Below are 72,089 nucleotides of genomic sequence, written 5' to 3' on the forward strand. Positions count from 1 at the left end.
TGATCAATTGATTACATTTTGCGCAATTTCAGGAGCTAACTGAACATTTTATGCAAGTTGAAGGGGGCTACCAGATACTTTGGAAGCAAATAATATATTAAGCTTTTTTTGGTCACCAACTTCTTATCTTTTACATCCTTTTTTTCAGCTATTTTTTGTTCTCTTTCTGTACATTACTTTCATTTTGTAATCTTTACTTTCATCTTATAATCTGTTCATGGGGCGGAGTCAGCCCAAGGCTTGGGGGGCTCCGGCCCCCGACCGCTGGCTCCACCCTTGAGTAATGGTGTTTCGGTAGATTGCAGCCCCCTAATTTTTATTCACATTGGTGTATTTGTAGTATTATTAGAAGGGAAAAGTACAAAAATAATGTTTGTGGTTTGCCCAATTTGCAAATAGAGGCATGCGGTTTAAAAGTTTGCAAATAGAGGTCTGTGGTATGATTTAATTTACAAAATAAGGTATTTCAGATTGCACTGTTGAGTTCTGATTACAACCAATGACATTTTTATCTTGAAAAAAATTTGTGCTTACATATCAACAAACAAGGCCCTTCTCCCAAAATGCAGCTCCCTAAATCGAATCATAAATCATATGGTGGAAATTTTACGTTTTTTACTAATTTCACAGTTTATGAACTAAAATTGATTTTGAAGTTCATTTTACACAACTGCAGTTTAATTTTTGGGTATGTGTTTTGTCAATATGTAAATGTAATTTAAAAAATATAATAAAAAATTTCTTGATTGAATCAGAACATAACAATGTAATTTGAAATATGTTATTTTGTAAATTAAATTATACTACAGACCTCTATTTGCAAACTTTTAAACCACATACATCTGTTTACAAATAAGGCAAACCACAAGCATTATTTTTATACTTTGCCCTTATTAGATACTTTAAGATAGTATTCATGAATGATAAAGACGAGATCATTTGGAAGAAGCTGAAAAATCTACAAGCCCTTCAAGTTGATCATGATTCATTTATATTTGAAGGTGAGAAATAAGTGTAACGCCGATGTTAGTGCTATGAAAGGGAGGATGGACGAAACGGAAACTGCCTTAGCTGCATCAAAGTCGAAACCACTCAAGAGAAAGATAAAACTAATTTAGCAAATAAAGGATTGATGGTAGCTCAAAGCTCCATTGTTGCTATGCGTAAAAAAGTTGAAGCTTTAGAGGCAGAGAAATCTATTGCCAAAGTTACTTTCGCACAAATAGTGAAAGATCTAAAGGAGCAAATAAACACGAACTTAGCCCAAGTTACCGAAAAAGCCAACCAACTAGGACTTAGCCAACCACTAAAGTTCAGGGCTGTGTTTCTTTAGACTTTAAGGCGAATTTATCCTGATGCCGACTTTGACTTCTAGGTGAAGCTTATGCCATCCGAAGATAATGAAGATGTTCCTGAAACTCCTCTGCAAGGAGAATTTCCTGATCCCTTTTAGTTGCTTACCTTTATTGTAATTTATGGTTTACTTTTAGCAATTGTACAAACATTTCATTTATATAAAATTTCACTTGTTTATTCGGCTATGTGGATGTCTAGATAAAATTCAGTATCATTTTTTAGAATGTTTCGATTTAATGATTGTGACTAGAACCCTTTTAACATGCATATGATTAGTCTTTAATATGATACAAAATGATTCTAAATGAGATGTTAAAATAAAGGAATCATATTTGATTGCATTCGACTGCGCAAAAGGCAGGATTTACAAAGAAGATTACATACTACCAAAAGGTAGTTTTATTGATAATTTTTTTAAGGGTAATTAATTTATTAGTCCCTATATTTTGACAAAACACACTATTTAGTCCCTATATTTTTAAAAAACACACGGTAAGGTCCCTAACCTTTTTCTTAGTAAACTATTTAGTTCTTCCGTCTGTTTGTTAGATTTTTTACGGTTTATGAATTCAGAAATGACTAAATTAGCCTTTACTATTTATCAGCCAAACTATTTATCAATCAAAAGTAATTCACAGCTTTACGTCTTTCTCTCACAACTCGCGCTCACAAAAAAATGGAGAAAAGATTGAATCTCTAACCCATAATCGAATCACTCATGCTTACTCTTCGTGTTTGAATGAAGGTAGAAATCTCTCTCGCTTACTCTTCCTGTTAGAATTGAAGGTGGAAATCCTCTTACTCTCAATGGTGAGTTTAATTTCCTCCATATTCTCAACTCATGTTTACTGCCAACTGCTTCAGCGATGACGAAAGATGTTTTTGCTAATCCAGATTAACTAACAGAATCTTCATAAGAGAACGACAGAGACTAAGCAGTTCACCAAGAAAAACGTTAGGGACTAAACAATTCATTGAGAAAAAGGTTAGAGACCTTACCATGTGTTTTTTAAAATACAAAGACTAAACAGTGTGTTTCGTGACAATATAGGGACTAATAAATTAATTACATTTTTTTAAAAGAAGCTACATTCCATGTTTGGGGAATAGGTCTGTAACATCTCAATTTTGTGCATTTTATTACATATAGACATATGCATTACATGATATTATTATGAAAATTAGAAAATAATATTTGCATTTTACATGTCATTATGTCATTACACACATGATAAATTTATATAGCTAATAATATTAGGACAAGTGAAAGTGTATGAATATTTAAGTGTATCTTAAAGTATATAGACTAAATTGAATAATCTGAAAAGTATACGGACTAAAAATGTAATTTTTTTATTTAAATACAATTTCAGAATTATCATCAACAACTGGTACTAAGTATAAACATATGGGTAAATAAGAAAATTTATCTGAACCTATAAGATAATCTTGTGTAAGGATTAAATGAGTTATTCTAATATAAAAATTTCCAGAACTTTAGTGGGAGAAATACTTTTAAGAGAGAGAAAGTGAAGAAAAAGAAGAAGAAGAATGTATGTTTATACATCATTTTGTACAAAATTATTTCATAATTTTAGAAGTTGATTTTGAGGGAGTTGAAAAAGAGAAAGTTTTTAGTTTAGGTCTTAGTTAAACTCTAAAATTTGTTGCATGCAATTTGGTGAAGTATTTTAAGAGATAAGGTTTAATCTATTAGACTAGCTCTAAGTTGAATTCTACACATGAAGTTGTCTTTGTGGTACGTTTTTGAAGCATTTAAAGACTTGATTTGGAGATGTATTACGAATAAGAAATGTTCATTTATATCTTAACTAGTGTTCTAAAAAGTTTGGTTAGTATTGAATTTGTATGTGAGGATATAACTAGGAAAGAAGTTCATGTGTACTGTGTTGCATATGTGCTGACACAAGGTCGGATTATAAATTCGATTATAAATTGTAAAGAACTCATAAAATTCTGAATTTTGGATATGTTATACTCTTCTTAAGTACGAAAAAAGAATCATATCATTTTGAGTTATAGCGTTTGAGTTATGAGCGATTTCGTGGAACTGGTACGGGTAAATTGTTATTAAAATTGGACTTGAAGAGAAATTTTGTAATAAATCATGTATATTCGGAAATTTTAGTATAATATGTATATATGAGTTTAGAGTAAAATGAAACCAGAATTAGTTCATTTGTGTCACACCCGACCCTAAACGACCTCAATCGGCATCGGACGTGAAATAAAAAGATCATAATCAACAATTAGGAGTCTCCAACATCGGCTAATTGGTCAGTAACCTTCTCTATATCATGTACTTTATCACCTAAAAACATTAAAACATTTAAAGAGGTGAGACAAAAATCTCAGTAAGAAACTATCAGCTATAAAAACCAACTTATTGAACATAGCTACATATATACCTTTAAAAAAGGATTTAATTAAAACCTTATAAAATATATTCAAACCCAAAGTTCATAATATAGTCAAAGTAGTAAACCAAAAACCAAGAATATAAAATCTTGTATCGATTCTTGAGTTCAAAACCTTATAAAATATTATAATCAAATAAGCGTTTTATCAAACCAAATCGTAATCAATTAAACGTAAAACCTTATATCAAAATCAATCATAACGTAAAACATAATCCAAATAAACTTAAAACATTGTATCCATCCTCGAGTTTCTCCCCTTAAGTATCAATCCATAACCACATATATAATCGAGACATCTCTTAACATTGCATATCCCATATGGTCTTACCGACACTTCTTTGCCATACCCAATAGGTCTTTCAAACTGTGTACACAGGTCATGTCCCTCACTGAACATGGTCTTCAAATATGGAATCACCGATCCGGATAGCTCTCGATGGATATAAAATCATAAAATCATAACGTACTCAAATTTCCTTTCACAATCAAATTCCAAACTATTTCATAACCATAAATCATTTGGCTTCAATTAGCCCTATCATAAAAATCATATTTGGACTTCAATCCAAAATAATAACAACAATAACCGCAACAAATTTCTCAATCCAAAAACAATTCGTAAAAAATCATCAAATTCATTTTGTTCAATATAGATATATATTGAAACCAAAAACATATATGTATATATGTAATCAACCAAATTAAGCCTTAAATCAACATAATCAAGTAAAATCTGAAATTCACATAGAAGCAGAATCAATAGCTTCATTTGAACCGTAATTTCACAATAAAAAGCAAAATCATGAAAAAAAACCCTAAAATATCAATTTCTGAAACTTCTTTGATTGTAGATATATCTATATACATAAAACTCAAAATAGAGTTGATAGTTACTTACCTTGGCTACTAATTAAAAACCACAAACCCGTTCAATTCGCCTCTCAACTCTGTCTAAGACATTTCCCTCCAAACACTGTCGAAATTCAGAAACTCTTCGGCTAGGACTTAGATCTATACATAAGGATGCTATGTTTCCAATTTCGAGTGATTCGGACGATCGAATCTCCGTAAATCAAAGAAACGGTGAAGAACGGTTCAGAGAAAACTGATAATAAAAATGAATGAAAAAGAAAACGAAAAAGAAAATGATAATGATGTTGATGATCCCGCCGCCTGAGATTTGAGTTTGAGATATATATCTCAAATTTGGCTAATATCATATATGGTCCTCCATCTTTATATAATCTTTTAAAAATTACTCTAAACTTTTAATTTACACTTAAAACCATCAAATTAACTCCAAATTTTTCCTATAACACTAAATAAAAATCATACACTCAATCATTATAAGATATATTAATACCAAAATATAAATTTTAGAAATTTAGTCACGGACGTGACAATTTGGATAAGTGAAAGAATAGTTATAAGGTTTTTAATGTAAGAAGTCATATTAGTATAGAAACAAATACCATTTGTAATGAAATGAAAAATAAAAATCAGTAAGCAAATAATTTTGAATTATGCTGTAATTTTTATTTAATCATATGCTAAGTTATATTATAGGTGCTTATTATAAAAAAAATTGAACCGATGTAACAGACGGAGAATAATGGAACAAAATGTTTATATTTTTTAAGAGTATATAATTTATTGGTTCATACCTGTTTACGTAACACAATGTTTAGTCCAACTATTTTGAAAACACATTATAAGGTTTATATCTTTTGTCAACATTAACACTTTAATCATTCTATCTATTTTTTTTAGATTTTTAACCGAACATACCTTAACTTTCAAGACAACCATAGTACGATACAAAATGACCATGTCACTCTGTTATTTTCTATCTGTCTATTTATGCTATATGTAACGGTTAGTTTTATAAAAAAATAGACAAAATGACCAAATGGTTAACAGTGACAAAAAAATATGAACTTTATAACGTGTTTTTCAAAATATAAGGACTAAACAATTTGTTTAGGTAAAAAAGAGATGACTAATATTTTTATTTTTACTGATATCAGAAATTAAATGTGAATATTGACACTTTATTCCTAAGCTACTTTGTAAGTTAATGGAGGTAACGGAAATGAAAGGTAAGATATGGAAATGGAAGTTAAAAATTAACATTGTTTGAGAGTTTATACAATGTAAATACGAGTTACAAATTTAACTTCGTTTGAGAGTTTAAATATACATGAGAAGGAAAGTTAAATTTATTATGGAGACATAATTTTTTTTTAATGAATCCATTATTTCCATTCACTTCCGGTTTGGATGTTAGAGTTTGAAGGTTAAAAGGAAGTAATAATTTTTAATTTTTTTGGTTACGAAAGTAATAATTTTTAGGGAAAAGTACAAAAATAAACCTTGTGGTTTGGTCCATTTTCGAACTGCACCCATGTGGTTTAAAAATTTGCAAAGTGGTACCATGTACTTCATTCCGTTAGCAAACACATACCAAATTGACTAACTGTGTTAAAAGTCAAAGGAAAAAGAGTTAATTTGGTCCTTATATTTATTTATTTTTATAAATTGACCCCCTTATTATCTAATTATCACAAACAAACCCCAAAATAAAAAATAAAAATCAAATATATCATCTTCTTCGTCTCCCTTTAATTTCTTATTTTTTCCCTTCTTTCTCTCTCCTCTCTCTCTTAATTTCTCTCTCTAAAATAAAGCTTTATTTTAAGTAAACATCGTTCTCTTAAAAAAAAAAAAGAACTCTCTTCCATTAAATCATATGGAAATCCTCAATCTTCTTCCTTTTCCTGTAAATACCTATTTCCCGTCTCTACTCTCCAACCCAAAGAACAAAATTAGAGATCAATAAAGTATCCGTTTTAAGCATTCAATTAATTAAGAAATCAAAATGTCGATCATTCCGAGCATCTTCGGCGGCTGGAGAAGCAACATCTTCGATCCATTATCTCTCGACGTCTGGGATCCCTTCCAGAACTTCTCGATGGGCTCTCTAGTCCCTCGATCGGAGCTATCGAACGAAACAACGACGTTTGCAAACACAAGAATTGACTGGAAGGAGACACCCGAGGCTCACATATTCAAAGCAGACCTTCCAGGTTTGAAGAAGGAAGAAGTGAAAGTGGAGGTTGAAGAAGGTCAGGTTTTGCAGATAAGTGGGGAAAGAAGTAAAAAGAAAGAAGAGAAGAATGATAAGTGGCATAGGGTTGAAAGATCCAGTGGCCGATTCTTGAGGCGGTTTAGGCTGCCGGAAAATGCAAAACAGTTTCAAAGTCTAATTGCAAAGATTCCTCAGTTTCCATTTCAGCGACGCCTTCAAAAGAATTAGAATCGAATAGAAAGATTAACAAGTAATTTAGCACAATTAATGCAAATTAAGCAATAATAAGAGTTTTCACTTACTTTCATGTTTTCTCCTCGGCTTTTTTCGCACCTTCACGAATATGCAAATGCAGACTACTAGTATCACCAGACTAATTGTCAGAATCACGATGACGATGAAAGTTTGTGTTTTATTGCTTTTCTTTCCTGCAGATAATCAAATCATTCCCATTAAAAAATTGAGTGTATTATGTTTAATTCTATTATGTCGGAGAGGGCAAAACATTCGGGGGATCAATGGACTCAAATTTTAAAAAGTACAAACTTTTTCTGGACTAAGCATTAGGGACGACGAAAACTCACGTTGTGGATTTCATATGATTTAATGGAAGAGAGTTCTTTTTTTTTTAAGGAGAACGCTGTTTACTTAAAATAAAGCTTTATTTTAGAGAGAAAAATTAAGGGAGAGAGGAGAGAGAAAGAAGGAAAAAAAATAAGAAATTAAATGGAGAAGATGGTATATTTGATTTTTATTGTTTATTTTAGGGTTTGTTTGTGATAATTAGATAATAAGGGGGTCAATTTATAAAAATAAATAAATATAATGATAAAATTAACTCTTTTCCCTTCGACTTTTAACACCGTTAGTCAATTTGATATGTATTTGCTAACGGAATGAAGTACATGGTACCACTTTGCAAACTTTTAAACCACAGGGGTGCAGTTCGAAAATGGGCCAAACCATAAGGTTTATTTTTGTACTTTTCCCTAATTTTTATTAACCTTCATTTATTCTCGAAAAACAACTTCTAAATAAAGTTAATTAGATATTTAACATTCGATTACATATAGGTTAAATATCACATTTAAATGAATACGGGCATATTATCCCTTTGTTTGGGAATTTCGGAGACAAAAGTTAAAGGGAAAATTACACAGAAATTCATATTTCAAAAACTATTTATAACTATGTCAAGTCATGATTTTGAATTATATCAAACTAATAAAATCAGTACTTTTAATATATTTTAAGGATTGGAATTTATAAATTAGAAGTCTACAATATATTTTTCAGGGTTTATAATTTATTAATCGGAGTCTATAATTTTTAAATTATGGTGTAAAATGATAATGTATTGAGAATAATGACATATTAAGAATTAAGTTTAGTGATATGACTTAGTTGTAATTTTGTACTTAATTATGATATTCCTGTATTTGACCCAAAGTTAAATGGGATAATGGTAGACTTGGGCATGGGCCGGCGAACCCGTCCGGCCCGTCCAGACCTAGATCTATTTAATCGGACTTAGACACATAAAAATACATTCAGGTTCGGTCCGGCCCAAACCCGTATAAGCCCGTAAAAAACTGGACGGACTTGGACTTTACATATTGGGTAAACTACACAATAATCGAGATTAACCAATTATTTACAAGTATCTCAAATTATTAAACAAATTTATTTAAATATCAAATTTGATGGTTATTTTGAAATCTGTATTTTTTTTACAACTGATTAACTAAAAATTTGACAAAAACAAAAATAAAGTTATGATATTCTGATATTTTAAAATTAAAAATCATAAAATGATAAAATACATAAAAACGATTTTTATAATTATAAATTAAAATTAAAATCTGATTTTATATGTAATTTCCTCTTACATATTTTACATCGCCCAACCCGACCTGATATAATATATATGCTATTTTATAAATTATAATATAATATATAATTATAATTATATAATTTTATAAATTATAAATATTAAAAAATTTGCCTAACCTAATCTCCTCCTCTCCTTCACGCCGCACAACACAAACACAAAGAGAGAAGAGCCTCCTTCACGCCGCCGCCTGCAGGGAACCCTCCTTCGCCGCCGCAGGTTTGTTTTCTCGTATCTTTTTCTCTGTTTTCGTTTCTCTGTGTTTTATAAATTATAACGTGGTGCTTTCGTTCTATTTTCGTTTCTCTTTGATTTTGATACTGTTTCTTTCGTTACATAGGTTTCTCTAAATGTCAAAGGGGTTTTCGCTTGTGGTTAACTTTCTTGTGTTGACGGATTGAGACTGTTACTGCATTGCAAAACATATTTGTTATAGATGGTACTGATTAGGCGGTTAATTGAAAAGCTCTAACTTTTTGTTTTTCCCTTTTTCTTTAACTGAACAATGAAGTAGGCATAAACATAATATGTATGAGTGCTTTCGTTCTATTTTCATTTCTCTTTGATTTTGTCGAAGTTTGAATGTACCAATTTTATGTGTTTTGTGAATTATAGCTGTTTTGTGAATTATTCTTGACCTCCTTCCCGAAGAGCTGTTTTGTTTTGTGACATTTTAAATTTAATTATAATTTTTTTAAATATATAGATTGGTTTAGACGGACGGGCTTGGGATTTACATCTCAGGCCCAAGCCCATCCCGATTAAATTTTATGTGGGCTGGGCTTGGGCTCATCAGGCTTTATTAAAAGGCCGACAGGCCCGGCCCAGACCGGCCCATGCCCAGGTCTAGATAATGGAAAGGAAAGAGCTTTATTTTGTGATGCATATGGTAGTATTGAGGGCTTTGTCTTTTATGGTTTTATTTTGTAATGTTAATAGCTGATAGTTCTGTCAGTGCATATATGTTGAAATGCTTGTTGATTTAGATTCATACAGTAATATTAACTGATACTTTTATAAAATTCGTCTGATACTGTCTGTACTAATTTCTGTATATTTTTTATCCCATGAACAGCAATGGCTGCTGAAGAAGCAGGAATGTTTGCAGTTCGTCAAACTGTTGGAAGTGTGTTATGTTGTAAATGTGGCATTCCAATGCAACCAAATAGTGCTAATATGTGCGTGAAGTGTTTGCGATCAGAAGTTGACATAACGGAAGGTTTGAAGAAGCATATGATTATTAGACACTGCCCAGAGTGTGATACCTATCTTCAGCCACCAAACACGTGGATTCGGGCGCAACTAGAGTCCAAGCAGTTGTTGTCGTTCTGTATAAAAGCACTGCACTTGCCAAAAAATGTTAGGATGGTAAATGCAGAATTTGTTTGGACTGAGCCACATTCCAAAAGAATCAAGCTGAGCCTGAAAATTCAGAAAGAGGTTCTTAGCGGTGCAGTTCTTGAACAAGCATTTGTTGCTGTGTTTGTTCAGCAGGAAACAATGTGTGATGCTTGCGTAAAAGTTCAGGCTAACCCTGATCAGTGGGTTGCTTCTGTCCAGCTTCGGCAGCATCTTCCTCATAGGCGAACATTTTTTTACTTGGAGCAGCTGATTTTGAAGCATAATGCTGCTGTCGATGCTATTAAAATCAATCAAATGGATCAAGGTATTGATTTTTTCTTCGGAAATAAAAGTCATGGTGAGAAATTTGTTGAATTTATAAGTAGAGTTGCACCAGTGAAGAAACACAATAGTGAGCAACTTGTGTCCCATGATACCCACACTAGCACCTACAATTACAAATATACTTTTTCTGTCAAATCTCCCCAATTTGCCGGGAAGATTTGATCTTTCTTTCTGCCTCCAAAGGTTGCAGGTAATTTAGGGAATCTTGGTCCAATTGCAATATGTATAAAAGTGACAAACAGGATAGCTTTACTCGATCCCTTAACGCTTAGACTGGGCTATTTGAATGCGGACCAGTATTGGAAAGCTTCCTTTAAGTCTCTAATTACTAGCAGACAGCTTGTGGAATATATCGTTTTAGATGTTGACATCACTGGTCCAGAAGTTAACATCGAAGGAGGGTCAAAGTATGTTTTAGCTGATGTCCAAGTAGCTCGTTTATCAGATTTTGGGAGGAATGATAATATTTTCTCTGTGAAAACACACCTTGGCCATATTCTAAAACCCGGTGATCAAGCACTTGGATATGACTTGTATGCTGCCAACACCAATAATTCTGACCTAGACAAGTGCAAAGGCCTTGTTCTTCCTCAAGCAATTTTGATAAAGAAGAGCTATGAAGAGAAGCGCCAAAGAAAACGCGGCAAGCCTCGTTCTTGGAATCTGAAGTCTCTCAACATGGAAGTTGATAAGTCTAGAGGTAGCTCTGACCCAACGAACAGAGAATATGAAGAGTTCTTGAGGGATTTGGAAGAGAACCCCGACTTGAGGTTCAATATTTCTTTGTATAATAAAGATGGGGAAGACTTACCATCTATTGCTCTCGACGAGTTGCTTGCTGATCTTGATATTAGTGACATGGAACGCGATGAGGATGATGTCATGTCGGAATGAAGGTTAAGTAAGTTTTTTTCTTGTTTTAGCTCAAAATCATTAATAGTGCTCTAGACGAGTTGCTTGCTGATCCTGATATTTGGAAGTAGTTTAATTTTCTGGAATATGACACCCAAAAGCATATGTTATGAATCTGGAACTGAGAATGGTGAAATTGTTTATGTTTAACTGCTTTTCTGTTTATCTGGTTATAACTTTATCCTTGTCTTATTTTGTTTGCATTAGTTTTATCAGGTCGTAGCTTCAGAAATTATTGAATGTTAGATTGGTTAAATGATAGAAACTCAATAGTTAATTATTTGGATTTCCCCCCTCGAAATGATTCCATGTTAAATTCAATTAGGTTGTAAATGAGACCAGCCACTAATGAATAGCTGGACATTCGGCTTGATCATGTTTGGTTTGATTCTTAAACGAACCGAGCTTGAGCACGACGAAACTCGGTTCAGAAGCTCACGAGCAGGCTCGGATATATGTTTATGAATAAACTCGATTATAATGTTAATGAACATGATCATGAACAAGCTTGATTCGATTATTTTTTAATAATAGTATTTCTATAAAGAGAAAATGTATAACAACGTAGTTTGTGTGTAAGGATAATACATCTCCCAACCCCCGAAATTGTCCAAAAGATGTAACTGATCGATGAACTTCAAAATGTTATAACTAATCTCATATGTCACATGACAACATATGAAATGTACCCCTTGAAAGCCAAGAACAATTTTACTTCTAAGATTATCAAGTTAGTTAAACATTATTTAAAAACTAAAGATATTCTACACCAGTTGCATATCAATTGGTTTTCGTTTTTTTCTTTAATTTAATAATAGATTTGGATATGGAATATTTATAAATTTAATGCAATATTTGGATTTTTAAAAAATATTTTGTCCAAAACACAGTATAATTTTTAATTTGAGGAAAAATTAAATATTGGGTTAATTTGAGGCAAATTAAAGAGTTTGGGGGGTCAAATTAGAATTTTAATGGGGGGAATTATAAAGAGGAAGGCCCTAATTGTAACTATTTAATGAGTTCGGGGTCAAATTGGAAGGAGTTAAAATGATAGGGTGAATTTTAAAATACGGAGGGGTGTAATTAAAATGCATGAATCAATTTACGGAAATTAGGAATTGCAGGGGTCAATTTGTAAATCTGGAGGGGTGCGATTAAAACGGATTAAAATGCACGGGTCAATTTATGGTAATTAGAAATTACAAGGGTCAATTTATAAATGTGGAGGGGTGCAATTAAAACGAATTAAGGTACATGGGGTCAATTTTCGGTAATTAAGACCTGAGGGTGTTAATTTATAAATGCAAAAATCTAATCTTGATCAAGGGATGAGAAGAGGGTTCCTATTTATTATAAATTAGAGGAAGTTAGGGTTTTTTTTTTAAACTTTCTGTCTCCTCTCTCAAAACTTGTACTCAAGACTAGCTCACAACATCATGAAAACGAAAATGGAAAAACTTCCAAAGTCCACCATGGACATGGAAGAAGACTAGTTGAGTTTTCTTCTTTTATATATAATTTGTTTGATTGTTCGGTTCAAGTCAGATAACTTTCAGCTAGGGATGGCAATGGGTACTATATCCGCGGGTATCCGGCACTACCCGATCCTAATGGGACTATTCGTACCCTGTATAAAAGGGTATGAGACGGGTATGGGATCAAAACGATTACCCGTTAGGGTAATGGGATGGTATGGGAATACCCCCAAGGGTACCCGGTACCCGTTATCCGCCATAACTTTTTTTATATATTATTGTTTTTTAGATGTGGAGGGCGAGCCTTGGCGCAACGGTAAAACGTTGTTGCCGTGTGACCAGAGGTCACGGGTTCGAGTCTTAGGAGCGGCCTCTTGCCAATTGGCAAGGGAAGGCTTGCCCCCAATACACCCTTGTGGTGGGACCCCTCCCCGGACCCTCGCTCAGCGGGGACGCGTAATGCGACCGGGCCGCCCTTTATTGTTTTTTAGATGTAAATTGTGAGATTTCAACTCAATCATTTTGTTTTTCAACTATTGAGTGATATGACTAAGCTAATTTATTCTTATTGATTAATATTCAATTTTTAAATGAATGATTTATTAAATTTGTACTTTGTTAAATTTGTAATATTTTTTGTTTTATTTATTGATTCTTAACGGGTAAGGGTATTCGCGGGTACCCGTGAATTAAATGGGACAAATATAGAATGCAAAAAGTATACCCGTCAGGGTAATGAGACGAGTACGAGTAATTAAAAAATAAATGGGTAAGGGTTTGAAATTGATACTACCCACGAGTACCCTCCCGTTGCCATCCCTATTTTCAGCATCCAATTAAAAATCCAATTAAAATTTATTGTATAGTTTGATTGTTTGGTTCGAGTCAGATAACTTTCAGCATCCAATTAAAATTTATCGTGTACATTATAATTCGAACTTGAGATCTCTAAAACTCGTTCATAGGCAAAACAGCAAACAACAAGCAATAAAAACTCGAAAAACTATTGCATTTTCAAATTCAAACACTGTTTTTATCACATTGAACCACAGTTTTCTACCAGCAAGATTGTGATAAATGTGAATTATTCAAAATATCCTTAAGTTTGATAGTCACAATTAATTTAATTCAAATCGAATTTTAGGTAGTCAGGATTAATTTAATTCAAATCAAATCGATTTTAGGCATCAATTTAGCTTTCAAGTCGACAATATTTTAGGTCAAGTACAAACAATATACAAATATTTAATGATTCATCCAATCCCAAATTGTATAAAAGATGTTACAAAATTAGTAATTCTTCCAATGGGGTTGCAGCATCAAACAAAACACTAAATTTAAAACTAAATCAAGAACCAGCACTAGGCAAAGCTGCCATAAAAGAATTATAGGAGGATTCCAGATCAAAATGCAACTGCCGAGCCTGCTGTTCAGTTAACTCATCTGCTGCCCCCATCTTCGACAGCCTCGATATCCAGTCTTTCATCTTAATCTTCCCCTCGAAGTCCGGTGGTAAAATGCTCAACTTATTAAGAGAAGCCGAGAGGTCCGAGAGCAGAGGGTGCACCTGATCAACCGCCACCATATTCAGCTTCAAAGAGTCCATTGCCGTAATGAAGTTCTGAACACACTCAGCAACAGTCGCAGCTGAGGTATTAGTTGATGCAGAAGCAGCAGCTCGATGTTCAACCGTCGCAGGCACGCCAGAGGTCACCAAACGGTTTATGGCAGCAGGGCAATCCATCTTGTATGTGTCTGCAAACCGTTCAATGCTTGGAACGGTGTCTTTAAGTGCAGAAGCTAAGGTTTTGAAATGAGCGATAAGTTTCTGGCATTCAGTTTCGTACTCTGATGAGGGGATAATGTCACGAATATAAGCTTTCTCAAGCTTTTCAGTGGCTTTAATTATGGCGTAGAGCTCAGCAAAGTTCTCGTACATTTCTCTCTCGCGCTTGTCGTTCCATAGCTTGACCTCCATTGGGTATATGTAAGAAAAAGGGGAAAAAAGCTACTCTAAAGGTTAGATATACATCAAGGTATACGAGGAGGATTGGAGAAGAGAACGGGACACGCGCAAAGAGCACTAGCCTTCTAGCTGAAAAACAATCAAACGCATTGAAATAAATCGCAATGGACTAGAATTCCTCCAAATTAACAGCATAACCAGTAATTACAAAAGTTAAACAAGCAAGGATGAGATAAAAACAAGACCTAAATGTGGGACTAAATTCATCACTACGATAAACAAAAGAAAATCAATATGCTTCATCAAACTAATCACATATATTCGTGAAGTATCAACCGAGACGAACAAAAACAGAAAAAGCCTGGAAAGCAGGTAACTTTTCTATTCTTCTTGACCGACTTAGAGTTGGAAAACTCACCAGGGACAAGAGAAGAGTGTCAAAGAAGTTCCGAACACAAGTTTACAATAAGAGGTTGGACTCAGTCGTGTATATATAAGAGGTGAAGGTCAGTAGTGAAAGTGGAAATCCCAAACTATCCTCTTGTTACTTTCTACTTATCCAGCTCGGATTTTAACTTGTCCACAATTTCTCCTTAATTGTAATTACTAACCAGATTAAAACCCCCCATGTTGCTTCAGGATTCATAAATTTTAAAATTCAAAACTATACTTGTTAAAGAATCCTCAAAATATTATTATTATGTAACGAGTTTCAGTTACAATTAATTAGATGAAAAAGAAAAAAAAAATGCAGTAAAAAAAAATTGGATTGAACAGCAAACTCGTCTATACTTTTCACATGAGAAAAAAGAGAGAGAGAGAGAGAGAAAGGGAAGACATTTACAGCCGGGGAGCAGCCTCAGCTAAAAGGTGTCAAAACATACTCTTGTGACAATCATCTGTGAAGAAAATAAAAATTTATTCCAGTTAAAAAAGTCAAAATCAATCAAACTTGAGAAACAGAGTGCTGAAAACATAGAGATTAAAAGCTCAGATTCGGAGGTAAATGAGGTGTTTAAAATAAGAGATTAGTGGTACCATCGGATGGAACGAATAGCATAAACACAATGATGCACAATTAAACTAAAGCTAATAAAAGACATCACCAGATATTAGACAGTGCTAACACCGTATAAATAGCAGCAAGTAATCTTAGGAAACTAAGACACAGTGACTGATAAATATTCAGGGGAGCCTTTGGTAGGGGCATCAAAAAAGTAAAATGACAAATCAAACACATAAAATAGAACAACCGAAGCACAGATATTCTTTACACAAATATGCAAAAGATGATAGAACTTTTTCATAGAAGGCCAAAGCAAATCAACGAAGTGAAGAGCTAAAACACAGACAAAAAAGTAGAAGTAAGGGAGAGAAAACAGGGCAAGAACAATTAGGAACATGTTCATATACTTGTTTCTCTACAAAAATAAATAAATGCATAATCATGATCAATTTGACTAGAAATGGCAACCCACTTCAGATTGAACCCGTAATAGAATGAAAAGCATTGAAATTCAAGCAAACAAAAGATGGGTATTTCAACAAACAGAATAAACTCCTAATTATATCAAAAAAATAACAAACAAAATTATAAATTGAGCAACTAATCTTACCAAAAACTTCATAGAATGAAGGGAAATTGAAAAAGCAGAAGACATGAAATCTAAATTATGGAGAAAGAGAAGCTCAGCTCAGCAGATGCAAAGAGTATAATATTTGACTACCAAATCCTAAGAAAGTACACAGCATATCCAAGCATTAGAAAGAAGAAGGAAATAAACCATTTCATTACCGCAGATGTAAAAGGTAGATCAAACTTCTTTTGGCCACACAAAGAAATGAAAGCACACAACTCATAATCTATCAACAAAGCAACCTGCAAATAAAGGAAATAAATAAACTACGGAGAAACCGAATAACAAAAGTAAACAACAAAGAAACAAAATATAAAAGCTCAGAAATCTTGGAAGAAGGAACTAAAATAAAAGCTGACAAATTGTCGAAACAAGAGAAAAAGAATGGAGAATCGGGGGAAGATGAAGGAAACCGAAGAGGAAGAACGAAAACTGCAAATGTAGGTGGAGCAAGATAGAAAGAATGAAAGATGCAGAGCAAGACTAACACTAAGGGAGCTTAAATGACATCGTTTCTTTGCAAAGTTGACTGAAAGATATCCAATTTCAGTTTCACTGTTGATGAGATTTTCTCCTCTAGATATATAGGTATAAGTAGATTATCCATTATGATTTTTATTCTTTAAATTTGAACTGAGAATAAACTAAATCAGCTGGAGTACTTATTTCACAAACAAAATTACATTGATCAAATTGCTATTTTCTAAGCCTAAAAAGCAGCTAAGTTTTCCATTCTTCTCAAATCCGCAGGTTTAACGAGGAACCAACCAGAAGAACAAATCAACAAGATAAGCTAACAGATCCTAGAATCAGAAATCAAATAAAAGAAAATCAAAATTTAGAAACAGAAAATCAAAACCCTTTCAAAAAACCAAATAAAAAAAAAGTACCTTAGAAACTTGTTGTTTTCCACCAGTAGGTCATCATAAAGACAAAATAAAAAAAAAACCCAAAGAAGAGGGGAATGGAAATAAATGATAAGAGAGAGAAAGAAGTTACACTTACTCACAGAAAGTTAAAAGAACGCGGTTTCGAAGAACGTGAAGACTCATTCCCTGTGTTGCAGAGACGAGAGAGAAAATAGAGGAAAGAAGAAGATGATGTATATGTAATGTAAGGTAGTTTGCGTGTGGGCTCGCATATATTATTATTTCTGCTTACGGCATCTACGTGTAGCAGTTGAGAAGAGCAGACGAAAAAGAAAAAACAATCATTTTTCCCCCAATTCAATTTATTACGCCCGATCCAACCCTATATTGTCATTTCACTCTCTGCAAGTGAAAACTGTGTGAAACGCTGCCACAAATAACCTAAATCGAATGGAAAAGGGGGAAAATCGACCAATTAACATTCAATTTGGAAACTGAAAGACAGAGGAGAGAAAATAGAAGACCTTACCTGGATTGGAGATCAAATCACGCTATCTGTTCGAGATCAGCAACCGAAGCGGAATTGAAAAAATGAAGGTAGATGGAAGAGATCAAGGGTCCAACAGGAATGAAAGGGAAAGGAGAAATTCAAAGAGTATTCTCGAACCTTAGGACAAGAGAGTAGCCGGAGGAGGGAGGCAGAAGAAGATGAAGCAACGACGTGAGAACGATGCCGAGACCCGATAGTAAAACGACGTCGTAGTTTCAAGGGATTTAGGAGGAGGGTAAATTACAGCCATAGCCGCTGAACTTTGATAATTTTTACGGCATGGCTACTAAGGTGCCCGCTATGGTTACTTTGTTTTTTACAAAGTACCATTACTTGGTGTGTTTTCACCATTGGATGATGGAGCATAAAATTAATCCAATGGTGAAAACACACAAAGTAAGACTTACTTTGTAAAAAACAAAATAAGCATAGCCTTTATTTGTTAAGCACTGAAAAGCCTATCAAATAACATTTCCATATGACATGTACTTCTATACTAGACCTAGGTATGGGTTGGGCTCGGGTCGGGCCTGTCGGGCTTTTAATAAAACCTGACGAGCCCAATCCCAGTCCAGCCCACAATAAATTGAGTCGGGTTCGGGCTCGAACTGGGTTCAGGTCTAAAATATGAATCCCAAGCTCGTCCGTCCAAACCAATCTGTATATTAAAAAAAATACAATTAAAATGCCACACCAACTTTTCTTAATAAAAAAAATTAGTACAGACAACACAATATTTAATAAGTTTGGAAAAATTCTAATAAACTAGTAATTGTCTATTAAAACATCAAATCCAAAATAAATTACAACGTAAAAAATATAATTAATTTATATTTATAAATTATAATATATATAAATATATCGGACCGGGCCGATGAAAAATTCATATAGTCCAAGTCCGTCTAGTTTCTGACGGGTTTATACGGGCTTGGGCCGGACCGTGTCTGATACCAATTTTATGTATCCAAGTCCGGCTAAATGGGTCTGGGTCAGGTGAGCCTCACCCATGCCCATGTCTATTCTATACTAATCAAGTGGATATAGTCTGTCAAGTGGATAGGATAGAATATCAACTAAATTTTGCCAGTAATGGTTAATTAATAGTTTATAAATTATTGGGTTAATGAGTTGAATATTTGGCTAGATGTCAGGAAATGAAAGTAATTTATTGTTAATGGTTATATTTTTGTTAGAGCTAGATTAAGTAATTAGAAATGTGTGGAGGCCAAGAAACTATTGAGTTCTAGGTTGAAGCTTTATCAGTGCCAATTAATTAGAGCATTTACTAATGTTGTTTAAATATCTTTAAAATATCTTTCCATATAGGTTAATCTTAAAAAGTAGAACTACGTGGCTTTGATTCCCTATTTGAAAATACCGGGATATGTAGGAAGCTTGATTTATTATCAAGTTCAAGCCAATTAGGTAGATTAAATTAGACATTTAAAGTTTGAATATTGATTGAGATTTTATTAGCGTATTAGGTTATAGCTAAAATAGAAATTTCAAAATCATTCGTTTGTGTAGTGTATGAATTGAATGGTGACTATAGATAAATAAAAATGTAATTAATTATAGTTCGTATTGCCTATGATACGGTTGTGACAGATTAAGCATTTTTTTTATCTATTAGAAAATTAAATTAAGAATTGAACGAGTTAAAAATTGAAGAGTCGAATTCGTAAATCATTATCTTGTCTTTCGTTCATACCTGATGCCGTTTAGGATCGGGTGCGACATAAATTCATAATGAAGGGTTGTAACGGGTTGGGAGAATAGTAGTTTAAAAATTTGAAAATTTGAAAATCTTATAATTTAATAATTTTGTTAATAAAGTCTTGGATATATTTAATAAAATTACTAATACTTGTCACATTTGTAACTTATCCAATTTAATGAGGAAATTACATAGGAAACCGTTTTTAGAGTTTTCTTTACAATTAACTATCTGTTTTTTTTATCTATTATCTTAAGAATTTTTAGTAATCAGATTCTACTATAAATAATTCTTATTTTCTCAAATGATAGCTATTATATTAATTATTTAAATTTTAAAAATCTAAATTCATAACGAAGGGTTGTAACGGTTTTGGAGAAAAATAGTTTAAAATTTTGAAAATCCAACAATTTAATAATTTTGATAATAGTAATTTATCAAATTTAATGAGGAAATTAAATTGGAAATCATCTTTAGTAAGAGGAAATTAGTAATACTTGTCACATATGTAAGTTACCTAATTTAATAAAGAAATTACCTAATCTAATAAAATTATTAATACTTGTAATTTATCTAATTTCATGAGAAAATTATCTAATCTAATAAAATTATTAATATTTGTAACTTATCCAAATTTAATTTGGGTAAAATTCACCCTCAATTTGCATTTATGTATATTTTAACTTTCAAATGAAATATATATTCTCGTTTTCACTTGTCTTTCCATATCAGACTTCCCTTACTGTAGTCTTGACTGCTTAACAATGACGGAAGCTTCCACTTTTATTGATGATACTGAGGAAAATGGTGATTTGATTAGTGCCTTACCGGACTGTCTTATCCAATACATTCTTTCATTTCTCCCTTCAACTAAGCATTCTATTAGAACTAGCATCTTGTCCAAAAGATGACTCTATCAATGGAATGGAGTTTCAATACTCATTTTCAATTCAATTTCATACTATCATATGTTTATTGAACATTTCTCCAATTTCATTGACAATGACCTAAATCTGCACAATGGCTTGAAAGTCAATAAATTTGTCATTAATTCAAGTGATTCATATTTGGGCGAGCTACGTGGTAGATTGGATAGGTGGGCCCGTTTCGCCTCAACAAAAGAGGTGGAAGAGATGATTTTGGATTGTTATGGTTTAGGTATATTAGAAGCGGGTGAGGATTGTGAGTATAAGTTGCTTCAATTGCTATTCGGAAATGCTTCTTTGGTTAAATTGAGGATGCATTGCTATGTTTTTATGCTAGATAAGGGGATAGTAAATTGGGCATCTTTAAAGGCTCTTTATATAAGTTTTGCTTACTTAACTAATGAAAGAATTGAAGATGTTATATCTGGTAGTCCTATGATTGAATTTTTGGAACTACACAAATGTTATGGGTTAGAAAGGCTTACTATTGCATCTAAATCATTTAAAATCCTTCGTTTGTTCGAACTTGATTGCTCTGCTATTGAAATCTCATATCCTCATCTGGAGAAATTGGAACTGTTGGGCCAAATGTGGATTACATGTCTTAAGTTTGATTTGTCAGCTTCAGTCTGTGCTACTTTGGATTTTCAGATTGGAGGCCGCCATTGTGATGAATTTGATAAATTGAGATTGGTTAAGGAGTTTCTTTTGCAGGTCCAGTATGTTGAGGAGCTAAAACTTGGACCTTGTTTTTTGATGGTAAGTTTTTTTAGAATAACTTATTTACTCTTTTAATTTCTAGAATTGTAAATTTGTAGGATTGTAAACATTGTTCTCTCTTAGTTATATTATCATTTCTGAGTATTTATTTATGTATGCTTTAAGGTTATGTCACTTGCTGCAACGAGAGACGAATCATCTCTATTGTTAAACAGTAAATGCTTGACTTTGATGGATGCTTTTTTGATATTGAGACAATCTGGACTCCCTATCTCACATCTCCAATTTCCTTGTTTGAGAAATTAGTTATAAAGCTACGTCTATATGACAATTTTCTGTTAAGTTTGTTTGAATAATTTGGTCTTGATTTCAATATCTTCTAATAATGGAACAAGTTCATAAGAATCCTCATCTTTCTTGAGGAAGAACTCAATAACAAATAAAATTGCATAAGAAAATTATTGTTGTGACCAAAGAATCCATCTTTATTGAATTTGTAATATTCTGTTAATTTCTGGATGTTTTTATGCATATGGAAAACTTCTTAGGGATGATGCTAAAGAAGTTCTGGGAAGTAGATTGGAGTGTATTTGATAATTTAATGTCAAATCTAAAAACTGTTGAGATTGTTGGCCTTGTGTATAGATCCCATCACGGTTGTTATGATGATGTGCGCAAATTTGTTGAGTTTCTGTTGAAGAATGCCGAGATGTTGGAAAAGATGGTGTTGCTTGAATCTCCTAATGGACGATGGATGAATTTTGCAGATAAAATATGTAAAAAATGGTCATGCATCCCGAAAACTTCTCCACATGCCATTATTAAAGCTATGTGTTCAAACAACTTTAAACATGTGGCTTTAATAATAGCATGTGGAGAAGTTTTCGGAATGCATGACCATTTTTTACACATTTTATCTGCAAAATTCATCCATCATCCATTAGGAGATTCAAGTAATACCATCTTTTCTAACATCTCGACATGATCTATACGCAAGGCCAACAATCTCAACAGTTTTAGATTTGACATTAAATTATCAAATACACTCCAATCTACTTCCCAGAACTTCTTTCGCGTCATCCCTAAGAAGTTTTCCATCTGCATAAAAACACTCAGAATATTATGAATTCAATAAAGATGGATTCTTTGGTCACAACAATGATTTTCTCATGCAATTTTATTTGTTATTGAGTTCTTCCTCAAGAAAGATGAGGATTCTTATGAACTTTTTCCATTATTAGAAGATATTGAAATCAAGACCAAATTATTCAAACAAACTTATCAGAAAATTGTCATCATCAGGATGTAGTTTTATAACTAATTTCTCAAGCAAGGAAAATCGGAGATGTGTGATAGAGAGTCCAGGTTGTCTCAATAAAATAAATCACAAAAAGAGTTTCCAATTTAAATCCTTTAAACTAATGAATTTTTAGAGGTTCTTAATGTAAATAAATAGTGTTCTCTTGACATTTCAAATCGTTTCTCAAAACACCACGTTTTAAAACCTTAGTCCGTTCCTACGACGGATTAAGCGAACCTTGTAATCAAAATCGTTTTCATTGTGAATAATGGAGTTTTTGAATCGTTTTCTTAAAGGATTTGTACAAAATAAAATTGACTTGTATGTTTAACCATGTTTTCCTATTAAAAGGTTTTTATCCTAATATTTTCAAACACTTGAGTCGTTCCAACGGCGATTCAGGTAAACTTCATCAAACGGGGTTTTAAAACGCAAGGTGCGAACCATGTAAATAAACTCGTTTTGGGAAATGAGTTAGCATAGAGTAAACACACAACATAACATTTAAATAAAGTCATAAATCACTTCTTTCTTCCCCCTTCTCTGTGTATGTATAACGTAAATGGGTGATTCTTTACTTATGTGGCTTTCCAATAATATATGCTCAAAACGGTTTCTGAAAAGGGAAAGAAAAGGTTTCAAATGAATTTTAAACTTAAAGAAGTATACGATTAGTCCGTTATCGCCTAACATGCTGAGTAGGAGGCCGGTGGTTCATAACCGGGCGATGTCGGGGTGCCTAGTAGCCTTTTTTCGGAAAGGAGCTAGCCTTCTCGGCTCGTACCTAAGTTTCCCGAACCCACACCGGTCTCCCGCAAGGGATCGGTGTTCATTTTCCCATTCGTGGGTGGCAACTCTTCCATATCTCCGAGCTCCGGTCCTGCCGAACAGCTTGATTCCACGATTGGTTGCTTTCGGCGCCAATCACCGCTTACGTCGCCATGAGGTTGTCCACCCCCCGGTCCGCCTGGGAGATTAGGTCGCGGCACCTCGTCTAACAGTCGTGCTGAGTAACTTCTAAACTCTTTCTCTCGATATATATATATATATATATATATATATATATATATATATATATATGTGCATGTGTTGCTTGTTGCATTTACTCAGTTTATAAATTGTTAAAACTGAAACTGTGTAAATCTGAGTGCTAAGTTGGAAGCTGACCTTTCAAGTGTCAATTCTCAACTCTCAAGTCAAGCAGTCTTAGTCAACATAGAACTAAAACTGTCTGACTAATCAATCGGCCGTACTGACCAACACGCTGAGTTATCAAACTTTTAAAATAACATTAATTAAAAGCAAAAAAGTTACATTAGTTCATAACCCCCCTAGAACTAATTACTAGGGACCAACAATTACCACCATTTACATCGGGTTCAATGTCTCATCGTACCATTTATTACTGGATACCATGATGTTGTAGCAGATGGTAACTGTGGATTTCGTGTTTTAGCTGATGCCATCACCTATAACCAAGAGGAGTGGAAGCTGATGAGAGTGCTCATAGAGAATAAGATGTGGACAAACTGTGATCTGTATGCGCCAATGTTCGGGAATGGATTCGATGCTGCCCTTACGCGTATTAAATGGGCAGGAGCGGGGTGTAGTGAGTCCCACTGGATGACGAGTCCGGATGACTTATATGCTCCTGCATCTATTTTGAATGCAGTAATATTCCTTTTTACTACATCACAGTTAGGATGTTGCACTATACTGCCGATGCGTTCGGACGATGGAAGACCACCAGAGCGAGAGATTGTAATTTGTCATTTGGGGAGTTATCAACACTACATACATCTTTATTTAAGACCTGGATTTCCAGTGCCTCCCATTGCCACCCAATGGTGTATATTTCGTGATCCGAGTGTTCGTCACTTGGATAATCTATACGCTGAAAGGAGAGCGGGTTGGACTAGATTATATTAGTTTTATGTGTTGTAATTAATAATATTTATTCATGAACTTATATTATTGTTACTGATTTTAGTTAAAATTGTATGGTATTTTTAGGTTTTAAGTACAATTCTGTAGTTACGGGTTTAACGGCCTATTTACAGGTTTAATGGCCTATTTTTTTTGCCTTTCCGTCACGCGGGCGTGTGGCTATCACGTCTCACCGCGTGGTCGGGCGTGATAGCCATACGCCTCACCGTATGGTCGGACGTGTGGCTACCACGCCCGACCACATGGTGAGGCGTGTGGCTATCACGTCCGACCACGCGGTGAGGCGTGATAGCCACACGCCCGCATGACAGAAAGGCAAAAAAAAGCTTTTTCATCCCATAATCCATGAAAGGGCATTTTCGTCCTTTCACGGGGCTAGGGGTGGGAATTTGGGGCTGGGTTTAACAACACTCTTAAAGAAATGAATGTAGGGAAAGGTTATTTTTGAATTATAGTCAGGGTCACCCCTGGGCCTAGGCCAGGAGTGCGGCGGCCTAGGGCCAGGGCTATAAGAGGCCATAATTTTTTTAGATCTATAAATATATGAAGTAATTTTATATATATACTATTTAGGTTTTAAAAGGTCCAAATAATTGACATTTTAGACTTCAAAATGGTTCAATTGATTTTTTGAATATAAGTTAAGAGTTAATTTAAAAACATTGTGAAACATCTTGTGATTTTGGATAAATAGAAGTATATTTTGACAAGCATAATAATATGTATTGTACAATTATTAATTTATTAAAATATATTTTAAATTTCTACATACATTTTTTTATTAAAAGAGTTTTTATTTCTTATTTCGCCAAGGATCCATAAATTGTCAGGACCGGCCTGATTATGGTGTGAGAGGTTGAAGATTATTTTGCAATTGAGACCATCCAAACTTAATAGATAGATTTTGATACCAACGTTTTAATTTTGAGGTTTAACAACAACCACTTATAGAGCGCTTAATTATTAGTCTTTCCTACTCTAATGATAAATCAATTCTAAGTAGGAAAATTTATATCTGAAATTGTATTTTGTATTGATTATTTAAAGACTATTTGATGGAAACATTCGTTGGATCAATATCATCATTCGAATCAAAAAGACTCACAGGAACTGTCTGATCTGAAGAAATGAATATTTTCTAAAGATGCGAACGGTATCCTCTGATCACATGGATGAATATTAACCGCCCGTCTCAGTAGTCGTACGGATAAAAATGGGGAACTGTTGGATCGGGATAAACGGTCGCAAAGGACGTGAGGTACATGATAGAACGCCTTGCCTGACACCACAACGGGGATCTTAGGCCTAATGAAATAAGGACATCTAGCAGCATATTTGCTATGTGACATGGTCCATCTCCTGATGGCATTATGATCTAAAGGTTGCAGAACCAATCGAAGGTTGATACGTGTCCAATAAGTCATTGGGAAATTTCGAGGATTACGCAGTTACCACTGATAGAGGTACTATAATAGATAAGATGTGTATTCCACATGAAGTAGGTAAACACTACACAATTAACAATATTTCTATTATCTTCAACCTCTGTTCAACCTTTGTTAACTTAAACATCAGAGCGGGTTCACCGGACAATATTAATATTACACAATATCATTCACCATTCTAAATAAGGTTTTATAGTGTTTTTATAAATAAATGCTTATAGCTTTATTAGATGAAAACACAACTACAGCAAGAAAACGGTAAGGAACCAAACCTTACGAAATCTACAAAAGGACTAAAATGACTACATAGGGGCAAAAAGCCATAAAATGCATAAAAACAAAAAATAACAATGAAATATATATTTCTCGTAAATTGAAATCTGCAATCCAATCTTCAGCATTTAGGTCATTCCGAACATTCGGATTTGAATCCTTTCTTTTGAACCGCATCGATTTATTGGTGCACAAACAAAATAAACCATTTTCGCTATTGGTAAATTCAAAAAACGTTACCAAATGAATTACTTTAGCAGATTTACATAAGAAATTCAGTATGATAGTTAACTAATTATATACATATGTGCGTATAAAATATATGCGATGCATTTAATTTTAATTATTCACAGAAATTCCTATTATTAGATTTAAAGTAATATGGTTTTATCTTTTGGCATTATGATTATGATCTATCTTTCTTAGGGAAGAGTAGAAAAACAAACCCTATGGTTTAGGTCATTTTCAAACATAATTTTATATTGTTTAAAAGTTATCAAATAAGTAGCCTTAGGTTGATTATGTTAGTAAACACACTTTAAATTGATTAATGGTGTTAAAAAAATTAATTTTGTCTTTATATTTATTTATTTATTAAATTAACCCCCTTATTATCTAATTATCACAACCAAGACAAAAATAAAAATTCAAACTCACCTTTCTCTCTTCCTCTTCCTCTCCACCATCTCTCTCCTCTCTTCTCTCTTTCTAAGAGAATAGCGCGGACGATGGTGATGAACGAAGGACAATAACAAACGGAAGAAGAAATCAGAGTGGAGAGAAGATGAACAGACATCAAAAGAGAAGACGACGAAGATGAATGCAGAGATCCGCAAAAGTATGAGATTTTTAAAATAGGATAAATAATAAAATATAAATTAAATAAAATAACCAAAATATCCATTTGATCAATTGACTTTGACTATCACGTCATTAAAAGTTAACAGACTGAATCATATGGTATCTCTTTGCAAACTTTTAAATCACTGGTCCAAATCACATGAGTTATTTTGGACTTTTCCCAATAAATAATCCAAGACTACTTTATTTTATGTTTATTTTAAAGATAAAGGAAGAATAAGAGTTGTTTTCCTCAAAATCTGTACCTAATGGGAGTGGTATAAGAAAGTGGAATAATACTCCTCAGGAGTGCTTACTATAAACTATGTGTTGATCATTGTAGGTCCATCCCATGGGTTCCTGGTGTTGATTGGAAGGCTGCTTGGCGGCTTCATACGCCCCCAAAGGTGAAGTCCCTCATCTGGCGCTCTCGGACTGACTGTCTACCTACTGTAGTAGTACTCGCACAGCGGCATGTTGCAGACATGTCTGCTGCCCGAGATGCTCAAGTGCAGATGAGGACACATTTCATGCTCGTAGGTTATGGCAGCATTCTCCAGTTGGTGATATCAGTTCTAGTTGTCGAACTTTTAAGGAATTCTGGGTGCAGATAAACAGCACCCATGCTACTGATGTTGTTGAACTCGTTGCGATCGTGTGTTGGGCATTGAGGACTAACAAAAATGATAAGGTATGGCGACAACAGACAAACTCTCCCTCGTTCCTGTTCCCCAATGCCTCGACTTTCCTTACAACGTGGAAGTCTGCCCAGACTTCGATTCGTCCAGGGGCTGAAGTCTCCAGCCGAGGATTCTGTCAAGGTAAACATAGATGGTGCCTTATTCCCGGATCTTGGTTGTCCGAAGTATGGTTTCGTGGCTCAAGATTCAGATGGTGCATTGCTACTACGAACGGAGTTCTCCTTTGTCAACAAGACGTTTTTCTAATCGAGACTTCGTCATACCGAGAAACATTGAGTTAGATCAAGGCTCAAGGTTGGGGTAATGTTCAAGTAGAGCTCAATTCACAATTGGTCGTCTTTGCATCGTTGCGAGCGTGTGAATGTACCTCTAGTATTGATCAAATCATAGGTGACTGTAAATCCTTGCTACAGGATATAGGAAATTGTTCCGTCAATGTTGCTTCTGTGTCTGATCGAAATGTTTTACTGTTCCAAAAAAAAGATGGAATAAATGTTGAAACACATTTCCACGTAATTTTGATTTGACAAAATTGTTTAAGTATAATATACCTATTCTAAACACACTAAGTTTAAATGCCTTGATTTAATTCTACTAATGTGTTTGTTCAATGTTGAGTTAAAATATTATAAGACATAAGAATCAAGACGCCCAAGCCCATTACGGAAGCCAAGGCCCAAGTCAAACAACTCAGTACACTCGGTCCGCGTATGTCAAGACATTGCCGTTTTGTTCAAAACGCAACTCAGCAAACGGAAGGATCTAGAAGACCTTCGGGAACAACTTCAAGATGAAGCTGCTGAGTAGTCTCGACAAAGCGTACAAGACAGCAGCTGGCAAAGGAAAACTTCCAGACAAAGTGTTTCCTCTTTTGGCAAGGTTCAGACGACACAGTATGCTGTCCAGTTGACTTTACCATAAAAGGAGAGACCATCTGCTGAGCTGACCGAGGACAGAAGATACACGATTGTGATTGGCCGAGAGCTCTGTGCAAGTCAGGATGACAACGACACATAGCCGTTTCCCTCCAACGGTTATTTCGAATTTCGAAATGACCGAATGTCCAGACGTCTCTATAAATAGTGCCATCACAAGCTTCACAAGATACAAAACTTTGATAAAGCCATTACGCTGACCAAAGCTCTACAAGTTCTGCAAGCAAGAAGCAAAGCAAAATTCTTACACTACATTTTCATATCTGTGTGAAAGTCTAGAGTGATTGTAAATCATCTAAAGTGTCTTAGCACATCTTTGTATTAGGACAAATCAATTATCATTTCTAGAGATAGAAAGGAGAGGCTGAGTACTCGGTTTTAAGTACTCAGCAGAGAGATTAGGATTGAGTAGAAGTATAGAGGAAGGTACTCTTGTCATACTCAATTGCTGATATTGTAAAAGGTTTGAGGCTCTACCTTTAAAGAGCTCAGTAGAGGATTTGAAATCTCGGAAGTGTTCCGGGGACAGGACGTAGGCTTAGAAGAAGTCGAACCTGGATAAATCTGCTGAGTGAAGTTTTTCTAAACCTTTAACTCCTTATCTGTATTCTTTGCTTAAACAATCAAAAAACTGACCAAGTGAAAAGGTCAAGTTGAGTTGTGCGCTTTAAACGTAAGAGCTCAGGAATAGACTCTAAGTGCTATTTCTTGACTCAAGCAAAGAAACTGACCTAGTCACCTGTTGACTAAGCCAGCATCTTGCTCCTTACTCAACGCTGCTGTTCCAACCTCCTTCTTTAGAAAAAGAAGTCTGCCTAAATTAGTTTTAAAAAGTTTAAATAGTTCCTAACCCCCCCCCCCCCCCTTGGAACTATACTTGCAACTAAACAAGGGACCAACAAGTGGTATCAGAGCTTTACAAGCTCATTGCTAAAGGTCTAACAACCTTGAGCTGATCCCTACCATGGGCGAAAAAATCACTCGGTTTCTCCCTGGAAACCAGACAACTCAGATATTACCTAAGGGGCTGTCCATTACTAAGCCTCCCCTATTCTTCAGGTCAAACTATACCTTTTGGAAGAATAGGATGAAGAACTTCATTCAGGCTACAAACATGAGTGCCTCGCTATCTATAGTCCAAGGTCCGTTTGTACCTGTAAAAGTTGTGGCTGGCCAAACAGTTTTAAAAGCTGGGCCTGAATGGACAGAGGATGATCTTAAGAAGCTTCAAAATCATGCTTCGGCTATCAATATGCTTCACTGTGCGCTTGATGCTGCAGAATATAACAAAATCTCAGGTTGTGAGTCGGCGCAAGAGATCTGGAAAAAGCTGGAAGTCACCTACGAGGGGACAAACAAAGTAAAAGAATCCAAGGTGAATCAGTAGATGAGACTGTACGAGCTGTTCGAGATGAACAATGATGAGGGCATTTCAGACATGAATGCAAGGTTCACCAACATCATTAATGAGCTCAAGAGACTTGGAAAAATCTTCACTGAGGAAGAGCAAGTCAAAAAGATACTCAAGAGTCTTACGAAAGACTGGCAAGCAAAGAAGACAGCAGTCGAGGAAGCTCAGGATTTAACCACCTACAAATATGACGAACTCATCGGTTCATTGCTGACCCATGAGATATCCATGAAAAACTTTGAGGTGAAAGAAAAATCTGAAGACAAGAAGCAGAAGTCACTTGTCATGAAAGCTGACTCCACTGACGGGAGCTCAACTGATGATGAGGAGATGGCTATGTTCACAAGGAAGATGAAAAGGATGTTCGGGAAGAACGACAAATACTCCAAAAAGCCTTACAAAAAGTTTGATAAGTATAAGGCTGACTCAAGCGACAGCAAATACAGAAAGGACAGCTCAAAGCCTATTACATGCTTTGAGTGCCATCAAGCTGGCCATATTAAGTCAAACTGCCCCACACTGAGAAAAGACAAGAGAAGTGGGAAGAAAGCAATGGTGGCTACTTGGAGCGACAGCGATGATTCTTCATCAACAGAAACTGAGGCCACCGAGTCAGCAAAGATATGCTTTATGGCTGACGAACTTGCTGAGCCATGCATCTCTGAGCACGCTGACCCATCCATCGCATCAGATGATGAGGAGCAATCAAATGAGGTAATTTCTCTTCCCCAGCTTAGAAATGATATGGTTAATGCTCTGAGTGACCTCTATACACTTGTCAAGAAGTGTAATAAGAAAGTTAGGGCACTCAGCAGGCGCTGTGACGAAGTGGAAGAGGTCAAACTTAGTGACCTCAGATTTCTTCTTCAGGACAATTCGACTCTGCATGATAATATGAAAATCATTGCTGAGTCTGTCTCTGAAGTCCAGTCAGTCTCAAAGAAACTGAGGAAGGACGTCACAACCATCCAGAACCAACTAAAGGTTCCTAAGAAAAATAATATTCCTCTGAGAACTCAGTACCATGGTACTCAGCAGAGATGGAATCTCCAGCGAAAAGTCCAGTGTGACTTTTGTGGGAAGTTAGGACACACCACTAAGGTGTGCTGGCACGCTCAGCACTGGGGTGCTGACAAGTCAGTAAAAAGTCCTAGACAGAAAGTCAGTTGTGACTTCTGTGGAAAGAATGGCCATACCGTCCATGTATGTCGCCACAAAATAAAATATGATGCTATACCTGTTGCACCTAACAAGTCAGGACCCAAAAAGAATTGGGTACCTGAAAGTAACTAGTTACAATGCAGGTAAGCCTGAGATGTGCCGAGAAGTCAAAGATGTGGTATATTGACAGCGCATGCTCAAGGCATATGACGGGTGATGAAACTCAGTTCATCACGTTTGAACGTAAACGAGGAGGAAGCGTAAGTTTTGGAGATAACAAGAAGGGTAAGATAGTAGGCTTAGGAATCATCGGAGGTAATCCTACTATTGAATCTGTCTCCCTAGTCAGCGGACTCAAATATAACTTACTCAGCGTAGCTCAACTATGTGATAATAGGAGAAAAGTTATATTTGATGCTACTGGATGTAAAATATACGAGGGTGAAACAAATGAGTTAATCTTAACTACCCCTCGGATAGATAATGTCTTTATGCTAGACTTAGAGAAAAAGTTTTCAAAAACTGTGTGCTTAGTAACAAAGGAAGAAAATTCCTGGCTATGGCACAGGAGACTTGGTCATGTAAGCATGGACCTCCTGGCCAAACTAGCAAGAAAGCAATTGGTTGAGGGACTGCCTGAACTTAAATTTCAAAAAGATCAATTATGCCACGCTTGCCAAGCTGGAAAACAAACCAAACAATCTTTTCACAGCAAAAACATTGTCTCAACTAAACGTCCGTTAGAGTTACTACACTTGGATCTCTTTGGTCCAGTCCAGCCGCTGAGTCTGGGTGGAAGAAGATTTTCGTTGGTCGTTGTAGATGACTTCTCTCGGTATACGTGGGTTATCTTGTTGACCAGCAAGGATGAGACCTTTGAGACATTTTCAAATTTGGTTAGAAAAATTGAAAATGAAAAAGACCTAAAATTAGCTCATATCCGTAGTGATAACGGTGGAGAATTCAAAAATCAAAAGTTTGTTGAATTCTGTGAAGCCAGCGGCATTGACCACAACTTTTCTGCTCCTAGAACACCTCAGCAAAATGGGGTTGTAGAAAGGAAGAATAGAACTCTGGTTGAAATAGCCAGGACAATGCTGGATGAGCATAGGCTTCCAAAGTATTTTTGGGGAGAAGCTGTTAACACAGCATGCTACATTCTTAATAGGGCTTTAGTTAGACCTATACTCAAGAAGACCCCCTATGAACTTTGGAAAGGACGAAAGCCCAGTATTGGATACTTTCGTGCCTTTGGCTGTAGATGTTTTATTTTAAATACCAAAGATAGCTTAGCAAAGTTTGATTCTAAAGCTGATGAGGCTATCTTTTTGGGGTACTCAACAAACAGCAAAGTATACAGAGTTTTTAATAAGCGAACTCAAGTTCTAGAAGAGTCAATACATGTAGAGTTCGATGAAACTGACCCTGCAGGTAGATACCAGCCGCTGACCGAAGATGATCCAAACTCAGTAACCACCGCTGACCCAGAACCAGTTACTGAGTCATTCACAAAGAGGCTGACCAAGAGTAAGAGTGAACCTAAGATTACTTTTGCTGACCCATCTACTTCTGCAGAGATTGTTGAAACAGAAACAACACAAGATATAAATCTACCCAAAGAAATAAGGGTTCCAAGAGGGCACTCCGAAAGTGCAATCCTTGATTCTGCTGGGAATACCCTGATGACTAGAAATCAACTCAGGAAGTACCTCAGCAATGTCGCCTTCGTCTCAGTACAAGAACCGAAAATTTTTGCTGAATGAGTACGACGAATTCTGGATGATCGCAATGCAAGAGGAGCTCGATCAATTTAGAAGAAATGATGTATGGGAGCTAGTGCCTCATCCTAAGAGTCAAAAGACCATCGGAACAAGATGGGTCTTCAGGAACAAGATGGACGAACAAGGAAACGTAGTCAGGAACAAAGCAAGGCTTGTAGCTCAGGGCTACAGTCAGCAAGAAGGTATTGACTACGGTGAGACCTTTGCCCCAGTGGCAAGGCTAGAGGCAATTAGAATACTATGTGCATATGCATCTTACATGAACTTTAAATTATTCGAAATGGATGTCAAAAGTGCATTTCTTAATGGAGTTATAAACGAGGAGGTTTATGTAAATCAACCTCCAGGTTTTGAGGACCCTAAGTTCCCAAACCATGTTTACAAACTCAAAAAGGCTCTGTACGGCCTCAAGCAAGCACCACCTGCTTGGTATGAGAGGCTGACCAGTTTCCTGCTGACTAGAAATTACGTCAGGGGCAAAGCTGATACAACCTTATTCATTAAGAAAAAGGGTAAAGATACCCTGCTGGCCCAAATTTATGTTGATGATATAATATTTGGTGCAACTAACGAATCAATGTGCAAGGAGTTTAGCAAGCAAATGCAGACTGAGTTCGAAATGTTCATGATGGGAGAACTCAACTTCTTCCTCGGTCTTCAAATCAAACAAGGAAAGAATGGCATCTTCATCAGTCAAGCCAAATATGCCAAGGAGATCTTAAAGAAATATGACCTGGAAAATTGCAAGCCAATATCCACTCATATGGGCACTGACACTGTCCTCTGCACTGATGAGAATGGTAAGTCAGTAGACAGCAAGTTATATTGAGGTATGATAGGCTCTCTACTTTACTTAACAGCTAGTCGACCAGACATTCAGTTTTCAGTATGCTACTGTGCTAGATATCAATCTAACCCTAAGGAATCTCATTACATTGCTGTAAAAAGAATCCTTAGATATTTGCAAAGCTCAGTGAACGCAGGTCTGTGGTATCCAAATACTCATGACTTTACACTTGTCGGATACACTGACGCTGACTATGGACGAGATAAGCTGGAACGAAAAAGCACCTCAGGAGGATGCCATTTCTTAGGAAGCTGTCTTGTATCCTGGTTCAGCAAAAAGCAGGCGTCAGTAACCCTGTCTACCACTGAAGCTGAGTACATTGCTGCTGGTCATTGTGTTGCTCAAGTCCTATGGATTAAGCAACAGCTTGAAGACTATGGTGTTCAAACGAAGACAATTGAAGTCAAATGTGACAACAAAAGTGCAATTGATCTCTCAAAGAACCCAATTCAACACAGCAGAATGAAGCATGTCAGCATCAGACATCATTTCATTAGAGACCATGTACTCAAGGGTGAGATCAAGCTGACTTTTGTCCCAACGGACGAACAACTTGCAGATATCTTCACGAAGCCACTGGCCCGTGAGCAGTTCAGCATACTGAGAGAAGCAATTGGTATGTTTAATCCTCTTCAGTAAATTCCTGTGCTAAATGAATATAAATACTGAGTGAATTACATGCTGAATGATTCATTGTTTGCTAAGTATCTCATAAAAACTGACTGAACAATACAATACTGAGTAAACTTGCACACTGAGTAAATTAGTTTAGAACTTGAACGTAAAATCATCCTTAAAAACTGCACTGACCACTCAGAATATTGAACGTTTGGCATTCCAAAAAAAACTGAGTGATTAATCTGTTAGCATAAATGCAAAGCACACGTATAACCTAGGATGACGTATTCACCGTAATGTGTCATAAAAGCCAGGATCTTGTCGGTACATGATCCTAAGGCGAAACTGACACATGGATTTGGTTAAGATCCACACCGTTCAACTCGTCTATAAAATATGGGCATCTCCCCATCTTTTACTCTTTATGCTTAACAATTTCTTAAGGCAAAGAAGCCACAATAAGTCCAGCTCCGATGAACCGTCACGAAACCCTTCCACACCGAGCAAGGGTAAAACTGATCAACAATCTGGAAAAGAGAAAGCTGTGAAGATCAGAACCTACTCCCGTGTCTTCGACAATATTAGTGAATGGAAGGTTGAACCCTCCAGATGGGTCTCTGAGCACTTTGTGCAAAATGAACAACCATTTGCCGACTGGATTGCAAAGAACGAATGGACTGGGTTGTTCTCGGTCAGAGATGAGACGTATCCTGACCTGGTAAAAGAATTTTACCACAACTTCAAGGTGGCCAGTGACTCCACCGACTACCTATGCACCGAAGTAAAGGGAAAAACAATCTTCATTAATCCTCTGTACATTGGAAATCTCCTCCAGCTCAAAACTGAGGGAGTCATGCTGAGGAGATCTGGAGATCAGGACAAGACCGACTATGTCTATAGTTTCTGCAAACCTGAGGGTTACTCAGGAGAGGTCTCAGCATCCTCAATAGGTCAGCACCAAAAGTTGGCTCACTACCTGCTGAGTTACTTCATTTACCCTAAGATAAACTGCACGACCTCAGCAACGAACTTTGAACAGTGCTTCATATGGCACATGCTCACGTACATCCCCATCAACATGCCAGTAGTCTTGGTTGCTGGGTTTCTTCAAAGCACCGGTACGCTGAGGCTTGGATCAATCATCACGCGCATTCTTATTGACCACAAGATTGACCTTGAAGGTGAGGAATCCTTCAGAGGGTCTGAGATAACAGCATCCTCGCTAAGGGCACTCAAATTTGGACAACCCCTGAAGAAGGGTAAAACTGCTGCTACTATTCATGCTGACAAAGCTGAGGAAACTGCTGCTGAGCCAAAGAAAGGGGTAAGAACTAAGGCCCCAACTTCTCGCAAGAGAAAGACTGCTGATACCCCTTCCTCAAATACTGAGTCTCCTGCAAAGAGGCAGAGGTCAGCTGGAAAGTCAGCTGAAAAGAGAACCAGGCAAGATAAGCCTGAAACTGAGGAAGCTGCTGAGCTACCTCAGAAGAAGCAAAAGCCTTCAGCTACGACCCCTCTAGAGGCCATGCCAACTGATTTCATCATACCGAGTGATTCTCATTTCACTCAATGCCAGGGTACTGATGCTGAGGAATCAGAGGTCCAGTTAGATGACCACTTCATCTCCCAAGTTGAGGAAAAACTTGATGGAGACAGCACTGCTGAGGAAGAAGCTGAAGCCAGCGGTCATGATGACGCTGATGAGTCTGAAGACCATGACGAAGAAATAGAAGCTGAAGATGCTAACACTGGGTTAGCTGGTGGAGCTGTGGACACGGACACTGAGTTGGCTGCTGGAGTCGAACATCTTGAGCAAGTTGATCACACTGACCAGACCAATACTGAGGAGAAAGAACCTACTCCTACTCACTCAGAAGAAGCTGCTCCTACTTCCACTCCACCACGTAGAAGGAGAAAGTTGGTCAAAGCCAGTGACAAAATCAACAGCATACTTACTGTGCAAATGCCAACTCTTCCTGACCTTGTTCTCTCGAAAACAACTAAGGACCCTTCTACTGTTCAACTGAAGTTCTTCAAACGGCCAACAACTTCCTCTACTTCACCGCCGTTGGAAAAAAAAGCCTCTGTTTCTTCTCAACAGGAACATGCCGAGCATACCACTTCAACCACTTCAATAAGTCAGGTTGAACTGACCACTGTCCATCCTTCTTCCATCAGCACGAACAGTGTTCTGATTATGTCTTCCATACACAACCTCTCTGCCGATCAATCAATCTTACCACCAACTCAAGTGCAGATTGAGCCAAGTCATCCAGTCACTGACCAGGGTACTCCTTTCACTCCTTTCTCTACTGGCCATACTGATGTCCATAAGGATGCCATTGAGTCCGGCAAAAAGCTCATTGACTCAGTGCAAGCTCTAATCCAAGATCTTCAACAGTCCGCTTCACCTGCTGCTGGATCGTCACTCCAAGAGACAACTCAGCTCTCCCAGGTCACTCTATTTCTTAATGAAGTCAAGGGACTCAAGGACCTGCTGCATGTCATCTTGTCCTTCCAAGCTCAGCAAGCAAGGCAGGATTCAGTTGCCAAGCTGGCAGAAATACAACTGTCCACAATTCAACATCTGAACTCGCTACATCAGCAAGTACAGAAGCTATCTGCTGTGAACACTGACTACGCCACCTCCTCAGAACTTAAGATGCTTTTTGCTCAGCTTCATACTGAGCAACTGAAGACAAATGAGCAAATTGTGTCCTATAGTCAGTGCTCAGTTGAGCAAATTGGTGAGGCCATTAGACTACTCAATCTCAACAAACAAGAGATGGATACTGACGCGTTAAAGCAGAATGAATTGCTGTCTCTTGCACAGCAATCTTTTAACCACATTCGTCATAATAATATCCAGCGTCATCATTATGACTCAGCGCTTTTGAAGACTTTCCACCAAGTCTTTGCTGGCCTCTCTGAAGCTTTAATCTGGCAAGCAAAAGCTCAAGCGTTCAGCATCAACATGCTCAGTGCTGCTGATCTTCATATACCTGTCGAAGTATCGGCTGATGGAGTTGCCATCTTCGATGGTGTAAATGAAAGTGCTGACAAACTGAAAGCACTTTCACAAGAACTGACTCGTGTTGTCCTAACAGATGCGTTCAAGCTCCCTGAAGTTGACAAAACGGGGGAGAAAGCGCAAGTTGCTAGAGCTCAGCATGAGCAACGTCAGTACGAGAAAAGTCAGTCACAGGGCAAGAAAAAGAAATAGATAGGCTAGGCTTAACCATTGTAACCTATGTGCTATGTTTTTTCTTCTTCTTCTGTGTAACTGCTGACTTTCATTAATATATCATACTTATCTTTTCTTACTTATTCAAATCCTGAGTTATGATATATGCTTTTAATGTACTGAGTCATTTTGTATCTTCAATTTAATCAGCTAAGATTATAACTTGTAATATTGACTAAATGATATGCTGATAACATGTTTGACATGAACCTATATGCTTATGAAATATTCTGATAAGAACTCAATGAACAAATTACTCAGCACGCGCTCTATACGTTTAAACCTTCCGATTATCACTGAGTAAATAGAATATGTAATAATAGCTGACCTATATCTAAAGACTGACCTTAGACTTACTCATTTAAATCCTTAAATGTTTTAAGTAAAACTAAGTCAGTAGCTCAACCCTTACGGGGGAGTTTGCTAAGTATATTAGGTCAACTATCATGGGGGAGCTCATACTGAGTTCCTTGCTGAATAGTTTTGCCAACATCAAAATGGGGGAGTTTGTTGAAACACCTTTCCACGTAATTTTGATTTGACAAAATTGTTTAAGTATAATATACCTATTCTAAACACACTAAGTTTAAATGCCTTGATTTAATTCTACTAATGTGTTTGTTCAATGTTGAGTTAAAATATTATAAGCATAAGAATCAAGACGCCCAAGCCCATTACGGAAGCCAATGCCCAAGTCAAACAACTCAGTACATTCGGCCCGCGTATGTCAAGACGTTGCCGTTTTGTTCAAAACGCAACTCAGCAAACGGAAGGATCTAGAAGACCTTCGGGAACAACTTCAAGATGAAGCTGCTGAGTAGTCTCGACAAAGCGTACAAGACAGCAGCTGGCAAAGGAAAACTTCCAGACAAAGTGTTTCCTCTTTTGGCAAGGTTCAGACGACACAGTATGCTGTCCAGTTGACTTTACCATAAAAGGATAGACCATCTGCTGAGTTGACCGAGGACAGAAGATACACGATTGTGATTGGCCGAGAGCTCTGTGCAAGTCAGGATGACAACGACACATAGCCGTTTCCCTCCAACGGTTATTTCGAATTTCGAAATGACCGAATGTCCAGACGTCTCTATAAATAGTGCCATCACAAGCTTCACAAGATACAGAACTTTGATAAAGTCATTACGCTGACCAAATCTCTACAAGTTCTGCAAGCAAGAAGCAAAGCAAAATTCTTACACTACATTTTCATATCTGTGTGAAAGTCTAGAGTGATTGTAAATCATCTAAAGTGTCTTAACACATCTTTGTATTAGGACAAATCAATTATCATTTCTAGAGATAGAAAGGAGAGGCTGAGTACTCGGTTTTAAGTACTCAGCAGAGAGATTAGGATTGAGTAGAAGTATAGAGGAAGGTACTCTTGTCATACTCAATTGCTGATATTGTAAAAGGTTTGAGGCTCTACCTTTAAAGAGCTCAGTAGAGGATTTGAAATCTCGGAAGTGTTCCGGGGACAGGATGTAGGCTTAGAAGAAGCCGAATCTGGATAAATCTGCTGAGTGAAGTTTTTCTAAACCTTTAACTCCTTATCTGTATTGCTTGCTTAAACAATCAAAAAACTGACCAAATGAAAAGGTCAAGTTGAGTTGTGCGCTTTAAACGCTGCTGTTCCAACCTCCTTCTTTAGAAAAAGAAGTCTGCCTAAATTAGTTTTAAAAAGTTTAAATAGTTCTTAACCCCCCCTTGGAACTATACTTGCAACTAAACAAGGGACCAACAATAAACTCCTACAATTTTAATATAACGAAAAAATTTAATTTATCCCTCAAATCAATGTTATTTAACTCTGTTTATAGTAAAATCTTATGTCTATCTCTATCTATAGCAATCTTTATCCTTATCACTATCCCGTCAAACACCAAGCCACCCTTTACAACGCATGTAGACATGTCGTCATCCGTTTTGAGAAGTACAAAGCCTTAAGATGAAATGGACGAAGGCACTCAAAGCAATTTCCCATTTTACCAAGTGAAAAAAAAGAAAAGAAAAGAAAAAACTGGCACAACTTGGTTACATTTTCCATGATCCTGAATTAGGGAAGAGGTGAGCTCCTAAAAAATGAACTACATAGCTTCAACCTACTGCCCTTTTTTAAACAAGTAAAATCATCATTCAGGATCTAAGCTAAGTCAGCATCCGCTCAAATTACAGTCGAGAAGATGATGATGATGACGACGTTAAAATATAAGAATCTGCAAAACTATTGGTTTCTAAACCATGTTACCGGCTTTTCACTACCGCTCTCTACTTTATGTACAGGCACACCCAAACCAACACCATGTGGATGTGTAAATGTATACACACAATTATCCCCCAGATTCCGCAATATTTGAGGCGTAATCTTATCCGGCAGCTGGAGAAGATTCAGACACTTTGACAGAGAAAGTTGCGGGATGATCCTTCTCCGAGTCTTGATGATTGCTGTTGTTGCCAATTTCACCTACAGCATTACCTGCTTGAGTTTGTTTACCTGCTGAAATGTTTTCAGTGACCGAGCTCAAAAGTCTCTGCTGCCTGAGATACCTATCTGTGGCATCTTGCAGCATCTTCACCATGCTTCCCGAATCCGAACCAGGCGACAACTCGTCTTCTCGTTCTGGCTGGATATTGAGGTCGATTTGGCCTTTAAATGGTGAAGTGGAGGATTTATTTCTGTTAGGATCATCTTCAGAACCTTCTTCGCTGACCACTTTTTTCTTGATCGGGCTGCCACTTCCAGTGTTACTGGACGGTGATGGGTAATCATCAAGAGGTTGTTGCGGTTTTTTCTTTGTAGATTCTGCTTCTTTCTCAGACTGCTTCCTCTCACGCTTCATCATTAGAGTTTTAAATCGACGCTTCACCGTTTGGCACACATTACATGTGCATGTCTGCTTGTGTTTGGGGCCCTTTCCACTTGGCGGCTGAATGCACACGATGCAGGAGCAGCCAGGTCTATGTCGAGGGTGCTTCGTGGTGGCCTGTGACGAAGTTGGGTTACCGTCATTCTCTCCTAAACTAGCTAAGTTGGCAGCTTTCAATAGAGTGTCTAGCCCTTCCAGTGCTTCAACATTATCAACATCCTGTTTAGCAGCCTTCAATTTCTTTGAAGCAGCTGTAGAACACATACATAATAATGTCATCGCAAGAGAAGTATCGCATGATTAAGCTCCCTGAACTTTCGCGGCTTTAAAGATTAAGCTCTTGATCATTTACTTTTTCCATATTAAGCCCCTGAACTTTACGGTTTTAAGGATTAAGCTCGTGATCTTGATTTTCATACACATTGAACCTCTCACTAACCGCTTCGTTAGCTAACCTATTAGTGCGAAGTCATTGATGAAGAGCTCAATGTATGTAAAAATTAAACATCGAAGTTTTTTTAAAACCATGAAGGTAGGGGCTTAATCAAGAAAGGATGAAGAGGGGCTTAGATATACGGTTTGCCTATAATAATAATATTTTAGTAAATGCATTTGAGGGACTTGATTTATTATAGGTTTAGCTAACTTAAAGATGCTTGAATATGGCATCATTTAGTATGACCAATTTTACCGGTTTATATTTATATTAGTCCCTTTTGATGTATAAGTTTGGAAGTGAAATTCCAAATTCACATTGATTCAACTATATAAAACGCTAAATCATCTTAAGGTAATTTATTTTTTGTTTCAATTTCTTCAATAGTTGGACATGTATGTACTCAAAATTGAGGAAAAACTGAAAGAATCAGTTATTTGTTCTCTTTGAAAAACAATAAGATTATCAAATAAACAAATGAAAAGCCGCATGATTAAGCCCTTAAACTTTCATGGTTTTAAGGATTAAAACCGTGATCTTTATTTTCTACACACATTGATCCCTTCACTGAAGGAGGGACTCGATATGTTTGAGAATTAAAGATTAGGGGGTTTAATCCTTAAAACTGTAAAGTTCAGGGGTTAATCTTTAAAACCGTGAAAGTTCAAGGGTTTAATCATGTGTTTTGCCTATTTTCTAGGATGCCAGATACTACTAACTACCAGATAGTGGCTAATGATTCCACTATAGAGGGAAAATAGAAAATAGAAAAACAAAGCAAAAATGTTTAAAAGCAAATTATACCTAAATTACAAGATGGAAGCAGATCTTTCAGCTGGTCTGCTGTCAATTCCTGAGCTGCTGAACACAACGATCTAAACCGAGAAACATGAAAATATTTAACATAAGACTTGGTTATTCAGATAATTCAAAATTTCATAAAGCTGTTTGTCCATCTTCAGAACACAGATTGAATCCATTAATTACCTTGCAGTACACTAAACACATTTCACAAGCAAACATGCACAACAGATTTAGAAGTATCAAAATTAATAGCTGCAAAGCATATTTGAAAAAAAACACTATTTTCCTTCAAGAACTCTAACTTTAATCTTACAGGTATCAGTTATAGTCTTATAGCATAATCTTGCAGGATTCTAGGTGAAAATGAATACAGTATTTCACCATTTCATTCCTCAATATTATGGGCTCCCTAAGAGTCTCACAAAGCATATGGAGTGGTATAGAGGAGAAAACCCATACCAGAAACATAAGAAATAAATGCATGGTATACCTTTCTGGGTCCCAAGTGTTAGAAGAACACGTCCATTTGGAGGGAAGAAGAGCATTGGCAGGCAATTTGCGCCATTTAAAACAATCTTCACATTGAACCCATTGAAGTTTACGACTGACAAAAGAACAGATAACTAGAATTACTATTGTCTGGTAAGAGAAGAAAATGTTACAACCAGAGAAATTCATTTATTCAGTTAAATTCTGAAATAAGACACCATATTACATGCCCCACAGAAGAATAAAACAAATAAATATAAAATAAAGAAGACCTAATAGAAAGGTTATAAATTATAATAGTATTCATGTAATTGCTAAGCTATGTCAAGGGTTGGAAAAAGATTTGCAATTGTTAACACTCTAAACATGTTTGAGGGAAGCTCCATAAAAAATCAGAAAGATGATATATCCTTAACCAAAACACCACCCACACTTATAATATTACAGTAAGCAAGTAAGATAGCCAACTAATTATTATGCCATTTGAAATGATTAAGATTTTTTTACCTATACGTTTTTCCATGACATTGAAAAGTAAAATCAAGCTGTAATGTAAACTTAAGTGACTTACCCTGAATTATCAGTAGCAAAAATGGTTGGCTTCCCAAGTACTGGCGCATCCTGTCAATGGAACATATGAATATTGAACAAACAGAAGTCTCCCGACATACCACAAATGAACAATCAATTACTATTTCCGCAAAAACAAGTTTTTTCAATTAAACAACGATTCATAATCATAAGTACAAAAAAATAATTAAGCACGCCTTCTTTTTCTATGCTGGAGGAAACATATTTGTCAAAATTCTAAGATCAAAGTAAGCTGCTATATGCTAATTACAAAATCACATAAATAGCATTTATGGTACTTGATTAATCTTTATGCAGCTTGCTTCACCTAAAAAATCATATAAAATCAGCAAAATTTGTATTTTAACTTTTACATCTTTTGCGACCACCAGGGTTTTCAACCATGAAAACAAAAATTCAGTTCGTCTTCAGCACCACCAGATTAATTGGCACACTACAGTAAGTTACTAATCATGGTTTATCTTTATCAACAGTACACCACATATTTTATTGGATCTACTGCAAAAGGTCAAATTATACTAAAGATTCGAGCAATAGAATTTCTCAATTCTGACACAAGGTACTAATAGAATTATTTTGTTGAATTCAGACCGATATTAATCCAACCCACTTCATGAATAAAATCTGACCAATTAACACCAACAAAACTACTTGTTGCAAATAACATCTTGCTGTTGCATCCAAACATATAAAGCTGCATGAATGACTACAGATCCATGATATGCAAGTACCTTAATTTAGGCTGTAAACACTAGCACACAGGAAATTGGGTAAACGAAGAGATTATTGATAATTGGTGCAAAATTTAATGTGGCTACGGAATTAATCGAACCTCGTACTCTTCAAACTCGAATCCTTCGATTACCACAACACTAGGAATGTGGTCAGGAGGTGGGCGGAGCAAACCTTGTGCTTCTTCCCATGTCAACTTTAGTTCAATCATGTCTTCATTTTCAATTCTCAGACGCTTACTCTTTGAACCTAATGTGCTGCTCTTCCGTTTCTTAATTGAAGATTTTCCTTCAAGAACTTCTTTTGCTATGTATCCCGACTTGTCAACTTTAGACCAAGGACTAAGATCAGCCATTTCAGCCTGTTTGATTGAAGTAAAAGACCAGATTATCACACATGGTCTTTTAAATGATAAAAGGTGAAAGCTACTCTGAGATAAAGTCTTTGCAATACTAACATCTGCATTCAGAGACACGCCATTACCAGTCTGTCTTGTATCATTGTCCTGTAAATAAAAGCATAATATGGAGTTAATTTACTGGTTTATCTGACAGGCCTTAAATGCTAAACCACAAAAAAAAAAGGATCTGACTCAAAATCAAATCCCAAAACAATGATGGATTCTTCAAAAGTCACGAGCCAATGAAAAAGGTAATTGGTAAGAAAATGATACCTGATCAGACAATGGAGAAGCCTTCCTGAACCCCATAACCAGTTTTCCTTCAGGCTCTAATCGACTAAATGTTACTGGGAAACAGAATCAAATTTCAGTTCCAACACTGTAGAACTCTCAAATATCAATGACCGGCCATATGGGCAACATATTTAAGCAGATGTAAAGCCATTTCATCGACTAATCAAATAGGCAGAGATCGATCACACAAAGAAACTTCAAAGTAAGAAACTAACAAAAGGAACATATTATCTTCCCCAGGAAAGAATATTCTGACAATTGTTTCCACTGAATTTGGTACTTACCTATGTCACCTGCTTGCAATCGCATATTCTGTATGCAAGGAGTTACCCCCTCCAGAACATACATCCTGCTATTGTTGTTAGGCCAGAAACGAAACTGAAATATCCATTCTTGGCCTTTAGAATCTTGGACCTTAAGAGGTAGCCCTTCAGGATTCTCGATTGGTGGAAAATAGGCCTGCCACAAAATGAATGCATATTGAAGAACCATCAAAAAGAAAATGATGAGGAAGATATAAGGCAAAAGAGAGAGTAAGAGATGCAAATATCTGCAACGAGTCAAGAAGTACCAAAATAGGACTTGCATAGAAACATAAGCATATATTACAACAAGATTATTCACATCCAACCTTCTATATGAAATATTCAGAGAAGAGACCACCAGGAAAAAATAATAAAAGAAGAAACACCTTGATTAATGATAACTTTCCTTGTATATTTTCTCAACACTTATTGCTTTCCACTATATGTTCAAATCTAAATCTCTTCAACAGCACATGTAAAATAACAATGGATTAACATTTCCTCGTGACTTCAAAAAATATGGCAGCCCGAAAACATCCAACAGGAATTGGACACTCCCATGATCTATTGTGCAGTTTCATCAAGCCCTCAATTGGGAAACTTACTAGATTTACAGGTCCTTGGTCATATGAATAAGAGAAATGGCAAATAAGAAGGCATCACATTATCAACAAAACAGAAATGACAGTCACCAATTTCAGCCTGAATGAATTTCATAATTAGATGCACTACACTGCATTGTATCAATCACTGATTAAGAATTTGAAACGAATTCATTCTCCAAGTGTGAGCTCAATTCAAAAAGATCGATTTAAATCACTCCGTCTAAGGCACAGGCGTGCGTGCACACACATATATATATATATCATATATATCAGTTCAATTTACTTGAATTCTTTGCTCTAGTCTTAGTAGAGAGAAAACAGAAAAATAAGAGTAAAATAACAAATACAAATTGTTTTTCTCAATCCATGGGATCCCAGAGACACTCCTAAGCATTCTATTCTGCTTATAGGCCAAATATCCATCTCATTAATCTTCACTAGTACAAAAAAGTTTAAAATCAAACTGGTAAAATGAGAAATTTCAAGCTTGAAAGAATAAGGACTAACCTCTGCACATTTTTTTGGCAGCACCAAACGCCCAATTCGCCCAGCATCACTAGCACTTAGCATTTTCTCGAACAAAGGGGTGATTAGAGAATTTGAACTTTAATATGTTAAGGTTTTAAGCATTTTTCCAAAAACAAATAAGGGAATCATGGAATCAAGAAACCATATAAGTTAGCTGATCCTGCAGAATCTCACCCATCTTATTAAGTCAGAACAAAAAATCTGAGAAATGGACAAAAGTTCATTAACCACTAGCTCCCTCATGTTCATAACTTTTCAAATCCAAGGATACTTTCCAGAGATCTGTTGTAGTTCTTCATTAGTAAACCTTGGCCAGTACCTAGGAAGTAATTGGCTTCTACCACGGGCATCGGCTCGGGGCCTTCCATTGCGAACGTGAGTTTCAGCTGATGAATCAACTCCATTATGCAAATTACCATGAAACTGTTTTGCAATCAAAGGTGGAGCTGGTTGCCGTACAGGAGTTCCAGAGACCCCAATTTGACCGTTTGCTTCATTCAGAGATGCAATAGGCATATCTATTCCACGTTGTGGACTAAATGGGTCCTCCCTTAAAGAAGAAGACTGCTGTGTTATGCCTAGGGATGGACCAGGTTTCTCCTCGTTGCTAGCTCCTACAACAAAGTGATCACAGGGTGTAGCAGTTACCTTTTCTTCTAGATGGCAAACAGAAACGTTACACCATCACCTTTCTAGCAGAATAAAACAGGTGAAGGAACTGTACCTGCATGTCCATTCTCAAGGGCATCTCGAGTAGCAAGCTTCAGGCTCCCAGTAATTAATCTTTCAGAGATCTCATCTATTCTTCCTTTCTTTATGGAAGGGCTAGATGATCTTTCATCATTATTAAGCCTGCCAAGCTCATACAGTGTCCTTGGATGCAATTCAGAATGTGGAATAGAAGAACTAAACAAACTGGGCGCTTGTCGCCATGGTACAGGACCTGATCCAGCTATATGGCTCCACCTTTTGACAGAGGGGTCTTTATATCTCTCATGAAAAGCAAAAGGAGGCATCCATGTAGTGTTAGATGCCTGACATACAGATTATGACACAGATTGTTAACGATGCATAATTAAAGGTGTGCTTTTATGCACATCATATCACATAAAAGAACTGTGACAATGAAGACTTTTAAGGACTACATACCACAAAAGAAAACAACAATAAATTATGCCATAAAATTTAAGGAATGCGGAGGTAGGAATGTGTAGACAATTCTATGGATGACTTCAGCACAGCAACCAAATAAACTTGGTGGATTTATAATAAAACAAATATGGAGATTTAAAAAGACGTAAAAAAAATTGAATTACAAATAGGAAAATACAAGAGGAGATAAGGTTGGTATAACAGCAAGAACATGCAGAAACAATAATGTATGATACATATCCACCATGAGTCCATCTATCTACAAAAACATTTTCCCCATATGATGAATAAGTAAATCAACATATTAAACCAAAGGCATGTAAGAAGAAGGCCAAAGCTTGGAATCATATATGGACCAAACAGCCTTCAAGCAAAAATCCATCATTGGAACTTTTTCCTTTTCCATAATTATCAAAAGTTACCAACTGTGGGCAGGGAAACAAAATTCCAGCTTTGATTTCTCAGTCACCTATTTACTTGATTAAGCATCACTATGTTTTATTTATACCATAGCTCTTTCTTACTTCTGATTGTAATAATCATAAAAGCTAATAGAAAATGTAATCAGTATTAACATAGAGAATACTCAGAATCAGAATATTTCTAAGAAGGACCCCACGCCTGCTTCAGTACTAGACCCATATAAAAAATTGAAGTTATATATAGCTCAGCAATATGGTATGTATCTACAAGTGCATAATTACCCTTGTTTCTTCCACTAGCTTTTACTACATATAAAAGGACTGATTGCGATGGAAAACATGTAGACTAACACAAAATAAAATTAATTATAACCACGTGTTGATTCTGATCACCTCTTTTTTCTATTAGTATATTTTGCTAGTCTAGTAAGTATAATTTAAATCCCAACACCAATAACATTATCTAATTATACTTCCATCTAAAATTACTTATATTCCTATTCTAAGTCTATTAATATTAAATCCTATTTATATAAATAATAAACCTTTCAGAATTATAAATATTAGACCTTCTCAAATCATAAAACCAATTAATACTAGAACTTATTCAATCTACAACTACAGACTGTTAAAACATTCAACTGGTCTCCTAATTAGAAAAATTAGATATGATAATTCCAAGTTATATAATTTAATTTATAATTATTCGAACAATATAATCATAAATTTTAGTACACATATTATAATAATTATAGTTAAATTTTACTCCTGAATTCATATAAACAGTAAGAATTAATAATGAGTACACTTATCGTATATAAAAGTATAAAAAATAATAATAAATAAAACGTAACCCACAAGTAAAGCATGTGAATAGAAATCTAGCAATTATAAGCAGAAATATATGGAGACAAAATTGGCGAACAAATGACACAAAAATCAACAACTCAAGTCAAAGAAAATCCTTACTAATAACGAAAAATATAAGATACTTCTAATTGTCACTGAAAGATTAGAATAGCTTCTTACCCAGACAAAATTTTGTCTTGCACATCCCACGCACTCAATTCCTCCAGCATCCAATAGTTGAAATGCATTACATGAGACAACACAACCACAATGGACTCGCTGCAATGAAAAATTAGCCACGAGATCAGTTCCACTAAAAACAGAGTAATGGGAGAAACTTGTCCCTTTCAAATTATTAACATGGGGAGCCTACAAGTCAACAAGAGGTTCAGCTCACCTTCCCACAAGATTCACAGCATCTCCAGCCAGTGGCATTCAAGTGAAAAGTTTCACAAAATCTCCCCTCCTCATAAACAGAACTAAATCACATAAGCAGAGTTCATTGTTAATTAAACAGGACAAAAAGAAATATAATCCTAAAAATAAATGCATGTACTAAAAACTGAATAAAGAAAATAAAAGAAAGCAAGACAAGTCACAGATATCAATTTTATCCAAGTTCCCTAAAATATTACTTATTTCATAATGATTGAAGAGACTGAAAAGGAAGAAATAAAAGGCAGAGAACAAAAATAAACCCACTAGAGGCAGCCATACAATGAACTTAACTGAGCTTTAATCCCTAATAAAGGGGTTTTAGCAAGTGTTTAAAAACCGGACTGGAGCCGCCTGTTCGACCGCGAACAGGCCATGTATCCGATCCGGTTGTATATATTTTGGGTCACTGTTATTGACCCATTAAGAACTGGGTTCAACCGGTACCAAATCGGTGAATCGGGATGACCCGTGTTATTTGAGAAATTCCAAAAAAAATTAAAAAGTAGAACTAAATCCGTCACCTCTTCACAATTGATAATGAAGATTGGCTAAAATACAGAAGAAATGTGTGATTTGTGTTTATTGTAATGTTGAACTATATATTTCTTTAATTTAAATCTTGAATATTGTATCAAACTAATTTCTTATTCTTGGATGTATGAATTTTTATGTTTAATTGAAGAGAATTTTATTTTATATATATATATATGTATATATATATATATATATGTATATACATTTGATGACATCATCTGGTTCAACCAATCCGAGTCAACCGGTCGAACCCATTGTCAGTCCGGTTTTTAAAACATTGGTTTTAACCAACGAAAACAGATAACATTATGGACAGTAAAGTTTAGACCTGCCATACAACTTCATCTATCAGTCAGCAGACAGCAATTAGCTAAAGCCAATACAATCCACAAAACTATTGAAGTTAATGACAATATGTTTTTGTCCTTTATCAAGCAGCATTATAAGATGAATTAAATTAAATTAAATGTCATAACAGATCTTATCAAGCGGCATTCTTATCTGAATTAAATTAAATAATGTCATAGCAGATCTTTACAAAAACCAACCCCACAGCTGTTACCAATCATTTACACCCATATATCATGCATTCAACTAGTTCACATCATAAAATGTTAGTTAATTTTCTGCAGTTTGAATGAGACAAGAACTAAAGTTCATATAGTAGCCAAGGCAGGGATATGTTCACCAGCCAACAGTTCATATACTGAATTTTAAGATGTAAAATCACTAGAAGGCATGGTTAACAAATTTTGACGTCAGCTACTCAAAGACATAAGATGAAGATTCCACCTGAATTAATCATCAAACAATCAATAACTATAATACAAAATAAAAATGACAAAACAGATTCACCCGTAGAACTCATAAACAATTACACAAATGAACCCAGAACTACAAAACACAAGTTATTTTTCCCACTCCAAATGACTGGGGAAATATATATCAACTACCTATTTGGAGTGACCATATTTTATTCAAGAATGACTAAGTATATCAACAAATTTCAAATATGAATCTAAACAATGTGGATTTCATCCCCAGCTCTCAATAAGAAGGTATTATCCAGCTCAATCACCATATCCATGTCCTACTTGATTAAAAGCAATAGATATAGGAACGTAAAATTTATTCTCTCCTACATCCATTTCTATGAATATGACTGTAAGTTGGTTCATCTCAAGCCATCTGTGGCATTCACTTCAAGATTGATTAGTTTTAATACACAACTACAACAGCAGCAAACCAAGAAATATTCTTTAGTGGCGCATTAATTACTGTTCCAGATACGTACTCCAAGCTATATTTGTCAAAATAAAAGGCCAAAAAGGAAAAAGAAAATGCAGTTGCCAAATATTATTTTCAGATACTTACGGTCAGACGCAAACATAAATACCTACCTATAGACATTCTAAATTTTTTAAATTAAGAGAAACATAAGACAAGAAAATGAAAAAGGAAAAAAAAAAGGAGCAGTTAACCGACCTTAAAAAAAATAAACCGCAAATTTACAAAATAAATAAGTTCTATCCCTTGTTATCTCAGAAAATAAATACTAAGTCGTTCATTTCCTCTGGCAGTACAACGCATTCAAATTTCAAAGCTCAAACTAAGCCAATTTTCCCAAATTGACCTCCCAACAAACCCCAATTTTCAGCTGCAGAAGCATAACAACTTCCTAAATTTAGCATATAACGAAACAGAAAACCCATGCGTTATCCCTAACAAACCACACTCATTAAATTCACAATCAAAACCAAAAACTCCCAAACGCCAAGCTTCGAAATCGACACCAAATTTAGAACAAAACGCCAAAATGAAATAAACCACACTAAAACTCCAATTAAAACAAAAAATAACAGTAGAACAGTCTCACTTACGCGCATCGATCACAAAGCTCAGCCAACTCTCCAGAACGCAACCGCCACCCTTTCCTGGATTTGAAGTCGGAACAATCCGAATTGAAACATTTCTTCGACGTGGAAGACGAAGATGGGGAAGGAGCAGCAGACATCCCAAACTTTTTTTCACTTTCCAGAAACGAAAGCGAAAAAGAAAAGTGTAGAAGTAAAGGAAAGGAAACTAAACACCTAACGCATAACCCCCCCAAAAATAAAGGAAAAATCAATATCCAGTTAAGCTACTGCAGAGAGAAAATAATAGTTAAAATGAAAAGCGAGAAAGCACAAAAAGACAGGGCAAAAATGGTGGTTACGGCCTGATCTGTGCAATCATAGAGCGGAAGTGATACCAGAGAGAGAGAAAGTGAGTGAGAGGAAAAAGAGAGGGTTTTTGAATTAAAGAGAGAATAATAATTAAGGAAAATGGGTAATGATATTTATATACGGCAAAAAACATCGTTAGACCCTGATTTTTCACTTTTTAATTTATTAAGTCCTTAATTTTTTATTTTTTTCGGGTTTTCAACCTAGCATTATTTTATTTTATTTTATTTTTTACACTTAAACATGATAGAATTTGAGGCGATCCCGGTTGACGGGATCAGTAAACTCGTTGCCATCTATATCCATGATGCGCACAGCTCCTTTGCTTTGGCGAGACCCTTCTTTACTATAAAAGGGTCCTCCCAATTAGGTTTGAACTTGCCCCTGACATCTGTGTTAGTGGGCTTCAACTGTTTCAAGTCGCAACTTTATTTTCCATCTCTTATAGGAAGGGATTTGAACCACAAATGAACTCAAAAGGGATTGTGTGTGGCACACGCGGTTTCCCGTGGAGCGACCCTGAGTCGGGTGGAGTATTCATCTACCTCCTGAGACAATAATCCACCAATAGATTTCTTTATCGGCCTCAACAAGAGTTTTTCTTTGAGCTTTTTTGACCTCCTTTCTGGCTTCCTTGTCTTCTTCCCCGGTAGATACATTAAGTCTCTGATTATTTATATTTGGTCCAATTTAGCTCTTGCTTACCAAATTAATTATTAATTTCATCCGTATTTAAAATTATAAAAAAATACTTTTTAAAGTTTAAATTAAGATTTTTACAATTTTTTTATAGTCACAATACCAAAATTGCTTTCAAACTGTGAAAAAATATAATTTCTGAATACAGGTGCAATGAATAATATTCTGTTAACCGATTTTTATGTTTAAAATTGATTTTTTTGGTTATCGAGAGTTTAATGTGACGAAAAATAAATAATTAGATGCTTAATGTATCTAAATAAAAAATCAATGGCTTAATGAATTAAAAACTAAAAGATGAGGTGCTAATTATGCTTTTTGCCTTTATATATTCATTTTGATTGAGCGGGTGTGAATATAACGTAGTCTCGCGAGTAAATATGTCAGGGGTTTCTTTGTTTCTTTCGGTATGTAAGGCTTTAAAAACACACGTAGTGTTTGGCCTCATTTATTGCGTCGTCGTTTCACTACAACTTTTATTTGTCAATTTGGATTTGGAATTTTTTATTTTTTCCGTGCTAATGTTTTCTCATTTTTGTGCTCTTAATGGCCAACCATGTTTAGGATTAATTACACTCCTAATCCTTCAAAAACATCAAGTCACAAAATTCAATTTCTTAATATTAAACTCATTTCATTTAATTTTGTATTTAATTTATCTTATAGTCCTTCTATGCAGATTTTGGTAATAACAGTTACCGAAAAGACACTTAAATAACACGTAAGCCAAATTTTTTGTTCATTTTTTTAGGGTAAATTACACCCATGGCCGCTGAACTTTACCTATTTTCACATTATTGCCACTGAACTTCATTTCTTCCAAGTATGGCTACTGAACTTTATATTTTTTAACACCGATGACCACTTAACGCCTCAAAACGACCGTTGACGGCTAAAAATAAAAAATCCAAAGCGTTAATAATATTTTAAGGAACTTTAATTCTTGAAAATTTTCATTTTGAGGTCATTTAGGTGTTGTTTGGTTAGGAGAGAGAAAGTGAATTTTTAGAGAGAGAAAGCTCCATAAAATGTGATTTTCGAAAATAAAAAATGTGGTTTCATGGTAAATGTCATTCTGAACAACTTTAATTTTTGAATATTTTCATTTTGAGGTCGTTAACGATCGTTAACGGTCATTTTGAGAAGTTAGTTAAAATTGAGTGGCCACCCGTGTTAAAAAGTATAAAGTTCAGTGGCCATACCGGGAAGAAATGAAGTTCAGTGGCCATAATGTGAAAATGGATAAAGTTTAGTGGCCATGGGTGTAATTTACCCTTTTTTTACTTCTGATTGAATTCGATGGGATGCAGCCATAACTTGATATTCTGAATAATCGCGACAAATTATTTGAATCCACATTCACCGCACCAATGATAACTTGTTACCTGGTCCTATTTACGTGTCAATACAGTAGCTATGATCCGACGTCGTAATGGCTCTATAAAATGGTAACTAGGTCAGACGGGGTCCAGCGAACCCGCTCTGTTGTCTAAGTCAGTTTATGATTTAGGATCGAACAAGAAGGTAATAATAGGTTTTGAGATGGTAGTTAACATACCGAACCATGTGCTTATATCTGACTATTTATAGTGTTTGATTAGGTCAAAGTTGTCCCGTTATTAGGAATTATTATGAGTTTATGGTTCATATTCCCTTAAGGAGTCTGAATCCTGAGATGAATCATTTATCTTGTAGGATTTATGAAGTGTCTCTTGGTGGTTGGATCCAAAGCACTGCGTATTGGCTGTGGGTTATGAGTAGCGGAAGTTAGGTCTTTTACCGTTGGGCTTAGGCTGCCATCCTAATTATGGACTTGGCCTCAGCTTTTGCGCGACCTTTTATTCAAAAAAGTGGGTGACCATGATGTCATCAACATAATGTCATTTCACATGATATCAAATGTACTCCACCTTCCTTGGAGTTTATATTCTTCCCTAATATATTTTGTAAAAGTTATTTCATAAGAGGATTCGCCAACCGTCACATTTTGTAATCATCATGAGGCCGTCTATTTTCATTTTTGGTGTGTTGATGTGACCAACTGGTAATGGATCAGTTGGTGAATCACTTGGCCATGGGCATGCCATTTTTAGTAGTGGATGTGGATAGAAGGGTTCATCCGGAAGAAACAGCCACTTATAATTGTATCTTTACAGGTTAGGAATGAATGTCTTTCTTTTGAGTCTTTTTTATTTTTTATTCCAATATGTGCAAGTTCCAACATGAGTAATGTGTGGCACAAAATTTTAGCTCACCAATTGGCTACGCAAAAACGTGTTGCGGAAGAGGCTGAAGCCACAACGAGGCGGATGAAATCGCAAGGCTACAGCCTGAAGAGTAAGTTAATGCTCCTTCAGTTGTGGCTATTTGCCCTCCTCAAGGGTTGCCTTTTTCTCCCTCCACCACGAATTCCAGTAGCTCTTTGAGTGCTACCGAAGATGTTTCTCCTTCCAATAAGTATCTTATAGCTTGTATTTTAGTTTGTTTCGTGATGTAGTTTTCTTAGTGTTTTCCATGTTGCAGCCACGATCTCGGCCACTAGTGTTGTTGGAGTTAATGTTGTGCCATTGGCGGTCGTTCCCATTTCATGTGGTGGTCCTGTTGAGTCAGCTGAGGTGCCGAATGAATCTCATTCATTCGTGGATTTGGATTAGGGTAGAAACAAATCTCTCAACAATTGTTGATCCCTCTACAATCGCATAAACCAAAATTCTCCACAATCGTCTATCCCTCTACAATTGTAGAAACCAGTTTCGCGTTAGCGGAGAACAAATCTCTCATTACACCATCGGAATGAAATGATCAAACAACAAAACTTTCACCAAAAACTCTTACTACAATGGAGAGACACTCTCACAGCGGCGAGCTAGACAGAGACACCTAGCGATGGCAACCTTTAATTAAAATTATTAATCAATTTTTAATTTAATTCATTGAACTCTCAATAAATTATTAGTAAAGGATTTGTATATATAATATTGTTATAGGATAATAATATAAGATAAGAGACTTTCTTATTTTCAATCAGAAAACTTAAACTAGATTGTTACTGTTGATCCTTCTAAAATTGTTAAACTAGTTATGGACCTGCTTATGAAATCATGAGCATTGCAGGTTAAATCAGTTGTTAATGGAGACTAATTATGCGAGGTCAAATTATTGTCCTGTTTTTCATCAAATCATTGCCCTGTTTTCATCTAAGTATTGTCAGGTTTTAAATATTTTTACGTAATAGATTACTTTAAGAAATGCAAGCTTTTGATTGATACTTTATCTTCTTGTATGAAATTTGAAAAATCTAAATTGGTATGCCACTAATCATGTTTTTTATTTTAGTCATTAACCATTATGCGTGTATGTTTTAGTTATTTTGTTCACCGGAAAGGAACTCTCTTCAATCCAAATTTAAATTTATGTTTTTTGCAAATTAATAAATTTTAAAATCAGAAAAATATTTAGTTAAGGATGGAATCGTTTGTCCCAAAAACATTAATTCCGTAAATAAATAAAGGATTGGATATATTTCTGAAGCACAATTAGTGACTGCAATTTATGGTTTACGAGTGAATATTTAGTCGTAACTTACCAACTCTTTTTTGTGACCACATAAAGTTGCACAATGTTTGTGACTAAACAGAAAAATCGTCAATAGCACCTTACTAATCGAAGTATTCCGTCGTTAACTCATCAAATTTTGGATAGTAAACACGTTTAGGGACTGAATTGCGATTAACATGTCAGTCCCTAACTACCATTTTTATTGTAGTAAATGGAGTTTAAATTATTCGCATAACTAACTTGTGAATTAAAGGCTTAATGTAGAGTTTTATGTCCATTTAAAATATCAATGGCGTAATATATTTCAAAACAATTGACCAATGGCTATAACGTATCCATTTAAAATGCTAAAAACTTAATCAATAAAAAACATAAATTGATTAGGAATTCAAATACACATTTTACCAATTTATATATGTTTAACAAATTTGATGAGGACATCCGAACTGGCCACACTGATCGCGCGGACGCTAGCGGATCTTCAAGAATCAAGCTCACAAAAGATGTACCTGGGAGGGCGGATCCCCAAGACATGCGAGCAAGGCGGATCTAGGAGTACGCCAGAAGGCGTATCCACATTTGTGCACGGGCGGATCGCCAAGATTACTTCCTCAGGAAGTCGACCAACAAACAGTCTGACATTCCGTACCTGCACCGTCGTACTCCTTGTCTGGGCAGACTATCCATTTTGCCCTTTTATCTTATGCCTTTTGTAACCCTAGTAAGGGTAGTGTCGGTCATTAGGGGATGTATATATACCCTCATTTTGTAAGAATGAAACAACTCTTATCAATCAAATATCAATTCTCTTTGAGATTTAAGGTTTATACCTTGTTATTGGGATTCACTCCTTCAAGTTAAGCTTGAGAAGAACATCTTTGTTGGTTTACGACTAAAACCTTCATTTATCGCTTTCAATCCGTATCAGTTGGTATCAGAGCCAATCGTTTCCTGACCCGAAACTTCTTTTGGCAATGGTTCAACCCCGACAACCGCAAGATCCCATGGAAACCAGTGACCGGAAGTATGAGGAACTAAGGGAGCACCTCGCGGAACAGATTCAGGCCAGCCATGAGCGGCAGAGACAGACCGATCAGAAGTTCCTGGAGTTAACCACCTCCCTGGAAAACTTCAAATTGGAGGTTCGAACCTTAATCCAATCCGCAGCAGGAGGATCAACTCAGAGAAAGGAAGGAACCCTTGAACAACCACGTCCACAAATGGGTCATAGAGATCCTGAGGTAAGGAGACCTAACTTTGTCCTTGTGCATAACGCTGATAGCGATAGTGATGATTTTGAGGATATTGGGGATAATGGTACCTTTGGAAATATGAGGGGTGTTGGCCCGAATGATAACAGACGTGTGGGTATGGCTAGGGCCGAACCAGATCTAGGAAACTTTGACAGGGATGATGCCTTTAAGTTAAAAATAGACTTACCGTCTTTTGGTGGTGAACTGGATATAGAGGGGTTCTTAGATTGGTTATCGGAAGTTGAGCGTTTCTTTGAATATGCTGGGATTCCTGATGAGAGGAAAGTAAGGCTGGTGGCGTATCGCCTGAAGGGTGGCGCATCAGTTTGGTGGGATCAGATGAGGGAAGAAAGAAGAAGAGGGGGCAGAGATCCGATTAGATCTTGGCTACGAATGAAGGCGATGTTGAGGGAGCGGTTCCTACCGCCGGACTATGAGCAGTATATCTACAGCTCCTACAGAGGATGCTCTCAAGGTGCCCGAAGTGTCCACGAGTATACCTCAGAATTCTTACGGCTGTCAGCAAGGGCCAACTTGTCTGAAACCGAAAGCCAAAAGACCTCTAGGTATCTAGAAGGGTTGAGGTGCAACATCTAGGATCGTATTGGTACACAGATGGTGGTTCGAGTGCAAGATGCAAGGAATTTGGCCCTGAAAGCTGAATCTCAACTAAGCGGGCGAACCCGGAGATCCGCCGCTACTGAGTATATGCTTGGAGGAAGAGATAACGTGAAGTCTTATGACAAAGGCAAACAAGTGGCGAGTGCCAGTGGGGTCAGGGCTAACAGCGTTGGAAGAGGATCCATTGGAGATACTAGGCCTTATAAAGAAGCACATATACCACCCAAGAGCCATAATCCGTATGCAAGGCTAGCACCTTTCAAATGTTTTCAGTGCAATGAGCCAGGACATAGGTCCAACGAGTGTCCTAGAAGGAAGAGCGCCAATATGGTGGAGAGGTATGAAGATGACTATGACGAAGAGGAGGAAGTATTTTGTGAACCCTTGGGAGAAGATGATGAGGTGGCGGGTGAAGAGAGATATGCCATTCATGTGGTACGGCGTTTGTTAGTCTCCAGGCGGATAGAGGGCGATTAGAGGCACCGACTGTTCAGGACCCGCTGTCTTGTGAAGGGCGGGCGATGTAATGTGATAATAGATAGTGGAAGCCAGGAAAACATTGTGAGTAGCAACGCCGTCCAGAAGTTTGGATTGTTGGTAGAGGCGCACCCTGATCCCTATAGAGTGGGATGGATCAAGAACGTGGGCGAGTTGAGGGTGACCCAGAGATGCAAAGTACCGATTGAGATTGGCAACTATCATGATGAAGTCTGTTGTGATGTGGTCGACATGGACACATGCCACCTATTGTTGGGCTGACCCTGGCAGGTTGATAACAATGCCACCTACGCCGGAAGAGAGAACACTTACAGATTCGTAAAGAATGGGGTGAAGTTTGTCCTCACACCAATGATGAGAGAGCCAAAGGCCGACGAGAAGTCTACCTTGGTAGTCTGTCCCACACACAAGTCATTCGTCAGCGAATGCGAGTTGAGCCAGATGGTGTATGTGGTCATGATAAAGGCAAATCACGAATCAGCACCAAGGGGTGAGAGGGAAATGCCAAATGAAGTGATCCGCCTACTTGGCGAGTATCAAGATCTGTTCCCGGAAGAGCTACCCAGTGGGTTACCACCTTTGAGGGACATCCAACATCATATCGATCTTGTGCCAGGGGCTAGCTTACGAAGCCTCCCACACTATCGAATGAGTCCAAAGGAGAACGACATCATGAGACAGAAGGTGGAGGAACTCATCGAGATAGGATACGTTAGGGAGAGTATGAGTCCTTGCGCCGTTCCAGCGTTACTTACGCCAAAGAAGGATGGGTCTTGGCGGATGTGTGTTGACAGTAGGGCCATCAACAAGATCACCATCAAGTACAAGTTCCCCATTCCCAGGTTGGATGATATGCTGGACCAGCTTGGCGGATCTAAAGTCTTCTCCAAGATTGATCTCAGGAGCGGTTATCACCAGATACGTATTCGAGCTGGGGATGAATGGAAGACTGCTTTCAAGACTAGGGATGGATTGTATGAGTGGTTAGTGATGCCATTCGGGATGACTAATGCCCCTAGCACTTTTATGAGGCTAATGAATCAGGTGCTTCGCCCGGTGATTGGGAAATTCGTAGTTGTGTATTTTGATGATATTTTGATTCATAGCCAGGCCTTGGCAGAACATGTGGATCACCTGAAGAAGGTATTTGACCTGTTGAGGAAACACCAGCTGTACGCCAACACTAAGAAGTGTGATTTCGTCATGGAAAGCCTGGTTTTCCTCGGATTCGTAGTTAGTGGCGATGGTGTCCAAGTGGATGGAGAGAAGATAAGAGCCATCCGAGAATGGCCTACTCCGAGGATTGTGGGAGATATCAGAAGTTTTCATGGACTAGCAACGTTTTATCGCCGATTCATTAAGAACTTCAGTTCCATAGTGGCCCCATTAACAGAATGTTTGAAGAAATGAAAGGGGTTCGAGTGGGCGGACGCCCAAAAGGAGAGCTTCGCCTTGATCAAGGAAAAGCTGAGTACAGCGCCAGTGCTGGCGTATCCCGATTTTGACAAATTGTTTGAGGTTGAGTGTGATGCCAGTGGAATCGGGATTGGCGGTGTCTTGATGCAAGAAAAGAGACCCATTGCTTACTTCAGTGAAAAGCTCTGTGAGGCACGGCAAAAGTGGACAACGTATGATCAAGAGTTTTATGCTGTAGTGAGGGCGTTGAAAGTATGGGAACATTATTTGGTGGGAAAAGAGTTTATCCTCTACACTGATCATCAAGCTCTTAAGTATCTGGGAAGTCAGAAGCAACTTCGAAGCTCCATGCATGCCCGATGGTCCGCCTTCGTAGATAAGTTCCCCTACAAGCTTATCCATAAGGCGGGAAAACAGAATGTAGTGGCGGACGCCTTGAGTCGAAGGGTTGCACTAATAAAAACAGTCAATCTGGAGACCGACTGCTTTGAACATATCAGAGGGGAGTACCTGGCGGATCCCGATTTCCGTAGCATTTGGGAGAAATGTAAAAACCAGTATGGAGATGGAGCGTATCACATCACGGATGAGTATCTAATGAGGGGTAACCAACTTTTTTTACCTTGCACTTCCATCCGCGAAAAGGTTATCCGTGATCTGCATGGCGGATCCCTGGGGGGGCATTTTGGGCGAAACAAGACTTATGAAGCAGTGAGTTCCCGTTATTTCTGGCCCAAGATGAGAAGAGATGTGGCGTACTTAGTAGAACGCTGCTATGTCTGCCAGACCGCCAAGGGACACCCCACTAATGCTGGTTTGTAACTACCCCTGCCTGTACCAAACACTATATGGGAGGATCTGTCCATGGATTTTGTCCTAGGGTTACCCAGAACTCAGAGGGGCATGGATTCCATCTTTGTGGTTGTTGACCGGTTCTAAAAAATGGCCCACTTCATACCATGCCGAAAAACTAATGATGCATCGGCAACTGCTAAACTGTTCTTCAAGGAGGTCATCAGATTACATGGCGTACCAAAGAGCATTGTCTCAGATCGTGACACGAAGTTTCTGAGTCACTTCTGGCGGACCTTGTGGGCTCTGTTTGATACTTCTCTGAAGTTTAGTACCACTGCCCATCCGCAGACAGACGGACAGACAGAAGCGGTCAATAGAACTCTGGGAAACTTACTGCGCAGCAAGTGTAAGGATAAGCCCCGGATGTGGGATGTGGTTCTAGCCCAAGCTGAGTTCGCTTACAACAGCTCTGTACATTCGGGAACCGGAAGATCACCATTTGAGGTAGTATACACAAAGACCCCAAACCACGCCCTTGATATAGCATACCTTCCTAAAGGAAATGTGACTGCCAACCAACTGGCCAAGGACTATATGCAGATGCACCAAGAGGTAAGGGAGACTCTTGAGGATAGAAATCAGAAGTTAAAGGCTAAGGCGGATGAGCACCGCAGGGACCTACAGTTTGAAGTTGGAGATGAGGTCATGGTGTATTTGGGCAAGGAGAGACTCGCCAACACCGCAAGCAGCAAACTTCGGCCTAGGAAGTATGGGCCATATAAAATCACCAAAAAGATCAACGCCAACGCCTATCACATAGCATTGCCAAACTGGCTTGGCAAAATCTCACCAGCGTTCAACATCCGTGACCTTAGCCCATGGAAATCGGATGGTCCTCTAGAGCTCAACAAAAACGAACCAGTGCCGGACTCTTTTAAAGAAGGGAAGAATGATGAGGACATTCGAACTGGCCACACTGATCGCGCGGACGCTAGCGGATCTTCAAGAATCAAGCTCACAGAGGATGTACCTGGGAGGGCGGATCCCCAAGACATGCGAGCAAGGCGGATCTAGGAGTACGCCAGAAGGCGTATCCACATTTGTGCACGGTCGGATCGCCAAGATTACTTCCTCAGGAAGTCGACCAACAAACAGTCTGATATTCCGTACCTGCGCCGTCGTACTCCTTGTCTGGGCAGACTATCCATTTTGCCCTTTTATCTTATGCCTTTTGTAACCCTAGTAAGGGTAGTGTCGGTCATTAGGGGATGTATATATACCCTCATTTTGTAAGAATGAAACAACTCTTATCAATCAAATATCAATTCTCTTTGAGATTTAAGGTTTATACCTTGTTATTGGGATTCACTCCTTCAAGTTAAGCTTGAGAAGAACATCTTTGTTGGTTTACGACTAAAACCTTCATTTATCGCTTTCAATCCGTATCAAAATTTCATTAGTAAATCTAATTTGTGTTATTTTCTCGGAGTTCACATGGGGTAATGGACCTTCCAAGCCCCCAAGTAGATCCTCATAGTATTCTTAGTCATAAATTACAGGGTTTGTTTCAATTTTTCGAAATAGCGTTTAGCTTTTTATTCCAAATATTAAAAAAATATAGTATTTGCTTAAATTTAAAAACACATCAGTTTTTAATTTTTTTTAATGGAAACAAATGCATTTCAAAGCTTTTCATTAACATATGTTTGTAGTTATTTGATATTGACAAAATTATCATTTTTATTTCCAAAAAACATGTTTATTCTTTAACGTTATTTCCATCTCTATAATATAATTGTCCAAAGAACAAAGTTTTACTCCGTTTTAATTTTATTTATTTATTTAGATTATTTTTATAAATTTGTATGATATATTTTTTATTTTATAATTTATTTACTGATTAATTTAAAACATGCTCATATTAGACATTTTACACACTAACATCAACATTTCAACATAACTTTACCAAACAATAATAATTAAACAACTAATAACAAATAGCTTACTGCAACAACAACATCTGTTTGTTAATAGCTGAAACCAAACATGCCATAAGTATTTCATATTAGCTAGTTATAAAGGTAGTCATTTATAAACAAGACAATTAATCATCGTCCTTTAAAACGTGTGCGATATTCCTCCTTTCAGAGTCGATCTAGGCAGCTGCCCAGAGCCTCAGATTAAAGGGACTTATAATTTAGAATATATTTTAATTACAATATTAAGATATTAATTATATAAAAATCAACTTTGTAAATAATTATAACCCCAGTCCAAATTTAATACTAATCCTATATAGACAAGAATATAATAAACTAAAATAGAATAAAAAATTGACAATAATAATACACAACCATTTTTTCTTCAATCATGGTCTCAACAACAATAGCACAATCCGCCTCCAATTTTTTTTTTCAAAATTTCTCTCTTTAACAATAAACCTCTTAACAACAAGAGTAAAGTACACAAAAAAAAAACCCTTTATAGTTTATCTTATTTGTAAATAGAATAGCGTAGTTTAAAAACTTGGAAGCAATTAAAGGATTTGTGATTCTATTTTTCGATCAAAAAAATATTGTGGTTTTATAAAATTAGACTTTATTTCTGGAGTATTTTGAAAACTCTGACTTTTTAGTTTCTTCAAATCATTTCGTTTTGAGGTAAATAGCAATGATATTAATTTTTGATGGAATACCCAAGTTTATAAATTGCACAAACCACAAACTCATATTGAAAAGTTTTTAAATTACAGGAATGCGTTTTCAAAAAGGTCAAATCACTGAATCTTTTTTGTACTTTACCCTAGCTGGTAAGTTTAGCTTGCTTTGCAAATTGTTCTAAATATTTGATCTTTATTTAACTTTTTTTTTTCAATTAAAAATCAATTAAATTTTACCCCCCCAAAAAAATCAATTAAATTTGAATTTATAACAAAAAAAAAAATGAAGTATAAAACAAGTAGACTAACACCTCTAAAATGTTGGAGCCGTTCCCCACCTTTCAAGTAACTATCTCAATTAAGACAAATAATAAAAACTATTTTGAAATATTATCAACTTAATCTATAAAAATATCATAATACCATTCTTGTAGAAAGAAAGAATATACAAGAAAAATTTGATGGGGACTTAAAAAGTAGCTAAGTTGGATTAATTACATAATATTGAAAATCTCTAGAGGAATCTAATAATATTTTTTGAAGATTAATTAGTTTTTTTTATTTTTTTCACAAATATTGCGTGTGAATTGTAGATGACAAGATTTATGATCGAAAAGACAGTTTAATGAATTATTTCTCAAATTGACACAATTTATTAACATTAAGGGTAAAATCACTCTTAGCTTCCAACGTTAGGAATAAAATTGCTTCTGACCCAAAACGTTAGGGGTATTTTTGCACATTCACTCTTAAACATAACTCCAAGACAAATAATTGTAATTGATAAACACTAAAATAGATATGATTGATTGATTGATTATGTGCAAGAAAAGAAATGTGAAATTATAGGCCACGTCTAATAATTTTTTGTTTTGTTGTTAATTTAATTAATTTACGAGGAGAAAACTATATAGTATACTCCATATATATGTAACGTAGTGATAGCAGTGACGGATTGCCACATGTACTTATCCTAATAATTTCCACTGTATATTCTAAATATATGGAAGATGGTGATTAATTAGGATAATTGAAAAAAAATTTAGAAGACAGTTATCTATAAAATCTACTAATTAATTACGTAATTTGTCCTAATTGGTTTGGAACCTACGTGAAAACTGCAATGTCGTTTGATTATAGGAAATGGAGTTGTTTTGGTGTTTTTTTGAGTTATGGAAGAATTGGAATTTGGATTGGTTTGATTTTTCATTTTAATATATTAAATTTTTAGTCTTTTATTTTTTTATTATTTTAAAGTATTTTTTTATAGTTTATTTCTCAATTATTGGGCATGGGCCGGTGAATCCGTCCGGTCCGCCAAACCCAAGTCTATTATCCGGGTTTGGACACATGAAATTGGTGTCAGACTCGGCCCGACCCAAGCACGTATAAGCCCACCAGAAACTGAACGGACTTTGTTATATGAATTTTCCATCAATCCAGTCCAGTCCAGTCCGACCCGATATATATATATATATATATATATATTAAAATTTAGAAATATAAATTAATTATATTTTTATGAGATGATATAAATATAAATTAATTGTTATGTTGTAATTTATTTTGGATTTGATGTTTCGATAGACAATTAGTTTATTAGAATTTTTCCAAACTTATTATGTATTGTGTTGTGTGTACTGTTTTTTTATTAAGAAAAGTTGGTCTGACATTTTAATTGTACTTTTTTAAATGTACAAATGGGTTTGGATGGGCGGGCTTGAGATTCATATTTTAAACCCGAGTTCAACCCAAGCCCGAGCCCGACTCAATTTATTGCGAGCTTGGTTGGACTTGGACTCATCAGGTTTTATTAAAGGGTAAAATACATTAATATCATAATTAAGTAAAAAATTACAACTAAGTCATATCACCAAACTTAATTCTTAATATGTCATTATTTTCTATATATTATGATTTTACACTATAATTTAAAAATTCTAGACTCCAATTCATAAATCATAAACCCTAGAATATATATTCTAGACTTCTAATTTATAAATTCGAATCCTTAAAATATATTAAAACTACTAATTTTACTAGTTTGACATAATCCAAAATTATGACTTGATATAGTTGTAAATAGTTTTGAAAAGATGAATTTCTATGTAATTTTCCCTTTATTAAAAACTCGATATGCCGGACCCGAGCCCGGTCCATGCCCATATCTAATTATTATTAGGTAAATGATTCATTAATAGAATTATTAGAAACTTAACCAATTGATCCTCTTCTCTTCTGTTATATCAACAATTCTTTTAAACCCATTGCAAACGCAATTTCGAACAACATTGACATTTTAGGAGTGGTTTTAGAGCAACTTTAATATGTGTAATTTGCCTATTATTTTTGACAAATTGGTTATAACCATTTATTAGAAAATTTGTAACTAATATTAGTAACAAGCCTTTTCTTTTCCATTTATTTTTCTAATCCACTTTTTATATTTTAAATTGTAACTATTTTTTTTATATCATATATTTTATCTTAAATAAACTCTAAAATTATATGTTATTTCAAATTTTTAAAAGTACTTTAACATTCTATTTTATCTCAAATAAAAGGTTATTATTTATTTATCTCATGTATAATTTAATAATAATAATTTATTTATTTATTTATTTAATTTTATTGAAATAATAATAACACGGATTGAATTAATTATTATATTGGATAAATATTTTTTTTATATTAGTAGTATTGAATAATTATATTGTTGGGTAAAAATTATTAATCGTATGTTAATTAAGTAAATATGTAATGTTTTATGAGAAATGGGATCCGCTAAAAATTGAAGTAACAAAGTGATATAGTTATATATAATTTTAGAGTGTTATTTTGATGATGTAAAGATAAAAATAACAAATTCGACCCCAAAATTGTTTCAATTTATTAAAAATATATCATAATTGAAAAATTACCTTGCTGAAAAAGGTTGATCTCTCCTTTCCGTTTATGCAACATATGACAGTTGTTGCCATTAAATCTTATTTCTAACTCCTTCTATAGCTGTCTTCGGAAATAATATACAAGAAACCTTCTCTCACTTCTTTCTAACCCCTTCATTATGTATTTTTATTTATATAAACACATCTCATTTTTAATTGGTACAAATTGAATTTTTTTTTTGTTATATTATAGAAAATTTAGTAATACTTATATAAAGGGATAATATAAAAATTTAGTACTATGATTTTTGGAAAAAAACAAATTTAGTTTCTACGTACAAAACACTCAACTCTTTAATATATTTTTTTTATCAGAATATGTAATTTCAAGTTTCATCAATGAAAATTTGTGTTGTTTTATAAATAGAGATAAAATTCTATCTCCTTCATATGGAAGCTAAATTTATACTTTATCCCTTTACATATATTATCTAACACATTCATTCTTTTATTTTTATTTTCTAATCAATCTTGTCACCACATGTATTTAATGATAATCTAAAAATAGGGTGCCTTCTATGCTTACTTTGTTTTTGATAAACTAAGTTTTACTTTGTTTTTTCTACAATTGGATGAGCTTACTTTGTCAAAGTTCACCACCATCAAATGGTGGAAAAACAAAATAATGCTTACTTTGTTAAAAACAAAGTAAGCATATACTAACCCCTAAAAATAGATTTATCAGTCTCATATCTATATGAAAAAAAGCTTAATATATTATTTGTCCATTTTCTTGTGAACCTCAAAAACTTGATTGGTTTCTTGAACTTTCAAAGTATTCGGATAGCTCATCAACTTGCATAAAATGTGCAGTTCGTATTTGAATTTGCGTAAAATGTAATCAATTGATCAATCAGATTCAAAAAAGTAAGTTAAACATGGAAGATATATTGCACGCGTCTTAGAAAAAGTAAAACAACCAAGGTCGGGGCATGCAATTCTAATATTAGAGAAAAAAAGTTTTATAGTTGAATAAGTAAGAACTTCATTTTTAATCTATTATATAAATTATGCAATAACATTCTAAGACGCGTGAAATATATCTTCCGAATTTAACTTACTTAATTGCATTTAAATAATCAATTGATTACATTTTACACAAATTCTAGTTAAAAAAACTATCGGGATACTTTGAAAGTTCACGGGTCAATCAAGCTTTTGAAATAAATTGAAGGGAACTTGGGCTGGTAGATATAAATTTTAATTGGAAAGAAATTATCTAAAACGTACCTAAACAATTTGAAACATATTAATTAAAAAGAAAAAGCAAAATTCTTACATATATTTTATAACAAAGAGATCTGCATAATGCATATCTAGGAAAATATTGAGTTGAGGTGATGTAATTTGTACTTTCGATAACCTGTAACTGGAAGCACAGAATCGCCGCCGTCTAGCTCAGGTCCTTTCATGGCCGGACCTACGCCGACCACATTCCTTTTATAATGTGGGCCCCGATGACCAAGTTCCTAGTCAAATATCAATGTTACACCATGATTGACTTGACTCCACGAATTTTTAATGTGAAATGGAATTCTAGCAATTGACTTTGACTACGACAATTAGGAAACTCTACATTTCTGGTTTTCTTTGTGTTACTAGATCTGTCCACAACACGGGCTGGGCCGGGTTCGGACGGACTAAAACTCCGTTAGGTAAAAACACTTTAGTCCAAGTCCAGTTCAGTCCGCTATTAATTTAGACAGGTTCGGATCGGACTGAATTCGGACTTAAATATCAAATCTCAAACCCAACTCATGTAAACTCACTTTAAAATATATATACAATTTTGGGAAAATTACACAGAAATCCATCTTTTTAAAACTATTTACAATAATGTCAAGTTATAGTTTTGGATTATGTCAAACTAGTAAAATCAATATTTTTAATATATTTTAAGGATTGAAATTTATAAATTAGAAGTCTAAAATTTATTTTCTAGGGTTTATGATTTATGAATTAGAGTCTATATTTTTTAAATTATAGTGTAAAATCATAATATATAGAGAATAATGACATATTAAGAATTAATTTTGGTGATATGACTTAGTTGTAATTTTTTACTTAATTATAATATTCATGTATTTGACCCTATAATTTTTAATTAAATAAAATAAAATTTATACCTAAAAATAAATTTTTAATATTAATAAACGGGCTGGGTTAGGCCGACTCGTGCTATTTTTATCAATCCCAAACCCGTCCAAAATATAAACGGATTTTAGCAGGCTTGGACCTAAGATCAATTTTCATTGTTCAAACCCGGATCAAGGGACACAAGTCTGGACGGACCGGTTGGATACTCGAGTCCGTGGACAAGTTTAGTTACTAATAAAATGGCTTCTTATTTACTACTTTTGTCCCTGTTAATATTTATATTCATTGGTTCCCGTTTTATTAGGGTTTAAGAATATCTATTTTTGTAAGGATGAGAAATAGTAATAGCTAACTCGTTTAAGGTAGACTTGTTCGAAAGCCCACTGGCCCGTCCAGCCCATCCAAGACCGCTCTTCAAAGATTGGGCTTTGACGTATATATTTCGTAATAGGCCCTGCCCGGTCCAAACCCGTTTAGACCCACATATAGAGTAGGTTGGGCTTGTGATTTGTCTCAAAACCCATGCCCAACCCAATCCGATCCGAAATTTTAATAATCATTTTAATTTAATAATTTTTATAGTTTAATAAACTTTATATTCCAAAAATAAAAATTTTAAATTTCTTCAACATAAAAATTTCCAAACCATATATTTTTTAGAATTGGTGAACATGTATATTTTGATTACTATTTTATTTATTACTATCAAAAAATTACTTTTTATTATTTATGATTGCGTTAATTGATTTTTATTGAAATAATACTCTAAAATTTAGTTTATTATATTTTATTTTTTATATTTATAGTATAATTTTTTAGTTTAATTTTAATTTTTAAAAAATACAAAGATATTAGTTGGGTGGGCCGGGTTGGGCTTGGAAATTAGTTCTTTTAGCTTGGCCCAGCCCGGCCCGAGCCCGATGTAAATATAGTGCGGGCTTGGTTGGACGTGGACAAAGTAATTATGTGACAAGTCCGGTTAGGCCCGGTCCAAGCCCAGCCCGACCCATCCCATGAATAAGTATATTTAATGGGGATCCTCAAACCTTTACTTTTAAGGGTAACTATGGAGATATCAGTTAATAAACTTGAATAAAACAACACGATTTTTAGGGAAAAGTGCAAAACGCTTATAGTTAGGAGGAATTCTACCTTTAACGTTTAAAATGTTGTAATTTTACTTCTAATGTCTAAAATGTTGCAATTTTATCTTTGACGTTGGCAGCCAATAGCAATTTTATCTATACTGTTGAAATTTGGATCAATTTGAGAAATAATTCATCAAATTGTCTTCTCGGTCATGAATCTTGTAATCTATACTTCATATGTGTTATTTTATCAGTCACTACAGATCACAAACATATGATTAGACGTGAATTTTAAAAAAAAAAAATTAAAAATTATATTGTTTTTTGTACAAGTTGGAAAAAATTCAAATATTTCGCCGAATTTATAAATATTAATTTATAATTCTATTATTAAATCACAACAAATATGTATGAATTTTTTTTTTAGAACCAACTGATATGCATTTGGTGCAGAATAAAAAACAAAATCTCTGTTTTATAATAATGTCCGAAATTAACCCAACTTGCTATTGTTAGGGATAAATTTGTTCTTGGTTGCCAATATTAGGAGTAAAATTGCATCATTTTAGACGTTAAATTGATATAAACGTTAAGAGTATTTTTACACCCTATCCCTAATTTTAAATATAGGTAACTCTTTAAATTTTATATGGAATGATATAAAAAGTTTAAATATTTATAAAAAAAAGTATATATTTTACATTTTGATAGTGAGTTCTATTATAATTGTTATCTAACTATTATAATTATAAATTAAATATACTAAGTATTAATTTAAAAATAATAAAATTGGACGTTTTTTCCATGAGGATATCCATTACTCATTAAGGTAGGGGTGAATACAAATTGAACCTCATTGTCTTAATAGAACGGAAATGGAAAATCCCAATTATAAATGGGGATATGGATGGAATAGCTCGTCCCATTAACAAGCTTAATACGAGTAGCAAGTAACTCAATTGTTGGTAATACATGTTGAGTTTGTAGGAAAAAAAGACTTATCTTGTAACTAATTATTATATCCTATATGAATTAAAAGTAATATAGAAAATAAGAATTTAGTCGATTAATATATATTATCATTTTTTTCAATTAATGGATCTGAATAAAAAAATAGTACAATATGGATTTCTAAAATTTATTTTAGAAACTTTTCGTTGGAACTATGAAAAAAGAAGGAAAAAAAAACTCTCGTGGTCAGTGACGAAACCAGAATTCGTTGATAGATGATGCTTGCTTGTGGTGTTTTTCATGATTAATGGATGCTAAGTTGATATCTTTTTAGTGTTTTTATATAAAAAGCTCTTTAAACAATTTCTATAAAATATTCGATGTTTTTTTACGACTAGTTGGTGCTAAAGCCCCCTAACTCCCTCTAGATTTGTCCCTACTTGTGGTTAACCTGATTTGCAAATACAATCCCGTAGTTTAAAAATTGCACAAACCACCAATTTATATTTACTAATTTTTAAACCACATGATTGCATTTGTAAAAAAAAAATAATTCAGTGAAATTTTATTCATCGGGTTTCTATAAGTATGTTAAAGTTTTAGCAGAACTATTAACTTAAAATCCACATTGATTGAGATTTTACCAATTTTAATAGGTCAATGAAAAAATATCATCAAATAATAGATCAAAAAATAAAGACCAATATAAAGAGACAAATGTTAACAAACAATAGATAGAGTAGATACCAACAGGGGCGAATCCAGTATAGGGGCACTGGGGCAGTTGCCCCCACTGACATTTGTATTTTTTTAAAAACCCAGGTATTATAATTTTGAAGTTTTAGAGCTTTGCCCCGCTTCATCAATGAAGGTTTAGGGTTTACTGGTTCTATAATTGAGGATGAAGAATTGTTTTAAATTTAATATTTTCTTTTTATTTTTTTTAATTATATTTTAAAGCAAAATGATGTCGTTTTATTTAATTAGAACTACGTCCTTTTGTTTACAACAAAAATAAAAAATAAAAAATAAATATTTAAATGTAAAACTAAATAGGTCCTAAAACAAACTATCGGTCTCTCTTACTCTCTTTAATCTCTCTAGTTCTTCTTCCTCAATTCCTCTTTTTTCTTAAACCTAAATTAAAATCTCTAATCCTAACTAAGATTAAATCAAAATCGGCAGCCAAATCCTCCGTAGTTGGATCGTTGGTCCGACACTCCATCTCTGATCTTTGCCTCTCTGCTTTGGTAATTTTTTTCTCTTACTTGAATTTTGATTTGATATTTCTGTTACTATTTTACTTGAACTTGAGCTTTATCTCTGATTTTCTATAATTATTATTTTTTGGATAAAAATTATTTTAGTCGTATTATTTGCCCCTATTGGAGAAAAATCCTGGATTCGTCCCTGGATACCAACATTTTAAATAGATCAAGGGGACAATAATTCTTTAAGCCAATTTTATATTGAATTGAGTTTAATTAAACGTTGTTCTTTTTTGTTACCGTTTATTTAACGTTTGAATTATGTTAGGAATACTTTTAGTAAATAAACCAAACCACATGCAATGTTTGAAGATATTCGGTTTAATAATGTTGGATTCCTCAAATATAATATATTTCGGTTTGGTAATCGACAATTCAATTTGATTAGTAACTGAATCGAACTGATGCTTATCTCTACTTACTGTGTTAGCTTTCGGGATGGAGGGATCTAGATTGCACCTTCGTCTACCAAATATTACTTTTCAAAACATCTAGTAACAATTCCACATACAATATCGGTTCGCAATTTTATAATTCCATCATTTTGGTCCATTTAAATTAAATTGTTAGTTTATTTTTAAAAAATTGATATATCAATTTTTTTGGGTAAATTCTAAAAACAATCTCTGTGATTTCATGGATTTAAAAAAAAAAAACCATGTGGTTTGTTTTTACAAAAAAAAAAAAGGACCGTATTATACGCCGTTACCCGAAAAACGGAAAATGACTTAACACCGTTAAAAGTGATGACGTGACAAAAGGTAAAATTGGAAAAACGTTTTTTTATTTTTCTTTCTCTCTCTCTCTCTTCTTTCTCTCCTCCTCCTCCT

General features: G+C 35.4%; 2 protein-coding genes and 1 pseudogene across 12 annotated transcripts; 1 reads left to right on the top strand and 2 right to left on the bottom strand.

The window, feature by feature from the left end:
* Nucleotides 1-8,895: 8,895 nt before the first annotated feature.
* Nucleotides 8,896-11,566, top strand: LOC136233404 (uncharacterized; annotated as a pseudogene).
* Nucleotides 11,567-14,074: 2,508 nt separating this feature from the next.
* Nucleotides 14,075-18,027, bottom strand: LOC136232432 (vacuolar protein sorting-associated protein 28 homolog 1). 11 transcript variants are annotated; one of them, XM_066021602.1, is made up of 5 exons: nt 17,854-18,027; nt 17,465-17,765; nt 16,614-16,697; nt 15,663-15,717; nt 14,075-14,947 (listed from the first exon to the last, which is right to left on the bottom strand). In XM_066021602.1, the coding sequence occupies exon 5, from the start codon at nt 14,828-14,830 to the stop codon at nt 14,201-14,203; it is 630 nt and encodes a 209-aa protein (XP_065877674.1). In that variant the 5' UTR covers nt 14,831-14,947; nt 15,663-15,717; nt 16,614-16,697; nt 17,465-17,765; nt 17,854-18,027; the 3' UTR covers nt 14,075-14,200. The 11 variants fall into 11 exon arrangements, with proteins under 11 accessions (XP_065877674.1, XP_065877671.1, XP_065877672.1 ...); XM_066021599.1 differs by having other exon boundaries at nt 17,461-17,765; XM_066021600.1 differs by having other exon boundaries at nt 15,657-15,717; nt 17,461-17,765.
* Nucleotides 18,028-39,686: 21,659 nt separating this feature from the next.
* On the bottom strand, nt 39,687-51,472 carry LOC136232580 (B3 domain-containing protein Os07g0563300). The gene is made up of 14 exons (XM_066021807.1): nt 51,064-51,472; nt 48,609-48,690; nt 48,392-48,490; nt 46,513-46,822; nt 46,060-46,402; nt 45,768-45,864; nt 44,635-44,809; nt 44,330-44,403; nt 44,114-44,161; nt 43,757-44,017; nt 42,905-42,954; nt 42,335-42,448; nt 41,845-41,915; nt 39,687-40,855 (listed from the first exon to the last, which is right to left on the bottom strand). The coding sequence occupies exons 1-14, from the start codon at nt 51,195-51,197 to the stop codon at nt 40,104-40,106; spliced, it is 2,610 nt and encodes an 869-aa protein (XP_065877879.1). The 5' UTR covers nt 51,198-51,472; the 3' UTR covers nt 39,687-40,103.
* Between the last annotated feature and the right edge of the window lie 20,617 nt (nt 51,473-72,089).

The sequence above is a fragment of the Euphorbia lathyris genome, chromosome 6 (assembly GCF_963576675.1).
Source record: "Euphorbia lathyris chromosome 6, ddEupLath1.1, whole genome shotgun sequence".
Classification (NCBI taxonomy): Eukaryota; Viridiplantae; Streptophyta; class Magnoliopsida; order Malpighiales; family Euphorbiaceae; genus Euphorbia; species Euphorbia lathyris.

Coding starts and splice junctions, on each gene's coding strand:
- LOC136232580 (XM_066021807.1), bottom strand. CDS start 51,197: ATGTCTGCTGCTCCTTCCCCATCTTCGTCTTCCACGTCGAAGAAATGT. Junction 48,691..51,063: donor GAGCTTTGTGATCGATGCGC/GTAAGTGAGACT, acceptor TATGTGATTTAG/TTCTGTTTATGAGGAGGGGA. Junction 46,403..46,512: donor CCTTGAGAATGGACATGCAG/GTACAGTTCCTT, acceptor ACTTTGTTGTAG/GAGCTAGCAACGAGGAGAAA.
- LOC136232432 (XM_066021604.1), bottom strand. CDS start 14,830: ATGGAGGTCAAGCTATGGAACGACAAGCGCGAGAGAGAAATGTACGAG.